General features: G+C 42.6%; 3 protein-coding genes across 6 annotated transcripts; all 3 read right to left on the bottom strand.

The window, feature by feature from the left end:
- Window positions 1-16905: 16905 nt before the first annotated feature.
- OR2AE1 (olfactory receptor family 2 subfamily AE member 1) lies at window positions 16906-17620 on the bottom strand (the record flags this gene model as incomplete). Its single annotated transcript, XM_024126527.2, is given in 3 exon segments — window positions 16906-17486; window positions 17489-17569; window positions 17572-17620. Coding segments are annotated over 3 exon segments (711 nt in total), but the record flags the coding sequence as incomplete, so codon positions are not given.
- Window positions 17621-22869: 5249 nt separating this feature from the next.
- Window positions 22870-48228, bottom strand: TRIM4 (tripartite motif containing 4). 4 transcript variants are annotated; one of them, XM_055089852.1, is made up of 7 exons: window positions 47629-48228; window positions 40774-40869; window positions 39847-40077; window positions 38796-38818; window positions 38432-38529; window positions 37931-38004; window positions 22870-25264 (listed from the first exon to the last, which is right to left on the bottom strand). In XM_055089852.1, exons 1-7 carry the CDS (start codon window positions 48019-48021, stop codon window positions 25196-25198), a joined length of 984 nt encoding a protein of 327 aa, XP_054945827.1. In that variant the 5' UTR covers window positions 48022-48228; the 3' UTR covers window positions 22870-25195. The 4 variants fall into 4 exon arrangements, with proteins under 4 accessions (XP_054945827.1, XP_007111919.2, XP_028355958.1 ...); XM_028500157.1 differs by lacking the exon at window positions 22870-25264 and adding an exon at window positions 31296-31372; XM_007111857.4 differs by lacking the exons at window positions 22870-25264; window positions 37931-38004 and adding an exon at window positions 27350-31372.
- A 5504-nt stretch (window positions 48229-53732) lies between these two features.
- On the bottom strand, window positions 53733-54558 carry GJC3 (gap junction protein gamma 3). The gene is given in 2 exon segments (XM_007131030.1): window positions 53733-54098; window positions 54100-54558. Coding segments are annotated over 2 exon segments (825 nt in total).
- Window positions 54559-71914: the final 17356 nt, after the last annotated feature.

Genomic DNA, 71914 nt, shown 5'->3' with positions numbered 1-71914 from the left:
ATGCCTGTGTCAGGTCTGGCACTATATTGGCAAATTTAAAAATTTTATCTTGTGCGTGTGTGTGTGTGTGTGTGTGTGTGTGTGTGTGTTATGTAATTCATATATATGTAGATGATTTCTTGTAATAATTACTTTAGACAGTATTTTATCCCCATTTTGCTGATGAGTAAAGTGAAGTTATAAGACACGAATAATGATAGCTAAATGAGGCTGAATTTGACTCTCTGGTCAATATTTTCTGAATTGTGTGAATAGATATTTTTCAGTTCTCATGTTCTCAAGCACTTCATCAAGGAAGTAACTGACAAAAAATACCTATGTTGGGTTTGACACTACAGTTGTTAATTTACAAAATTCATCTAAGTACATATATATTATTGATAGTATATACTATATATAGTACTATATATATATCACATATGCAATTAATATACATATCATATAATATTAAATATATGCATTTACATAGATATATATACTGTCATTCTAGTTTATGAAGTTGCTTTTGTAGGAATTACCTCATTTGATTTTTATAATAAAAGTGAACAATTTTTTAAATTTGAAGTTTAAAAGGGATAAGAGTCTTTCCAAAGTCATACAGCTGACAGATGTTGTGTGTCCTCATCAGAATTCTTTCTACCACCCAACCACATCTCTTCCAGCTCCTCTCCTTTCTGAAGAGCTTCCACTTTAACAAGGGACCAGGTATATTTGGATCAGCAAAGAATCTCTGAGGAACAGTATGATATTCTCAACTTTTGGAACTTTCCCGATGGACTCAGGCTTCAGGTGAAAGTAGGACAGTTTGTCCCAGAGGCTCCACGTGGACAAGGTTTTTCCATCTATGAAGAGTTGATCGATTGGGCCATCAGATTTAAAGAGGTTGGTTGCTGGATATTTATGACACTTACGTATTTAGAACAGAGCTGGGTCATGAGCACTTTGGTGACCTCCTCCAGGTCAACACGAGAAGCCGAGCACCCCCCTTCTAACTTGAGTAATTTTCTAAGTTTCCTTCAAATTTGAGCAATTTTCCCTTCCTAGTGCCTAACAGATTTGGGAGAAATACATCTAATCAAGTATATGCTCCTAACATTTGGTAGAGTTAGTGTCATGCAGTAGAGAAAAGCATCCAATGCAGTCAATGAATGGGCTCCTTTTTCAAAATAAAACTTGTTGGTTGTGCCTGAAACACTCTGGTTACACAGGACTAGATCACATGTGCAGGTTTCAACAAGACTTTCCTCTGATTTCTCGAGACTCTTCGCTCTGTGTGCAGCAAAAGCAGTGGCCCTGGACGGAGGAAATCTCCCCAGTGGGGACAGGCTGCCTGCTGCTTTGACTGCATGCGCTGCCCGGACAAGGAGATTTCCAATCACACAGGTACCGATCAGGAGGAATTTCCTTCCTCACCCTTTCATTTACATTCTTATTTGTCCCCCCAAAGTGAAGGATCTAGACGACTGAAATCTTCTAGTTCCCTCATTTATTCAGCAATTTCACTGTTAAAGTTAACAATAAAAAAAAAGTCTAATGTGGCTGAAAAACAGCAAGTATAGGGTGGGATGGTGGGACCCCATGATGGGAAGTGACAATGGTCTTGTACTGGAGAATTTTCACACCATAGTTAGTATTTTGGATTTGCCAACAGAGAAGCTAATTAAATGATGAGAGAGGGAAAACACCCCCGACCAATTAAATTTGTGGACAACATAAATTGGTCACTTTCCTTCCTGTTATTTAACATTGAAGCTCTGAGCAGCCCAACAATGCAAGGAACAAAAGGGGTCATATTTATAGAAAAGGAAAATACAAGAGGTTAAAGTACATCCTTTTGTACCAAAACTACTCCAAAGAATCAACTGAAACGGTGTAATTGCTAAAACTTTCATGTAAAATCTCCTGATTCAAGATACATATCTAAAAATACATGATTTTTCTTTTTATAAAAATAATCAACTAGATGAAATGATAAAATATTCCGTTCGGGGCTTCCCTGGTGGCGCAGTGGTTGAGAGTCCGCCTGCCGATGCAGGGGACGCGGGTTCGTGCCCCGGTCCGGGAGGATCCCACATGCCGCGGAGCAGCTGGGCCCGTGAGCCCTGGCCGCTGAGCCTGCGCGTCCGGAGCCTGTGCTCCGCAACGGGAGAGGCCACAGCAGTGAGAGGCCCGCGTACTGCAAAAAAAAAAAAAAAAAAATTCCGTTCGGATAGTAGCAATGTACAATATATCTCGGGATAACCTTAAGAACTGCATGGTAATTATATCATCAAAATGCAAACTTTTGGAGAGGTATATATATCTTGATTAAATGAAAGAACGAACCTTGACTTCTTTACACCCCCTGACTGGGCTCACCCTCGGGCCAATGGTGAAAGCATGGAAAGTTATAAAAGCAGTAGGTGGTCTGGCTTGCTCAGTTCCGGCAGATTGCTGTAGAACACCTCAAGGGCAGAATTCCTCAGGCTCCTCCTCCATGCCTCTTGAAGTTTGCTTACAAGCAGTGATGACAGTGTAAAACAGAAAATGCCATGGATATGACTTACTTCTCGGGTAATTGACTGTTAGGTCAGGTGTGTACCCAGGAGCTCTCAGGCGCACACAAGCTCAAATGAATCCTTTTAGGGAAACTCAACCTCTTCTTCAGCATGAACCCTTTGCAAACTTGGCTGCTGACTAGCTCACTTGGAATTAGTGTTGGCTTTACTTGCACGTTTTTCTCATTAGAAGCTCATTGTCGTCAGGTGGGGGGGTCATTGCCAGAGCAGCTTGCAGTGGATCCTGTGCCCTGAAAAAGAGCCCTTTGCTTTGCTTGATCCGATTTTTACTATGTTCTGGGCTTCGCACACATTTGGAATCAAAAGTACACCGAACACTGCAAAGTTCTGCCGGTTTTCTCTCCCTGTATCCACAAATCAGGCTGTAAAGTATAATTTCTCCAGAATTCACTCATTAACTCCTCTTATTTCTATCTGCTTTACTCGATGACCTTCCTCTTTTCTCTGTCACAGATCCCCCTTCCTGTCTATATAACATCTCTTTATTTTACAGAACACAAATTTGGAATTGGGAAACATCCTAATCTACTCAGAAATAATTAGTAGGCTTAAAGAAATTTTAAATAACAATGCCAGAACCCTCATTTTGAAATCAGGCAAAATCATTTCAAATTTCATTTGTAAGAAAAATCAATTCCAAGAAAATAATTATATAAGAGAGTGATTAGGGTGAAAACCCCATTTAAGATATTGAAGGTTATTAAAAACTACTCTTTCTTCACCATCGTTAAAGCACTCTTGTTTAAAAACAAGGCAAAAATGATCATTTTGCCACAATTGGGTAAGTCCAGTCTCTAAATAAGTACACAAAAGTGCAGCAGCTTTTCTATGGACAAATAATAACTGTATTAACTCTATGGCAGAAAAATATTCCAAAATGTAGGTACGCATTTAAAATATTTAGTAATGGACTGCAAGTGCACAAGTCTGATACAAAAGCATTCTAAAATTATTTGTTGGGGAAATATGGAGTCAATAATCCTGGCACAGGCCAGGGATGCTACTCAGGTGAGATGATTCAAGCTCAGTCTAGAGACAGGTGTTTATAGTTAGTTACGTGGAGAAGGGAGGAAATGATGCCCCAGGAAGAAGAGAACGCCAGTGTGATACACACAGGTATGAGGACAAAGGAGCATTCTGAGAACTGAAGGTAGATTTCTTTCAAGGTTTTGATAGTAATGAAGGACCTCAAAGGGCCGCTCACCCAACAGGGCACCAGGTCCTGATCAGTTGAGCCGAAGATTCCTTTAAACCTTCGGGAAACAGGTAATTTTCCCTCAATTTAATAGTACCATGATATTTTTAAAGAGGAAAGCTTCATAAATTTTATGGTTTGCTTTTGTTTATTATAATTCAGTAGAAGATTCTTGCCAATATTTGGACAATTGTGAACTCAGGTCTGCCTGACTCTAATGTTCTTTCAAGTACTTTTGTTAGAAAACTTTTAAAAATTTTAGCTCCGGTTGGCTGTGGTGTGCTATTTATTTAATGTACTTGATTACTCTCTTCTAAGGCTTTATTTAAAATTTATTAGCATTTCATAAATGAGATTGGCCTATGGTTTTCTTTTTGATGATAAATTTATGAAATTAAATCTTGAGAAATTCATACTGAGATAAATATCAATATACAGACATTTCTCTGAACCCTGTAATTCGAAGAGAATGACAGCTTTTTCAGAGAAAAGGTTGTAATGAACATGAAAACTAGCAAAAGGTGTATAAGGGAAAGATCGCAGGCTTTGGAATCAGACAAATGTAATTAGGGCCCAGACTACGGTAAGGTAAGAGAGGTGCAGGAGGTACAAACGTTAAAGAGGCACTCGGGGTCTTGCAGGGACAGGGTTGGCACCTGAAACAGAATCCTGCTTGAATTTTGCCCCTGTGGGTGTCCTATTTGGCTCACCCTAATTCAGCCCCCTGGTCACGAGTCTACATCTAGCCCTGCTCGACCTACCTCCAAGGTCTCGGGTGAGTTACTTCAGCTCTTTAAGCCTCAACAGTTTTCTTCTGCAAAGTGGTTGCTTCTATCTACCTACCTCCCGAGATTCTGTGAAAATTGAAGGGGAGATATTACACGAAGCTAATTGCCTGGAGTATCACAGGTACACGTTAGAATTGGTTTCTTTAGCCTTCCTACTCCACGGCCTCAAAAAAAAAAAAAAAAAAAAAGGTGCTGCAGGAGAAGCAGGTAGAACGTAGATAATAACAGAGCTTTTTGCGTGGTTGGGAGTTTGGACTCAATCTTGAACAGTGATTCTCAAAGTGTAGTATGTATACCAACGACATCAGAATCACTGGAGAACGTGTTAGAAATGTAAATTCTGAGTTTCCCAGTCAGGAACTCTGGTGGGGGACCAGCAAACCGCTTTAACAAGCCCCGCATATGATTCTAATGCATGCTAATGTCTGAGAATCACTGATCTAGAAGAACATGAGAATAATTGTGGCGTTTGAATCAAGAAGTAGTATGAAAGGATTTAAATAATAGAAACAGTAATACCTGTGATTGAATGGATGAGAGGGATTCAAGACAGAAGACTGGGAGACTCATTAGGGAGTGATTCTGTTAAAATACAAGTTATTCAAATTGGAGCAACATAGTGAAAGTGATCATGAACAGGACATAGGTTTGCAATGATGTGGATAACAGAAATAATGGAAATTTGTAGCTTCGTAAGTGAGCGTTTATGCCTTGGCCCTCTCTATATGTGCAACAGCTGGGATATTCTCTGGGTCACTGTAGGTTATCAATAAACGCTTGCTTTCGAGTGAATGAATCCAAGATATGTCCTACTCTGCCCATATCTAAGTCAAATAGTTGGGTGTAATTTTTGTTTATATGAAAGAACATGTTCCTTTGCATATGTAAGATAAACAAAAGAGGTGATGTTAGGTTCCTTGGTCCTGGATATACTAAGAAAAACTAGACAGCATTAACTCAGAATTCTTCACTCCGTAATGTTCCTTTATTTGGTGTCGAATTATACAAATTTGACCACATGTAAATATTTGGGGAGCTCAAGAGAATCACTGAACCCAAGGTAATGGCACCTTGCTTTACTTGCTGGATGTGAAGCAATGTATGAAGTGTCCAGACCATCAGTACCCAAACAGTGATTGAGATCTTTGCCTCTCAAAGGCTGTGACCTTCTTGTCCTATGAAGATCCTCTGAGGATGGTCCTTGCCTGCACTGCCCTTTGTCTGTCTGTCCTCACAGCTGTAGTTCTTGGCGTCTTTATGAAGTATAGGGACACCTCCATAGTCAGAGCTAATAACCGGGCTCTCAGCTGCATCCTGCTCATCTCCCTCATCCTGTACTTCCTCAGCTCATTCCTCTTCATTGGCCATCCCAACACTACCACCTGCATCCCCCAACAGATGACATTTGGAGTCGTGTTCACTGTGGCTATTTCCACCATTTTGGCTAAAACCATCACTGTAGTCCTGGCTTTCAAGGTCACAACCCCAGGGAGAAAGATGAGGCGGTGGTTGCTTTCAGGGGCACCCAATTTGATCATTCCCATCTGCTCATTGATTCAAGCGACTCCTTGTGCTGTCTGGTTGGGAACCTCTCCCCCTTCCGTTGACATGGACACACATTCAGAGCCTACCCTCCTAATCATTGTGTGCAATAAGGACTCCGTTGTCATGTTCTAACTTTCCTTAGGATACTTGGGCTCCTTGGCCCTCTCGAGCTTCACCTTGGCCTTCCTGGCCAGAAGCCTGCCTGACACTTTCAATGAAGCCAAGTTCCTGACATTCAGCATGTTGGTGTTCTGCGGTGTCTGGATCACCTTCCTCCTTGTGTATAATAGCACCAAGGGGAAGGTCATGGTGGCTGTGGAGATCTTTTCCATCTTGGCTTCCAGTACTGGGTTACTAGGATGCATCTTTGCCTCCAGGTGCTATAATATTCTCCTTAAGCAAGATAGGAATACCCCAAGATTAAGGGGTAAAACAAACTCTGGGGAAAAAAAATAAATATTTAAGGCTTTACTTCATGGATCTCATAAAACATTTAGAAGGCTTTAAATTAAGCAATACTTTGAAGAGTTCACTCCTCACACCCTGCCATGGGTACCTAAATGTTCTAACATCATTTCCTCCTTGATTTGCAATGCCCTGGTTATAATAAACTAAATTCCTAAATATAAATCTGTGTTCTGCACTCACTATTCTTTCATTGATTCTTTCTCTGAATTAATACCCTGATGTTTTAACTTTCTGGATTTCATGGTATGTTCTGACTGTTGATAATACCTGTTCTTCGTTATTGCTGTTTTTCAGTTATTTTCTGTTTATTCTTACAATTTTCTCTTTGGCTTTTTGAATGGTCTTGGCAAATTCCATAATACACAGTAAGAGATTTGGATTGGAATCATTTTGAATTCAAAGATTAATTTGAAGAAGGACTGACCTCTTTGCAATTAAAAGTTTCCCACTCAGGAATGTGCATTATCTCTATTTATCTTAGCATTTTCAGTTTATTTATGAATGTTTTATTATAGTTTCTGACTGGTTATTTGGGTTGTTAAGTAATGTATTGTTTCTTGTACATTTCTTGAGCTTACTTGTTTGCTCCTGTTAATTGTAAATTGATTCTTTTGGTCTTCTAAGCTATGAAAAATACTGTAAGGTTTCTTTCTGCTCAAGATAACTTACTTCTTTCCTAGTGTATTGGCAAGATTCTTTAATACAATGCTTAATCGTAGCAGTAATTGTAGCTTTGTGTCTTGGCTTTAGTGGGAAAACTTCTAATGTTTTTTTTTTCCATTAAAAAGTATGTTTGTGATAGGTCTTTGGATCATACCTTTTTGTTAATCCAAATGAATATCTCATTAATGATGAGAGTGCCCTGTATTCAACCCAACCTAAGTTTTTTACATAAATTTTAAAAATTGTGATAAAACGCCCATAACATAAAATTTACCATCTTAACCATTTTTAAGTGTATGGTTTCAGTAGTGTTAAGTACCTTGGCATTGTGTGAAACAAATCTCCAGAACTCTTTTGGTCTTCTCAGACTAAACCTCTACACCCATGAAACAATTCCCCACCCCCCGGCATTCATCATTCTAGCTTCTTTCTCTATGAATTTGACTGCTCTAGGTACCTCAGAGAAGTAGAGTCATACAGTATGTGTGTTTTCATGACTGGCTTATTCCACTTAGAATAATGTCCTCAAGGTTCATCCATGTTGTAGCATGTGTCAAAATTTCTTTCCTTTTCAAGGATGCATAATATTCCATTGTATGTATATTTACCACATTTTGTTAATCCATTCCTTCATCAATGGGCACTTGAGTTGCTTCCACTTTGGGGCTCTTGTGAATTATGCTGCTATGAACAAGGGTGTACAAATACCTCTTTGAGATCCTGCTTTCAGTTCTTTTGGGCATATACCCAGAAACGGAATTGCTGTAATTCTTTTTTTTTTTTTATTTTTTGAGGAACCACCAAACTCTTTGCTAGAGTGACTGCAGCATTTTACATTCCCATCAACAGTGCACACACGTTCCAATTTCTCCACATCCTTAGCAACACTTGCCCTTCTCTGCTGTTTAATAATAGCAATCTCAATAGCATGAGGTGGAATCTCATCGTGGTTTTTGTTTGTTTGTTTGTTTTTATTAAAGGGTGAGATTCATTTTTCCTACTGCTATTGATCTCAGAGAGACAGCAGTGAGTGCTGGCTTGAAGGGAGATCTTAGTTCTCCGCCCAGGAATTGAACCTGGGTAGCCTGTATGAAAACCAGGAATCCTAGCCACTAGACTAGCAAGGGCTAGAGGCTGAAGGAAATTTCCCCGGCCCTTGCCCCCACTGAAAAATGCATTTCTCAACGAGGCAAAAACTGTAAAAACAGGTACAAAGTTTATTATTAGAGACAGCACAAGTGGGAGAGCACACAGAGAAACAGTTTGTTAACACCAACGCGAGGCAGAAATACACGCCCAGAGAGAAAGGGTGTGGGCGTCCTCCCTAATGAGGAGGAGCCAGTAAAAAGACGGTTCAAGCATTTACATAGGGCAGTTCTTCGGGTCTTTGTTTACCTTTGGCCAATTATCTGGTTTCTTTTTCCACACCTGCCCTACCCTAGGATCCTCCCCAACATGCGTGGACAACTTTTTTCCAAGATGGATTCCAGCCCACCCTCTGGGGGGGCCTTAACATCACCTATTATGGGGTGGTACTCCCTCCTTTTTGACCCCCAAGGAGCCTTTCTGCACTGTGCAATGTCTCCCTTGCCCCAAGGAAGGGAAATATATGACCTCTTGATCTTTTACTCAGAAGGGTTTAGCTCCTCTATGCTCCTGCCATGACTAATATATTAAAGTGCCCTCAGGAGACAAAGCCTGGCTATTTACCCTGTTTCTGTTGTTATTTCTATGTCGAAGTGCAAACAGGAGGCTGGTTGTAAATATCTAACCTGGAGCCCACCTATCTCGTGTCTCAGGAAATGCAAACAGGAGGCTAGTTCTAAGTGTCCAGCCTGAAGCCCATCTTTTTCTCACCGCAAGAAATGTAAACAGGAGGCCAGTTGTAAATGCCTAGCCTGGAGCCCATCTGTCTCCTGCCTCACTATTAAGATGTAAATGACGTATAACACCGTATTAGTCCAGGGTGTACAACACACTGATTTGATAGATGTATGTATTCCAAAATGATTAGCAAAATGAGTTTAGTCAATTCACCTCAAATAGTTACAATTTTTTTCTTGTTATAAGAACTTTGAAGATCTACTCCCTTGGCAACTTTCAAGTATACAATTCAGTACTGTTAACTGTAGTCACCTCGCTGTACATTATATCCTTCAAACTAATTTATCTTGCAACTGGAAGCTTTTACCTTTTGATCACCTTCACCCATTCCCCCCACCCTCAGCCCCAACTCTGGCAATCACTAATCTGTTCTCTGTACCTAAAAGGTGAGGGTTTTTTTTGGTTCCACACACAAGTGATAGCGTAGAGTATTTGTCTTTCTCTGTCTGACTTATTTCACTTAGCATAATGCCCTCGCGGTCCATCCATGTTGTCACAAATGACAAGAATTCCTTATTTTTTACGGCTGATAATATTCCATTGTATATATATATACCACATTTTCTTTATCTATTCATCCTTAGATAGACACTTAGGTTGTTTCCGTATCTTGGCTATTATTGGGTGGGCCAAAAGGTTCATTCGGTTTTTCTGTAAGATGGCTCTAGTAGCACTAAGTTGTCTTTAACTTCATTCAAAACAATTTTGTTAGATTGTATGTGACAGCTGTCATATCAGTGTACATTTTAAAAAAGACTTATCAAAATTGGTGAATTTTGGTGTGGCCATTTTAATATTGAAGATGGAAGAAAAAAAGCAACATTTTCAGCATATCATGCTTTATTATTTCAAGAAAGGTAAAAAATGCAACTGAAACACACACACACACACACACACACACACACAAAATTTGTGCAGTGTATGGAGAAGGTGCCGTGACTGATCGAACATGTCAAAAGTGATTCGCAAAGTTTCGTGCTGGAGATTTCTCGCTGGACGATGCTCCACGGTTGGGTAGACCAGTTGAAGATGGCAGGGATCAAATCGAAGCTCAAAATATCCAAATCAAGCGCTGAAAATCATTTGCACCAGCTTGGTTATGTTAATCGCTTTGATGTTCGGGTTCCACATAAGTTAGGCGAAAAAAAACCTTCTGGACCATATTTCTGCATGCGATTCTCTACTGAAACGTAATGAAAACGTTCCGTCTTTAAAACAAATTGTGAGAGGTGATGAAAAGTGGATACTGTACAACAGTGTGGAACAGAAGAGATGGTGGGGCAAGCGAAATGAACCACCACCAACCACACCAAAGGCCGGTCTTCATCTAAAGAAGGTGATGTTGTGTATATGGTGGGATTAGAAGGGAGTCTTCTATCATGAGCTCCTTCCGGAAAACCAAAAAATTAATTCCAACAAGTACTGTTCCCAATTAGACCAACTGAAAGCGGCACTCGACAAAAAGCGTCCAGAATTAGTCAACAGAAAACGCATAATCTTCCATCAGGATAACGCAAGACCGCATGTTTCTTTGATGACCTGGCAAAAACTGTTACAGCTTGGCTGGAAAATTCTGATTTATCCGCCGTATTCATCAGACATTGCATCTTCAGATTTCCATTTATTTTGGTCTTTACAAAATTCTCTTCATTGAAAAATCTCAATTCCCTGGAAGACTATAAAAGGCACCTGGAACAGTTCTTTGCTCAAAAAGATAAGAAGTTTTGGGAAGGTGGAATTATGAAGTTGCCTGAAAAATGGCAGAAGGTAGTGGAACAAAAGGGTGAATACGTTGTTCAATAAAGTTCCTGGTGAAATTGAAAACTGTGTCTTTTATTTTTACTTAAAAAACCGAAGGCACTTTTTGGCCCACTCAATATTAATAACACTGCAATAACTGGGGGGCAGATAACTTTTCAAGTGGTGATTTCACGTCCTTGGATATATACCCAGAAGTTGAATTCCTAGATCATAATTGTAGTTCTAGTTTTAATTATTGAGGAACCTCCATATTTTTTCAATAGTAGTTCTACCAATTTACATTCCCAACAGGGCACAGGGTTCCCTTTTCTCCAAATCCTCTCCAGCACTTACCTCTTTTTTTTAATATAAATTTTATTTTATTTATTTTTAAATAAATTTTATTTTATTTTTTATAAATTTTATTTTATTTATTTTTTATATATTTTATTTTATTTTTTATAAATTTTATTTTATTTATTTTTTATATATTTTATTTTATTTTTTATAAATTTTATTTTATTTATTTTTTATATATTTTATTTTATTTTTTATAAATTTTATTTTATTTATTTTTTATATATTTTATTTTATTTTTTATAAATTTTATTTTATTTATTTTTTATATATTTTATTTTATTTTTTATAAATTTTATTTTATTTATTTTTTATATATTTTATTTTATTTTTTATAAATTTTATTTTATTTATTTTTTATATATTTTATTTTATTTTTTATAAATTTTATTTTATTTATTTTTTATATATTTTATTTTATTTTTTATAAATTTTATTTTATTTATTTATTTTTATTTATTTTTTTGGTTGCATTGGGTTTTCGTTGCTGCACGCGGACTTTCTCTAGTTGCAGCGAGTGGGGGCTACTCTTCGTTGTGGTGTGCAGGCTTCTCATTGTTGTGGAGCACGGGCTCCAGGCGCGTGGACTTCAGTAGTTGTGGCACTCAGGCTCCGTAGTTGTGGCTTGCGGGCTCTAGAGAGCAGGCTCGGTAGCTGTGGGGCACAGGCTTCGTTGCTCCACGTCATGTGGGATCTTCCCGTACCAGGGCTCAAACCCGTGTCCCCTGCATTGGCAGGCAGACACACACACACACACACACACACACACACAAAATTTGTGCAGTGTATGGAGAAGGTGCCGTGACTGATCGAACATGTCAAAAGTGATTCGCAAAGTTTCGTGCTGGAGATTTCTCGCTGGACGATGCTCCACGGTTGGGTAGACCAGTTGAAGATGGCAGGGATCAAATCGAAGCTCAAAATATCCAAATCAAGCGCTGAAAATCATTTGCACCAGCTTGGTTATGTTAATCGCTTTGATGTTCGGGTTCCACATAAGTTAGGCGAAAAAAAACCTTCTGGACCATATTTCTGCATGCGATTCTCTACTGAAACGTAATGAAAACGTTCCGTCTTTAAAACAAATTGTGAGAGGTGATGAAAAGTGGATACTGTACAACAGTGTGGAAGTGTATGGAGAAGGTGCCGTGACTGATCGAACATGTCAAAAGTGATTCGCAAAGTTTCGTGCTGGAGATTTCTCGCTGGACGATGCTCCACGGTTGGGTAGACCAGTTGAAGATGGCAGGGATCAAATCGAAGCTCAAAATATCCAAATCAAGCGCTGAAAATCATTTGCACCAGCTTGGTTATGTTAATCGCTTTGATGTTCGGGTTCCACATAAGTTAGGCGAAAAAAAACCTTCTGGACCATATTTCTGCATGCGATTCTCTACTGAAACGTAATGAAAACGTTCCGTCTTTAAAACAAATTGTGAGAGGTGATGAAAAGTGGATACTGTACAACAGTGTGGAACAGAAGAGATGGTGGGGCAAGCGAAATGAACCACCACCAACCACACCAAAGGCCGGTCTTCATCTAAAGAAGGTGATGTTGTGTATATGGTGGGATTAGAAGGGAGTCTTCTATCATGAGCTCCTTCCGGAAAACCAAAAAATTAATTCCAACAAGTACTGTTCCCAATTAGACCAACTGAAAGCGGCACTCGACAAAAAGCGTCCAGAATTAGTCAACAGAAAACGCATAATCTTCCATCAGGATAACGCAAGACCGCATGTTTCTTTGATGACCTGGCAAAAACTGTTACAGCTTGGCTGGAAAATTCTGATTTATCCGCCGTATTCATCAGACATTGCATCTTCAGATTTCCATTTATTTTGGTCTTTACAAAATTCTCTTCATTGAAAAATCTCAATTCCCTGGAAGACTATAAAAGGCACCTGGAACAGTTCTTTGCTCAAAAAGATAAGAAGTTTTGGGAAGGTGGAATTATGAAGTTGCCTGAAAAATGGCAGAAGGTAGTGGAACAAAAGGGTGAATACGTTGTTCAATAAAGTTCCTGGTGAAATTGAAAACTGTGTCTTTTATTTTTACTTAAAAAACCGAAGGCACTTTTTGGCCCACTCAATATTAATAACACTGCAATAACTGGGGGGCAGATAACTTTTCAAGTGGTGATTTCACGTCCTTGGATATATACCCAGAAGTTGAATTCCTAGATCATAATTGTAGTTCTAGTTTTAATTATTGAGGAACCTCCATATTTTTTCAATAGTAGTTCTACCAATTTACATTCCCAACAGGGCACAGGGTTCCCTTTTCTCCAAATCCTCTCCAGCACTTACCTCTTTTTTTTAATATAAATTTTATTTTATTTATTTTTAAATAAATTTTATTTTATTTTTTATAAATTTTATTTTATTTATTTTTTATATATTTTATTTTATTTTTTATAAATTTTATTTTATTTATTTATTTTTATTTATTTTTTTGGTTGCATTGGGTTTTCGTTGCTGCACGCGGACTTTCTCTAGTTGCAGCGAGTGGGGGCTACTCTTCGTTGTGGTGTGCAGGCTTCTCATTGTTGTGGAGCACGGGCTCCAGGCGCGTGGACTTCAGTAGTTGTGGCACTCAGGCTCCGTAGTTGTGGCTTGCGGGCTCTAGAGAGCAGGCTCGGTAGCTGTGGGGCACAGGCTTCGTTGCTCCACGTCATGTGGGATCTTCCCGTACCAGGGCTCAAACCCGTGTCCCCTGCATTGGCAGGCAGACTGTTAACCACCGTACCACCAGGGAAGTCCCTTTTTTCTTTTTGATAAGAGCCATTCTAACAGGTGTGAGGTGATATCTCATTGTGGTTTTGATTTACATTTCTCTGATGATTAAGGATGTTGAGCACATTTTAATATTCCTGTTGGCCATTTGTGTGTCTTCTTTGGAAAAATGTCTATTCAGTTCCTCTGTCCAATTTTTAATTTGTGTTTTTGCTATTGAGTTGTGTGACTTTCTGATATATTTTGGATATTAAGCCCACATCAGATATATGATTTGCAAATATTTCTCCCATTTTCTAGGTTGGTTTTGCATTTTTTGATGGTTTCCCTTGCTGTGAAAATCTTCTGCTTTTTCATTTGCGGTCCCACTTGTTTCTTTTTGTTTTTGTTGTTTTTGCTTTTGGTGTCATATCCAAAAAATATTGTCAAGACTGATGTCAAGGAGCTTATCTCTTATGTTTTCTTCCAGGAGTTTAATGGTTTCAGGTTTTACTTTCAAGGCTTTAATCCAATTTGAGATGATTTTTCTTAAATCATACCCCAGATAACTAGTGAGGTTGAGCATCTTTTCATGTGCTTGTTGACCATTTGTATAACTTTTTTGAAAAATGTCTATGCAAGTCCTTTGCCCATTTTTTAATTGGATTATTTTATTGTGGTTGCCTTTGAATTGTAGTCATGCTTTATATATTCTGGATATTAACCTCTTATCATGAAGCTTTCCCTTTATGTTTTCTTCTAAGAGTTTAATAATTTTAGTGCTTACCTTTAGGTTTTTGATACATTTTCGCTTAATGTTTTGCATAGTGTAAGGTAAGGGTCCAACCTTATTCTTTTGCATGTGGATATCCAGTTTTCACAGCACAGTTACTGAAAAGACTGTCCTTTCCCCATTGAATGATCTTAGTATCCTTGATGATAATTATCTGGCCATATATGTGAGGGTATTTTTCGGGGTCTCTATTCTGTTTCATTGGTCTATACATCCATATATATGCCAGTATCACGCTTTTTTGATTACTGTAAATTTGTAGTAAGTTTTGCAATCAAAAGGTGTGAGCCTTCCAATTTTAGTCTTTTCCATGACTGTATTGGCTATTTGGGGTCCCTTGATTCCATATAAATTTTAGGATAGATTTTTCCTTTTTTGGAAACAAAATGCCATTGAGATTTTGATAGGTTTTGCATTGACTCTGTACATCACTTTGGATAATAAAGAGCTCTTAATAATATAAAGTCTCCTAATCCATAAACACAAGATATCTTTCCATTTATTTACATTCCTTTAATTTCTTTCAGCAATGTTTTGTAGTTTCAGTGTATAGATCTTTCACTTCCTTGGATAAGTTAATTCCTAGTATTTTATGCTATTTGATTTTTATTGCAAGTGGAATGAAGTTGGACTCTTACCTTCCACCGTATTCAAAATTTAACTGAAAATGTATCAAAAACCTAACGTAAGAGCTCAAACTATAAAACGCTTAGAAGAAAGCATAGGGGGAAAACTTCATTACGTTGCATTTGCAGTGACTTCTTGGATATGACACAAAAACCACAGGCAACAAAACTAAAAATAGATAAATGGGAATATATCAAAATTTTAAAACTTGTTTTCATCAAATCACACAATCAACAGAGTGAAAAGCAACCTATGGAATGACAGAAAATATCCATAAACCCTATATAAGATAAGGGGTTAATATCTAAAATATATCAAGAATAATTACAATTATATAGAGTTATAGCTCTTCTCAAGGGGGGGTCATAAAACACTGTACTATTTACTTTTGGCGGATGTTAGCATTACGTGAATAACCATCCATCAACTTAGCTTGGGTTGTTTCATTCCCAAATAATCTTACAGCATTCTGGACAAGGTCGCAGTTATGTATGTGTAGAGGGACATAACAGAAGAAGAGACACCTCTCTCTAACTGGGGCTGTGAGCTAGCTGTTTATGCAACACCCCTGTGCCTTCAGAAACAACCCAGGCATCATTTCTCTGAAAATTAGTTCTACTTGATATTGGAGTGTTACAACGCAAATCCACCCTTAGGGGCTTTGTGGGTAAGATAGCACGGAATTCAGAATGGGCAGCTCATCTTATTATAGAATGGCAAAAAGCTGTTTCTCAAAGAGAAAATACTTAGTTGTCAAAGAAAGCATAACTTTGCTTGCAAATGTTAAGTGTTATTCTTCTGAAGATGGCCCCTGGGCTGAACAACTTTTTTAACTAGTAGGAAAAGCAAGATAGAGATATTTGTCCATCGCTTTGGCATCTCTCAGCCCACTAGACTTCAGGAAAGTTCACTGAGATGTCAGGTCTCTGCACTTGCATGGGATTAATCTCTGGCTATCTTTAATTCTATATGATAGTAATAAAATCTATGTCCCTTTTGTTTATTAATCCACACAACAAACAGTTATTGAGTACTTATTTCATGTCAGGCTGTTTTCTTGGCTCTGGCGAGACAATAGTAAACAAAGTAAAGTTCTTGCCTTCTTGAAAATTACATTCTAGGAAGCAGTAAGTAGAATATAATATAACATATTATACAACATCAGGCAAAATAGGATTATAAGGTAGGATCAGGGGACAAAGAGTGAAGATGCTGCTTTAAATAGGAGCATCAGGGAAGCACATTTGGGCAAGGGTCCATCTGAAAAGAGATCGAAAGGAAATGAGAGAGTGTCTAGCACTTTGAAGCCTTGATCTTGTACTTCTCAGCCTCTAGAACTGTGAGAAATAAATGTTTGTTGTTTAAGTCACTCAGTCTTGGTACTTTTCTTATGGCAGCCCAAATGGACTAAGATGGTACTCTATGGTGCTTAGATGCCTGAGACCAAGTTAGAATACTGGAATTGTTTGTTAACCACTTTGATTTTGCAGTAGTCATCAGGTATATAGACCCTTGAAAAACCTTTGCAGTTTACAGTGAACCATTTAAGGAGCTGATCGAATTCCACTGTTATACTCAGGGCAACGGCACTTCCGTTCTTTTAGTGATAAGATCTCTCCACAGCACTCTCCTCAGAGTCTTAGCTACATCCATATTCTGGAGAGTATAAATTAAAGGATTCAGTGTGGGAGTGATGGTGCTGTTGAACACAGAACCAACTTTGTGTTGCAGTGCAGTGCGCTGGGTCCCGGGCCTCATATATGAGAAGATGCAGGCACCAAAGCAGAGGGAAAGCACGGTGAGGCGAGAGCTGCAAGTGGAAAAGGCATTTCTCTTACTCGTAGCTGAGCGCATCTGAATGACACTGTGGAGGATGAAGACACAGGATGCAGAAATCAGGAGGATGGGGAGGAGGAGAAGTAGGATGGCGCTGATGTAAACGGTGGGCTCATAAACAATGATGTCTCCACATACCAACTTCACAACAGCTGGAAACTCACAGTAAAAGTGGTGGATTTCTTGAGGCCCACAGACGGGGAAGTGCATCCGGATCACTGTGTGAATGAGGGAGTTTACTGATGCTCCCGACCAAGACATGGCAGACATCATCGGTCCCACCTTTCTGTTCATGAGAACAGTGTAGCGCAGCGGGTGACCGATGCAACATAGAGGTCATAGGACATGGAAGCTAGGACAACACACTCAGCGCCACCCAGAGTCAAATAGAGGAAATGCTGATGGCACAGCCCACAAAGGAGATGGACTTCTGGCCAGATAGGTAGTTGGGAGATTCCCCGGTGGCGCAGTGGTTGAGAGTCCGCCTGCCGACGCAGGGAATGCGGGTTCGTGCCCCGGTCCGGGAAGATCCCACATGCCGCGGAGCGGCTGGGCCCGTGAGCCGTGGCCGCTGAGCCTGCGCGTCTGGAGCCTGTGCTCCGTGAGAGGCCCGCGAACCGCAAAAAAATAAATAAATAAATAAAAATTTAAAAAAAGAAAGAAAGGAGGGGGATGGAGGAGAAAGGGAAAGAAGGAAGGGAAGGTTAGGGTTAGGAAGGGAAGGGAGGAAAGCAAGGTCTAGTAAATTGTATTCAAAGTAGAACGTGAGTTCTTAAAAAGTTTTAAAGTAAGGAAGCATCAAGTAAAGTAAGGAAGCATCAAGATAAAACTTACATGTTTTAAAGCTCACACTAGATGGTGTGTGACAGTGGATATATATTACTGGGTAAGGATGGAGGCAGTGTAGCCAATTATGAGGCTACTGCTACATCCAAAGAAAAGAGGACAGTGTTTTGGACTGATTGTAGCAGTGAATAATTTCCAGATATTTTAGGAGTGTCATTAGCCTAGTATAGTGATTGATTTTCTTTTTTCCTCCACCGTAACAGCTCCTTTACTTTGCAGTGAAAATTGATTTGTATATTTTTTGCCTCTGAGTCGTTGTGGGATTTTTTGTTTTTATTCAAACAGAAAGTCACAAAAATTATAATCATCCTCATCAGTTCACTCATTAATTAATTAATTTTTTTATCTTGATCTTTTGTTAGCAGTTTTATGAGTTCGTCAGTTTTCCATTAGATTTCTGAAAATGCTTATTCATTCACTTTAGCAGTATAGTCAGTTACCAGAAACCTGTACTTGTCAGAGTCTTTTCCATGAATTCCTTGAAGATGAAACCCTTTTAATGACTTATAACATTATACCAGAACATATAATATTTTTAGAAATTTCATGTAATGTCTGAAACATTTATATTAACATATTTCCATACAAATAACCCAAAGAAAGTTTAGTATTAGTTGTTTTGTTTGTTTCTTTGTTTTTTTATACTGCAGGTTCTTATTAGTCATCAATTTTATACACATCAGTGTATACATGTCAATCCCAATAACAATTGATTTAATATGGAGAGTTGAACATAATGGAATCTCATGATAGGAAACTAATAAAACTGCTTTAATAAAAACAGAGGGTTAAGGGTATCATGTAAAATTAATTATGAAGGAAACTAGGACAAAATATACAGCTTTCTTAAATTTCAGAACTATTAAAAAGACAAAAAAATAGTTATATGTAGAAATATTTTTTAAATAAGAGCAGAAAGCATATGAATACAATGTGACAGAATTCAGGACAAAGATACCTGGACTATTAATAAATATAAATGAATTTAACCCAGTTATTCAAGAAAAGACTTTTCAAATTAGGTCACAAAGCAAAATCCAACTCTGTACAGTATAAAAGAATGTATCTCTTTTAAAAACTAGTTCATAAAGCTAAAAATAAAAGAATGGGCAGAGATAAATTAAAATTTTAAAAAATAAAGGATTTTAATCTTATCATCTGAAAAACTGGAATTCAATTCCAAAGGGATGAAAGACAACGAAAATTTTGTAATTTTAAAAGGGCATTCTCTGAAGTGTATATAACAGTGAAACTAAAATCCGTAAAAGATTGTATAAATGGGTGCAATCTATAATAGAGATACACTAGTTATGAAAATGTAAGCACTAACAGAGCACAATATTTAATAAAGCAAATTACAGGAACTATAAGGAGAAACTGAAGTTCACTGGAAGAAGAAAACTTTACCTCTCTAAGTGTAAGAAAGATTTAAGTGAACAAAAATATAAGTAAAGATTGAAAAGAGAGTGAGAGAGATACCTAATCAACATAATCTATAAGATAGCTCTCACTGGTCTACTGAGAGAACCTGGGTGTTGTAATAATTAAGCAAGCACAGGATGACAGGGCCAGAGACACTGAGTTCAAATCCCAGTTCTACTACTTATTGGCTATATGATCTCAGGCAAGTTACCTCAATTGTCTGTGCTTATGTCCTCTTTTGAAAAATGATGACAAAAATAATATATACTTCATAGGGTTTGTGAGAATTCAGTAAGTCAATATGTTTAAAACACACAAGATAATGCCATGATGCCTACATAAGTGCTATGTAAGAGTAAGCTATTATTATCCACTGGAATATAGACTCCATGAGACCAGTAAGTTATGTTTTCTTTTTCTTTTTTCTTTGGGGGGGCAGGGTCTGTTTTCTTCATTGATGCATTCCCAGTATCTAAAACAAAATTTGAATTTTCTAACCACAAGCAATTTTATATAACCATATTACCAGGATTGGTTAGAAAATAAACCAGAAGTTTAATACATTTGTTTGAATTTCTCTGATCATACAGCCACATTAGAATTCACTTTATAATGGTGTATATTACACATTAAAGTTATATAATTTAATTAGAACATGACAAACATTAGTGTAGTCAAGAATTTCAATTAAATAAAACATGTTGTATAGTGAAAATGGAATCAGAACAAGAGGGAAAGAGATGGTTTGAGTGTGAGAAAAGAATCCTTTTCAAATTGCTTAAAACATACATGTAAGGATTTCTGACCAAGATGGAGTAACATGGTGGTGGAGAGGGGATTTTCCCTTCTGCCTGAAACAACTAAAATAACTACACAGAATGTATGAAACAACAGTTTAAGACACTGGACATCAGACAAAATAGGACAGTGATCCTTGAGAGCTGGGGGAAAATGAGATGAGCCCTACAATTGTCTCATATTATTGCCTTGAGAGTTTTCAGGCTGCAGTATTGGGAGGAAGAAACCAGATAGAGCCAAACCACTTCCCTAAGTTGAGGAGATAAAGTTGAGAGTCTAGGGGAGATCAAGCTTACAGGAATTTGCAGGGCAGAGTAATGGAGAGAAAAAAGTTGCACAAAGAGACAAACACAGAGATGTTCAGGAGCTCTCCCTCGGGCATTTAACAGAGTATTATTCAGCACATGTGCTTCATGAAACCACTCAAGGCTAGGGAAAAGAACTACCTTGAACTGGACCTGAGCCAGGCCAGGAACAGTGCCTGTTCCCACCAGCCAAACTGGAAAACCAGTCTGGAATACTGGGTGTAATACTCAGAAGGGTCTTGCCTCAGTAGTGAGGAATAATTAGACCTAGAGTAAACCCTGCTATAGTTCTGCCTAACAAATCCTAAAAGCAAAATCCAAAAGGATCAGATTCCCAATGACTGCATTCCAAAACAAAGCTCAAGAATATTTATAGGAATACAAAAGTATCCAGCACCCTAGATAAAATTCACAATGTCTGGCATTCAATAAAAAATAACTAGGCATGCAATTAAATATAATGAATAGAAAAATCAGTGACTTGAAGTCTACTCAGAAATGATACTCAATAGACAATTTGAGGTATTTTATTGATTATGTTGGTTAGATCAGACAGAATTAGAAGACAAAGGGAGTTCCCTGGTGGACTAGTGGTTAGGATTCCAGGCTTTCATTGCCTTGGCCCTGGGCTCAATCCCTGGTTGAGGAACTGAGATCCCATGAGCCATGAGGCACAGCCAAAAAAAAAAAAAAAAAAAAAGACAAGACGTTAAAACATTTATTACAACATATTCCATATGTTCAAAATGCTAGAGGAAAGATTAAACATGTTAATAAAGACAAAGAAGATAAAACAAACACACACAAGTTTCTAGAGTTGAAAACTAGTGTCTGAAATGAAAAACACTAGAGGAATTAGCAGCAGATTGGACATTGCAAAAGAAAATATTGATTCATGAAGACACAGCAATAGAAACTATCAAAAATAAAACAAAATAGGAAAAAAATCTAAAAAATTAATGAACAGAGTATCTGAGCTTTAGAAAAACCTCAAATGGCCCAATATACGTATAATTGGATTACTGAAAGAGAGGAGACAGAAAGGACAGAGAAAATATTTGAAGAAATAATAGAACACTATTAACTAACGACCTAATTGAGAACACTCCACTCAACAAAAGAATAATACACATCTTTCAAGTGCATATGAAACATTTATCAAGATAGACCATATTCTGGGCCATTATAAGGGTATAAATAAATTTAGAATTTAAGTCATACAAAGTATTTCCTCAGAACACAATAGAATTAGAAATCGTAAGAGAAAGATCTCCAGAAAAATCCCAACTATTTGGGAACTAAATAGCATATTTCTAGATAACTCATATCAAAGGATAAGTCAAAAGAGAAATAAGGGGTTATTTTGTTTAAAACACTTTGAGGTATGATTGACATACAAAAAGCTGTACAAATTTAAGAAGTAAAACTTGATAAGTTTGCAGATAAGTGTACATGCATGAAACCATCACCATAATCTATGCCATAAACATACCCATCACTTACAGAATTTCCTCCTGCCTTCCTTATTATTTTTTTCGTGATAAGAACACTTAACATAATATCTTCCTCTTAGCAAATTTATACAAAATACAGTATGGTTAATTACAGGATCTGTGCTGTACAGATCTCTAGGACTCACTCATCTTGTATAACTGACACCATACATTTTGAATAATCCTCCCCATTTCTCCTGCCCTCAGTCCCTTGCAACCACCATTCTAATCTCTACTTCTATGAGGTAGACTATTTAAGATTTGTTACCTAAGCGATATAGCGTAGTATTTGTCCTTCTGTGTCCAGCTTATTTCACTTAGCTGATGTCCTCCAGGTGCATCCGTATTGTCACAAATGGCAGGATTTCCTTTTTTTGTAAGGCTGAATAATATTTCATTGTATGTACATGCCACATTTTCTTTATCCATTCACCTGATAATGGATAATGGATAATGGTTGCTCCCATGTCTTAGTTATTGTGAATAATGCTGCAATGAACACGTGAGTGCAGGTATATCTTTGAGGTACTGATTTCAAGTCCTTTGGATATATAGTCAGAAGTGGTTTTGCTAGATCATATGGTAGTTTTATTTGTAATTTTTTGAGGAACCTCCATAAAGTTTGTCATAATCTTTTGTTCTCTTGATGATAGCCATCCAAACAAGTGTGAGTTTTATGGTTTTGATTTGCATTTCCCTGATGATTAGTCATGTTGAGGATATTTTAACTGTTGGCCATTTGTATGTCTTCGTTGGAAAAATGTCTATTCAGATCCTTTGCCCATCCTTAATAGGGTCATTTAATATTTGGTATTGAACTGTAGGAATTCCTTATATATTTTGGTTATTAACCCTTTATCACATTATGCTTTGCAAATATTTTCTCCCGTTCTGTAGGTTGCCTTTTCATTTTGTTGATTATTTCCTTTGCTGTGCAGAAGCTTTTTAGTTTGATGTAATCCCGTTTGCTTATTTTTGCTCTTGTTGCCTGTGCTTCTGGTGTCATATTCAAGAAATCATTGCCAAAGCCAATTTCAAGCTTTTTCTCTATGTTTTCTTCTTAGGGGTTTTATACTTTTGGGTCTTACATTTAGTTACTTAAACCATTTTGAGTTGATTTTTGTGTATGGTGTGTGATAAGGGTTCGATTTCATTCTTTTGTATGTGGATATCCAGTTTTCCAAGAACGACTTACTGAAAAGCCTTTTAATTTCCCCATTGTGTTGAAGAATAGTTAACCAAAATGTCAAATTTAAAATTATTTTTAAAGGAGGTATAGCTCTTTAAAGATCCAACAGCTGAAAGAAAATAAAATGTTAACATATTTTATTAAACCCAAAGAGGGCAAGAAAAGAGTAATAGAGAAAAATCAGAAAGGGCAAATTTTTTAAAAGCAAGTTGATAGATTTAAACTCAAAGATATCAATCTTCATTAAGTATAAATGGACTAAAGTCTTTCACTACACATGAAGTGACATATTGTTTGAACATAGATTCAGATCAAAAGCCAGAGATTTTTACAATGGATAAAGAAGCAAGACCTGAAAGTGTGTGCATCATGCTAAATGAGAAACCAAAAATGAGATGATCTGTCAGCAAGCATTCTGTAGGTCTACACCATGACACCAATAATGGCAAAACTGTGAGGAAGAACAGATAAGATATACTTTCAAGTTTATTCAGAGGGCCATGACCCCTTCGACTCTGGAAATCTTTCCCACTTCAGAAGCACCTGTCTCCTGAATTCTTTCTTTTAGACTTGAAAGGAGCCCAGGTTACCAAGAATTAAAGGCTGGACTCTCAGCATCCAGACTCCAGAGCAGCTCTGATTTTCTCTCTTTCCTGAGAGTCTCTGTTGGCTGCCTGAATGTAGTCTATCTTCTAAGTCAGCAGCATGGGTATTCTATGACAAACAGCTTTCCAAAATTTCTTATGATTCTTCAATTACCTGGATTTCTTCATTGTATCTCCTTTCCACTTTTTTTTGTTAATAAATTTATTTATTTTATTTATTTATTTTTGGCTGCGTTGGGTCTTGTTGCCGCACGCGGGCTTTCTCTAGTTGTCGTGAGTGGGGGCTACTCTCCGTTGCAGTGCGTGGGCTTCTCATTGCAGTGGCTTTGCTTGTTGCAGAGCACGGGCTCTAGGCACGCGGGCTTCAGTAGTTGTGGCTCGCCAGCTCTAGAGCGCAGGCTCAGTAGTTGTGGCGCACGGACTTAGTTGCTCCACAGCATGTGGGATCTTCCTGGACCAGGGCTTGAACCCATGTCCCCTGCATTGGCAGGCAGATTCTTAACTACAGTGCCACCAGGGAAGCCCCGCTTGCTTTTTTTTTTTTTTTTTAATTTGGTCATTTCATACCACCTTAACAACACTTTTCAACATACCAGAAGACGTTTAAAGCATTGATAGTAACAATGTATTGGGTGTTTACTGCATACCTAAAAGTGAAATGTATGATAAAATGGAACAAGGACTGGGAATCAAGATCGCACTGTTATCAAGTCTTTCACCACACATGAAATAACATACTATTTGAAGGTAGATTCAGATTTTTCAAAATGTACATTGTAAACTCTATGGCAATGACTCAAAAGTTTTTAAAAGAAGTACAAATAATACGTATATGAGATAAAATTAATTTTGTTTTTTAAATAATAAAACTAGAGAAGGCAGAAAAAAAACAGAGGAAATGAAACTAATAGAAAACAGCTAACAAGATGGTGTATTTTAATCCAACTATACACAGTAACTTTAAAGGTGAGTGGATTAAGAATAACTGTTAAGAACTGTTTAGAAAAACAGCAAGAACCAACTGTATGAGGTTATATTAGTCATGGTTCTTCACTGAAACAGAAGAAATAGAATAGATCATTGGCCATTGGCTCAGGTGATTGTGGAAGCCAAGAGGTTCCACAATCTGCTGAGAGCTGAAGAACCAGGAAAGCTGGTGGTTTAATTCAGTCCAAGTCCAAAGGCCTGAGAACCAGGGGAGCTGATGGTGTAAATTCCAACTGAGGTCCAAAGGCCCAAGAATCGGAGGGCCGATGGTGTAAGTCCCTCCAATTTGAAGGTCCAAGAACCAGGAGCTGAAGTCCAAGTCTGAAGGTCCAAGAACCAGGAGCACCGATGTCCAAGGGCGGAAAAGAAGATGGATGTCCCAGCTCAGAGAATAAATTTGCCCTTCTGCCTTTTTGTTCTCTTCAGGCTCTCAACTGATTGGATGATGCCTACCTACAATGGTGAGAGAAATCTTCTTCACTCAGTTTATGGATTCAAATGTTAATCTCTTCTGGAAACACCCTCACAGACACCCCAGAGATGTTTCACCAGCTCTCTGGGCATCCCTTAACCCAGTCAAGTTGACACATAAAATTAACCATTACAGAGCTCTATGAGCAACCTATTTTAATATTATAAAAGAATACTTCCAGTTTCAGCTCCAACATGTAAAGAATTTGGAAATCATAACTCACATCCTTACAAGAAAAAGATGAGAAAACTGAAAATCATTGGCTTTTCTTGGGCCCATCAGAGAACTGAGGTTGCACGGCAAATTGCCACCCCAAAATCTGGATAGACAAATCCACAGAGTTGAAGCTGAGATCTGCTTAACAGTGGAAGCAAAATCCACTGGAGCCATAAAATAGTAGGAATACTTAAATGGTAGTTTTGACGAATTGCTGGAGGTTGAGTGTGGGCTAGCTTAAAAGTAAGAAGCTTTGGGGAGCTGCAGTATGGGTGAGCTGTGTATGAGCTGAGTGAAAAGTTGAGAAAGATCGCCTCATGGCTCTGGCAGGGGGAGGAGGACTAGAAATTATTGGAAAAAATGTGACCAGTGTTTTCCATAGCAAAAGCCTCGTCTCCAGGGGAAAAGACTTTTTTGTAAAAAATATTTATTTATTTATTTACTTGGCTGCCCCGGGTCTTAGTTGCAGAACGCGGCATCTTTTTTGCCGCGTGTGGGATCTTCATTGCAGTACGCAGGATCTTTAGTTGTGGCATGCAGGATCTTTTAGTTGTGAACTGTGTAAGTCAGACTGGGACTTGAACCCACAGGCCAGGACTCGAACCCAGCCAAAACCCAGATTGGGAATTGAACCCACAGTCTTTTAACTGAGATCACACACCTGGTCTCAGGATTTAGTGAAGCTCAGTTTCTTGATGTCTTGTCATAGAAAGAATTCAGTGAGAGACAAAGTGATAGGTAAGAAGAAGATTTATTTAAAGAGAAACACACTCCACAGACAGAGTGTGGGCCATCTCAGAAGTCAAGAGCGGCACCAGGGTATGGGGTTGTCAGTTTTTATAGGGGTGGGTAATTTCATAGGCTAATGAGTGGGAGGAGCATTCCAGCTATTTTGGGGAAGGGGTGGGGATTTCTAGAAATTGGGCCAGCACCCAATTCCTTATGGTTCCAGTTCCTTGGAACTGTCATGGCACCTGTGGGCATGTCATTTAGCATGCTGACGTGCTACCATGAGGCTCAAAGTCTAGTGGAAGTCGACTCATCTGCCATCTTGGACCTATTTGGTTCTAATCAGTTTATGTCATGTCCTCAGGCTATGTCATTCATTTAAAGGTTGTGCCCTGCCCCCTTCCCTCCTGTTTCAGTTGCAGCATGTGGGATCTAGTTCCTTGACCAGGGATCAAACCCAGGACCCCTGCATTGGGAGCACAGAGTCTTAGTCACTGGACCACCAGGGAAGTCCCAATCCAGGGGAAGACTTTAGCAGAACCTTATCCAGGGCCACACAGTGTGGGTGGCATATAGCACCACTGCATGTACCCACAAGCTCTGGGGGCTAGGGGGTGCAAGCTAGATTGAAATCTGAGATGGCCAAGATCACCTCAAGAAAGTGCAGGCTAAACAGTGGTTGCCAAACTATCTTCTGGGGAGTCTTCAATGCTGCTCCCAGAGCTAAAGTTTCTGTGGTAGAGAACTGTGTTCAGTAGCCTATGATAAACCATAATGGAAAAGAATATTTTTAAAAAGAGAGAATGTATATATATATATATACATATATATTATATATGTATATATATATACACATATTATATATGTATATATATATACACATATATATTATATATGTATATATACACACACACGTGTATATATGTATACATACATACATGAATCACTTTGCTGTACAGCAGTAATTAACACATTGTAAATCAACTATACTTCAAAAAAAAATAAAGTTTCTGTTGTGAAATAAACTTAAGAAATGGTAAATAAATACCCCTCCTAAAGAGTCACATAACACACTAATAAAGACGCAGAGAAACTAAGTAAAATAGGAAACTGACTGGGACACATTTATTCTCAATCCTGTTTGTACATCAGAAGCATCAGAAGAGTTTATTTTTAACCAATACAACAACTGGGTCCCATTCCATACCTGAAGAGTTGAGACACGGTCCAATATCAAGACACAAAAAAGAGGCAAAAAATTGTTAATCAGATGGGTAGAAGAGACAAATTTTTTTCCTCAGTAAAAGATGCAAGTTCTTTGCAATAATAAGTAGTGATGGAAACCAGAATGTGTCACCCCAAAAATATGCCTCTTTGACATAAAAATTATTTTGAGCTGAAAGCAATTAAGAGGCAGCAAGCCCAGAAATCCTAAAGGCAGGATATAAATTCTTCTTTTACCGGAGACAGACTCAGCCCAGAGGCAGTGCCAGAAGAATCTGCAAACACATATTGACCCATTTGTTTCCACACATATATTTAAAACCTTCACACAGTCTGCCACCCTTGGAAAACTAAAACTGCTTTCCTTTGTCCTATCATCTCTCCACAATTTTATTGTTCTTTGTCAAAGATACTACGAAAGCCAGAATTCTAAGCCAAGGCTTTGAGTTAGTATTCATTTTATGTTTCTCCTGCATGATGTGTTGCATGTGTTAAACTTTTTCTTTTTAATCTTTCTTTTCATTAGAGTGCCAGCTGAAAACCTCAGATAAGTAGAGGTAAAGTTTTACCTCCGTTATAGTAGTATAAAGGGAGGCTTATAACGGCCTTTTCTTTGAGAAAAGAGGAAAAGGTTTGGAATCACTGCCATCAGAAGATGTAAGAAGGAATTTAAGATCAGGCTTGTTTACCAGGCAGCCCAAAGAGCCTACTTGAAGTCAGAGAACAAGTCTTTGTAGCAGAACTAACCAACCTGGTTCAACAGCCCAGAAAGAAGAGTGGAGGAAAGGTACTAATGAGTTTCCCAAGGACTGGAAATTAACAATGTAGGTATTGTCGACAAAAAACTAACTAGTCGATCTAAGAAGGAAATGGAAAATTTTATTCGAGCCAAATTTGAGGATTATAACCCAGGAAGAGCATCTGAGAAAGCTCTGAGAACCGTTCCACCCGTTAGAAGTCAAGGCACAGTTATACAAGTTTTTTGAGATGGGGGCTGTACATTAACTGACATATTAATGACAGTTTACATCAGATCTGAGCACCGTTTGACCCCTTATCAAGAAGGAATGTTATCTTTTAAGGAGTTGTCTTGTTGATGCTCGGAGAATGTTGCTCTTTATGGTTGAGCAGGTATTTCTGCTGATGGGGGAGGTTTGGTCCATGCATAATGCAGACACACAATGCACAGTGCAGGCACAGAGACCAATGGGCAGAGAAAATTTTTTATGTTTAAATTTTTCTTGTCTTGCCATAAAGTATGAATGTTATTTCACAGTACTGAAGGAAGTCCTGATGGGCAAGTGTGTTAAACCCCTAAATTCCACAACCTGGGTGGCTTAAAACAACAGAAATTTACTGTCTCACAGTTCTGGAGTCTAGAAGTCTGAAATCAGGGTGTTTTCAGGGCCATGCTCCCTCAGAAGCTTCTAGGGGAGGATTCTTCTTTGCCTTTTCCAGCATCTAGCAGCCCCAGGCATTCACTGGCTTGTGACAGCGTAACTCCAGACTCTCCCACAGCCATCTTCCCTCTGTGTCCTCACTCGGCATTTCCGTGTATGTAAGTGTATGTGTGTGTGTACAAAATTCCCTCTAAGGATACTAGTGATATTGGATTAGGGCCCACCCTAACGGCTTCATCTTAATTTCCAGATAAGGTCACATTGACAGCTAGGACTTCAACCTATCTTTTTCTCTGGAGGACAGAATTCAACTCATAACAGCAAGTATCTTGGAGAGTTAAGGAGAACTCAGCAGAAATCACTGAATGAGGGGGACTGCTCCAGCTGCAAAGGAAGACAAGCCAGGATGGCTGGGACACAGGAAAGGGAGGAGGGATTAGGGAGGGTGCTGGAAGTTTTGTAAGAAGCTGCCAGAAAGCCTACTGAAAGTCTGGGAGGAGACAAATGTAAATGTTAGTAGTGGTGGAATTATCGATAACTTTAATTTTCTTCACACTTTTTATATGTTCCAAAGTTCCTATAATAAGTACATGATTTTATAACCAGAGAGAAACATTCATTAATTTTCAAATAATTATCCATTAACAGTCACAATCCTCTGAGCGCATACAATCTAGAGCAGGAACGTAAAGAGAGGAGAACGCTCATACAGGGTAAAAACATGTAACAAAATAAAAACCTGAAACAAAGGTGTTGGAGACCACCATCAGCATTCAGTAAGTGCTCACAGGTGAACGTAGAGTAGAAAAGACCAGGACTTTCCTCTCAGATCTAGATTCAATCCCAACATGCCCATGTGACAGCTGGGCAGGACTAAGCAAGTTAATCTCAAGGTTTGTTTTTTCTTTCGTAAAGACAGGATTTTAATTCCCATCTCATTTCCATCTCTGTTGCAAGAGTCACGTGGGAGCATTATGTGAAGAGGCTAGCACAGTGTAAATACTTAACAAGGGTTTCCCAACATTTTCAGGATGACGTTAATAACCTTGTGCACACAGTATGCGAATCTGACGAATGGAGAGCGTGACGAACCCTTGAGGGCAGAGACACGGTCAGGTGAAGAGTAACAACACGGGCAGAGTAGGGGAAGACTGCCTCAATTTTCCAACCCAAGAAAGTGAGGAATATCAGTACTTACTGGAAAGAAGAGGAATTACATGACTAAACAGAAAGGGATTCTATAAAGCTGTCAAATTGCAGGAAGAAAGTGAGATAGGCCTATACTGTGCGATGTCCAAGCTACGTGCCTATAGCACCGGTTAGGATACTTCAGCCTGCAAGTGACCAGAAGGCAACTAGAACTGCCTTATACAATAAAGAAGCAATAATCTCATATAACAAGGAATTCGGGATTAGGGAAATTCCAACCATTTCACGATGCCAACCAAGACCACACCTCTCCTCCTTCTGCCACTGTTACTGTGCTCCTCTCGGTTCCGGTACACCTCCTAACATCAGAAGAGGGGCTGTGTCTTCCCAAACACCTCGTTCTAAAAGCTAAAAAACTTTCCTCCGAGGCACCTTGGAGAATTTCTCACCCCACCTCACTGGCCAGAATTCCCTCCTATGGGCCTGTCTCTCCCTGAAGCAGGTGGAGGGCACGTCCTGAACAGTTCAATTAGGAAGAACCAGAAGAGAAGGAGAAAAAGTGGGCCAAGTGGCTACTGGAAAGATAGCCAGCAGGGTCTTCCACATCTGTCTACGCACACGATGTCCAGGGGGGCTGAACAAAATGTGAAGTTGGAATCTGAACGGACAGAATTGAGGGACCACCCAGGATGGATTTATATATGAAGTCAAAGATGAGGGCCAAGGGATGTATGTCCCTGGGCTGGGGTACAAGGCAAAGATTCTTGGGCAGAGAAGAACAGCCTCATTTCCCACCAGTCGCTGGTAGGATGACTAAAGATGCTAATGGACTCAACCAAAAAAACGGCCGGAGACGTGAGATGGAAGGACAGGAAAAAGTGTGCAGGTGCTCTCCATCCAAAGCACTGTAGAATGAGATTTCCCCAGCCCCGTGATCTAGGAAAACTCCCACCCGGTGAAGAGCGGGCTCTAGCTTGGTGGGCCTCACAGAGATGCCTGTCAGGGGCCAATAGCCAGCAGAACTCCAACAAAGAGCCCAGATTCCCATGCGGGGGGACACTGTTGAACCACCGGTAGTCCCCATGATGTCCTCCCGACACAACCCCACAGCAACCTGCAGGCTACCTCGGCGCGCAACTTCCCAGTAATGTTTCCCTGAAGTGAAAACGTTTTTTCCCAAAACGCAGGGTAAGTGCTGAAATCTCTCCACAAAGTCTGTGGTCCCCTGAGGAGTCCTCCATCCAGTAAAGTAGCTCCACGCTGTAGAAAATAGTGGCCAAGAACTGGCTGATGCTCCATTTTTCACATATCTCCCTTCCTGGGAGAAGACAAGTTTGGGATAAGCAGTGTCCTCAGCTAGATTTACAGCCACTGCAGAGAAAACGAGAGCTGAGATCAGTAATGCAAGAGCTTACCACCAGCCCTCCTCCAGAAATGCCCGTCTGTTCCAGCTGCAGTGCCATCCTGCTTCCCCTATCGCATACTGTTAGGGATAAGATGCCTCATTTTCCTTCAACTGATCCTCAGCTGGGCCTGAGAGGCCACAGTATGTATCAGTAACCTGAAATCGTCATTCCCCTTCTGCTTTCAAAGACTATGATCTAGAAAATGGGGAGCCCATTATTTCACGGCCCCAAGTCTTCACCATCAGCATAAAATTTGCAGAAACAGTAACCAATACTGACTTGCGGAATCACGACCAGAACCAAAGCTGTCGACTGGCTGGTTCTTTGTACAGGAACACACAGATGTCATCATTAACAAGCTATCTCTTTACTGATCCCAGCTGTTCACTGGGCTCTGCAAGCCCCCAGCAGGTAACTCAAAACCGGATTCAGAGCATCCCAAGTCCCCTTCCACTCTCTTGAGACTAATCCTCCCTCACATGCAGACTTCTTGTTTTCTATGTTCTCTAAGGTCTAAGAATATTAGCGCCACCCAAACACTCACACTTGGAAATCTTAAGGTTATTTGATTCTTCTCTCCCTCTGACCCTCGGTGGCTAATTAATCACCAAGTCCTATCAATTCTACCTCTGAAATATCACTCAGGTTCTTTTCTTCCTCTCCTTCCCCATCGCCATTGTCTTCACTCGGACCTTCAGCATCTTCCACTGTAACTGTGTCTATAACTTCCTCCCTGGCCTGCCTCCAACTTCTCCTCCCTCCCAGACTCTCCATGTCCCTTTAGTTTGCTCAGAGTTGTGTTTTGTTTTGTTTTGTTTTTTTAATCAGAAATGAATGTTAGATTTTTTTTTTTACTTAGCATCATCATTGGAGTATAATCGCTTTACAGCGTTGTGTTAGTTGCTGCTGTATAACACAGTGAATCAGCTATACATATACATATAGCCCCATATCCCCTCCCTCTTGCGTCTCCCTCCCACCCCTCTGGGTGGTCACAAAGCACCGAGCTGATCTCCCTGTGCTATGCGGCTGCTTCCCACTAGCTATCTGTTTTACGTTTGGTAGAGTATATATGTCAATGCCACTCCCTCACTTCGTCCCAGCTTACCCTTCCCCCTCCCCGTGTCCTCAAGTCCTGAATGTTAGATTTTGACAAGGACTTTTTCTGCATCTACTAGGTGATCAAATAGTTTTCCTTTTTTTAATTTGCTACCGTCGTAAATTATATTGACTTTCAAATGTTAAACCAAACCTGCTTTTCTACAATAAACCCCGTTTGGTTGTGATGTATTATACACTGTTGAATTCAATTTGCTAAAATTTTCTGTAGAATTTTTCTATGTTCATGAGGGACACTGATGTATAGTTCTCTTCTCTTCTAACGTCCTTGTCTGATTTTACTATCATGGTAATGCAGGCCTCATAGAACAAATTGGGAATAGTCTCTTCAATTTTTTGTTAAGAGTTTATGTAGAATAAATATTTTTTAAGTGTTTGGTGAAATCACCAGTGAAGCCATTTGGAAAGGTTTCTAACTAACTCGAATTTCTTTAATAGAAATAAGGTTATTCCCGTTATCTGTTTTTTCTTGAGTCAGCTTTAGTCATTTGAGTCTTTTAAGGACTTTGTCCATTTCATCTATGTTGTCTGATATATCGGCATAAAGGTGCTTGTAATATTCCATTATCCTTTTAATATCGATAGAATTTGTAGTGATGATGCCTCTCTCATTCTTTTTTTTTTTGCGGTACGCGGGCCTCTCACTGTCGTGGCCTCTCCCGTTGCGGAGCACGGGCTCCAGACGCGCAGGCTCAGCGGTCACGGCTCACGGGCCCAGCCGCTCCGCGGCATGTGGGATCTTCCCGGACCGGGGCATGAACCCGCGTCCCCTGCATCAGCAGGTGGATTCTCAACCACTGCGCCACCAGGGAAGCCCACCTCGCTCATTCTTAATTCTAGTGATGTATCTGGTCATTCTGCTTAAAGTGTATCAATAAAATTGATATCCTCAAAGAAAGAGCTTTTGGTTCCACTAATATTTCTTTTGTTTTCTGTATTCTATTGCAATGATTTATGCTCTGATTTTTATTATTTCCATTCTTCTGTTTTGAGGGGCTTTATTTGCTCTTCTTTTTCTAGTGTCTTAAGGTAGATACTGATGTCACTGATTTAAGAACTTTCTTCTTTTATAATATAGGTGATTAGTGCTATACATTTCCCTATACATGTCACTTTAGCTGTATCCCACAAATTCTGAAATGTGTTTTCCTTTTCATTCAGTTCAAAGTATTAACACTTTCTACTTCCCTTTTGATTTCACCTCTAATTCACGGGTTATTGAGAAGTGTGTCATTTAGTTTCCTAACATTTGGGGAACTTCCAAGGATTTTTTTTTTTAACTGATTTCCAACTCAGATGCATTGGGGTCAGAGAACACACTTTGTATGGCTTGAATCCTTTTGAATACTGAGATATGTCTTATGGCCCACCCTGTTCTACCTTAGAAAATGTTCCACGTACACTCAAAAAGAATACGTATTCTGTTTTTGTTTGGGGCAGTATTCTATAAATAACAGGGTGGTCAAGCTGGTTGACACTGCTATTCAAATTGATAGTGTTATTCAGTCTACTATATCCTTACTGATTTTCTGCCTCCTTGTTCTAAAAATTATTTTTAAAAGGTACTGAAAATTCCAGCTATAATTGTGGATTTGTCTGTTTCTCCCTGCAGCTCTATTAATTTTTGCTTAATATATTTTGAAGCTCTGTTATTAGGTGTATAAATGTTTAGAACTGTTATGTCCTCCTGATAAACTGACTCCTTAATCATTAGGACTTGACTTTATCTCTGGTAATATTCCTTGCTCTGAAATCTTCTTGATATTAATATAACCATTCCAGATTTCTTTTGACTAATGTTAGCATGGTATAGCTTTTTCCATTGTTTTACTTTTAACATATAAGGGTCTCTATATTTAATGTGCATTTCTTGCAGCATATAGTTGGGTCTTGCTTTTTTTATCCAATCCAACCAGTCTCTCCCTTTTGATTAGGACCATTTATACTTAATATGATTATTAATATGATTAGGTTGTGTCTATCATCTTGTTATGTTTTCTATTTGTCCTATTCTTTTTTCCTCTTTTTTGCCTTCTTTCTGATTAACCAAGTATTCTTATGCTTCTACTTCATCTCCTTTGTTGACTTATTAGTTACAACTCTTTTATTTTAGTGATTGCCGTAAGGTTTATAATATACACCTTTAACTTAACAGCCTACCTTCAAGAGATATTATACCACTTCACATATAAGAATTGTATAATAGGGACTTCCCTGGTGGTCCAGTGGTTAAGAATCCACCTTCCAATGCAGGAAACGTGGGTTTGATCCCTGGTCAGGGAACTAAGATCCCACATGCCACAGGGCAACTAAGCCCGCACACCACAACTACTGAGCCCATGTGCTCTAGAGCCCATGCACCGCAACTAGAGAGAAGCCCGCTCGCCTCAATGAAGAGCCTGCATGCCGCGATGAAAGATCCTGCATGCCGCAATGAAGATCCTGTGTGCCGCAACTAAGACCCGATGCAGCCAAATAAATACATACTTTAAAAAAAAGAACTATGTAATGGTATACTTCTATTTCTCCCCCCCAACATTCATGCTATTATTGTTGTGCATTTTACTTGTAAATATGTTATAAACTCCACAATATGTTATTTTCTGTCTGTTTAAATAGTAAATTACTGTATTTGTCAGGGCTCTCCAGAGAAATAGAACCAATAAGATGTACGTGTATAGAGAAAGAGATTATAAGGAATTGTTTCATGTGATTATGGTGACTGGCAAGTCCAAATCCACTGTGTATGACAGAAGGCTTACGACCCAGGGAAAACTGATGTTCCAGTTCAAAGGCCACAAGGCAGGAAGAACCAAAGCTGCAGATGGGGTCCTAAGGCAGTCTGCTGTAGAATTCCCTCTTGTTCAGGGTGAAAAGTCAGCCTTTTGTTCTATTCAGGCCGGCAACTGATTAGATTAGGCCCACCAGCATTATGGAGAGCAATCTGCTTTACTCAAGTTTCCTGATTTAAATATTAATCTCATCCCAAAACACTCTTACTGTCACAGCAACACCCAAAATAATGTTTGACCAAGTACCTGGGCACCTTGTGCCCCAGTCAAATTAACACATAAATTAACCATCCCTATTACCTTTTTTTTTTTTTGTGGTATGCGGGCCTCCCTCTGTTGTGGCCTGTCCCGTTGAGGAGCACAGGCTCCGGACGCGCAGGCCCAGCGGCCATGGCTCACGGGCCCAGCCGCTCCGTGGCATGTGGGATCCTCCCAGACCGGGGCGCGAACCCGGTTCCCCTGCATCGGCAGGCGGACACGCAACCACTGCGCCACCAGGGAAGCCCCCTATTACCTTTTAATGAGATTTAAGTAATGACAGAAGTACAATACATTCATTAGTTTCTTTGTGTGTGTGTGTGTGTGGTACACGGGCCTCTCACTGTTGTGGCCTCTCCCGTTGCAGAGCACAGGCTCCGGACGCACAGGCTCAGCGGCCATGGCTCACGGGCCCAGCCGCTCCACGGCATGTGGGATCTTCCCGGACCGGGGCACAAGCCCGTGTCCCCTGCATCGGCAGGGGGATTCTCAACCACTGCGCCACCAGGGAAGCCCAGAAGTACATATTTCTTTATGTCATTACCATTTCAGAAGATGTTTTACTCCTTTGTGTAGATCTGACTTCCATTTGGTATCATTTTCCTTCTGCTTGAAGAACTTCCTCTAACATTTCTTGCAGTGTTGGTCTGATAAACTCTTTCTGTTTTTGGATATCAGCAAACATCTTTGTTTCACCTTGTGTTTGAAGGGTATTTTTGCCAGGAATAAAAGTCTGGGTTAACAGTTATTTTCTTTCAGTCCTTTAAAGATTTTGTTCACTTGCATTGCTTTCAATGAGTTATGTGATGTCATCTTTATCTTTGTTCCACTGTAACATGTCCTTTTTAACTTGCTGCATTTAAAATTTTCTCTTTATCACTGGTTTTGGTGTAGTTTTCACCATGCTTAGGATTTGCTGAGTTTCTTGGATCTGTGTTACTTGTAGTTTTCATCAACTTTGGAAAGTTGTCAGTCATTATTTCTTCAAATGTTTTTTCTGTCTCATCCCCATCCCACTCCTCTCCCTGAGGGGTACCAATGACCAGACATAAGGCTGCATGAAAACGACCCACAGCTCACTGATGCTATTTTCATTTTTTAAGTTTTTTTCTCTATGTGTTTCATTTTGCATAGTTTCCACTGCTCTATCTTTTCAAGCTCACTAAGCTTTTCTTCTGCAATGACCCATTAACCCCAACCAGCTTGTTCTTCATCTCAGTTACAGTAGTTTTCATTTCTAGAAGTCTGTCTGGGATTTTTTTATATCTTCCATGTCCCCATATGCCTCTTTACAAAATAGTTACAATCATTGTATTAATGTTCTTCTACGCTTATTCTAGCGTCCAGGTAAATCCTGGATCAGTTTCAATTGATTATTCTCCTCATCATGGGTCATGTTTTCCTATCTTTTTGCCTGCCTAGTAATCTTTGACTGGATGCCAGGCATTGTGGTTTTACACTGTTGGGTACTCATTTTTTTAAATTCCTATCCATCTTGTTGAGCTTTGTCCTGGGATGCAGTTAGTTGGAAATAATTTCGTCCTTTTGGGTCTTATTTCGTGATGTGTAAAGTGGGTCCAAAGCAGTGCTCAGTGTACGGTTAATTATTCTCCACTAATGAGGCAAGATTTTCCTGAGTACTCTACCCAGTGCCCCACGAATTAAGCGTTTTCCAGAGGCTGGCAGGAGAACAGGCATTGTTCCTGGCCCTGTGTGAGCACCAGGAACTGTTCCTTCTACTCATTTTGGAAATTTCCTTCCTCAAACTCGGTTAGTTCTTCACAAGCATGTACTGATCAGCATTCTGCTGAAGGTTCATGGCGTGTCTCTGTACATCATCTGGGTTCTCCCTCTGTCCGGCTCTCTCCTCTCCAGTGCTCTGTCAACTCTCACTGCTTTGTTCTCCCTGGACTCTCAGCTCCACTCCTCAACTCAGGAAGTCCACCTGGCTCCACCTCTGTTACACTCCCTGAGGTGGCCTGGAAACTCTCTCAAGGCTGTAGGCTGGGGCCATCATAGAGCGCACCTCATTTGTTTCACATTTCCCATGGATCGCTGTCCTTCGCTGCCCGAGGTCCAGTGTTTTAAAAACTGTTGTTTTATGTATTGTCTGTTTTGGGTTTTTTTTTTGGTCAACTAAGTTTCAGGAGTAAATCCAGTCCCCGTTACTGCATTTTAGCTGGAAGTAGACATCCACAACATGATTCTTAATCAGGTACATGCACATGAGAATTGAGTGCATACCTTTACATCACATACATGCCTTGGTACTTCCCTGGAGATCTAAAAAGTTTATCTTCAGTCTTTCCTACACTCATCTTCTCAAACTCAGTTCCTGCCTTTCCCATACGCACCTTATGGTCGAGTCGCGTCAGATACCCTCTCCTCCGTTTTCTCCGCACCTTATAGCTCATGCTGCCGCCTCTGCCTGGAAGAGGATTCCCTCAGTCTCCACTTGGCAAACTGCTACTCATCCTTCAAATTCCCAAACAACTGTCATCACCTCTGCTGTGAAAACTTTCCCACTTCACCCCCAACAGAGGTCTTCCTCTGTAGTTTTGCAGTATTTTATTCATACCACTGATAAACACTGGATCTCACTGTATTAAAGTGATATGTGTCTGTCTCTCCAACTTGTAAGCAAATAGGTCTTTTTCTTTTTGTATCACTAGTACCTTATAACACACAGTATGTGTTAAATGGATGTTTCTTGAATGAAGCACATATCCATTTATTCCTAAGTACTTATTATCATTTTCCTGACCCTCCTGTCAGCTGCATGCTCTGTTTTCTCTTTCCTTTCCAGACTTCTCTCGTTCATTCTCTGAGCTCCAACTCCCAGAAATTCTGCTCACCTTGGAATCGCTTCAGCATTTCCTTCATCATTGGTAGCCGGCACACAGTCTTCACCTTTAGAACTTCAAAGGAATAGTTCACATCCTGGTTCTCACACCTAAGAGAAGTGCAGAAGGCTGCTCTGCTTAGGAAACAACTAGGACACCCAAGACCCCCAACTCCCAGCTGAAGGTTCAAATCCCAGAGCTCAGACTACTTCTCTCCCATTCCTCCTGGCAAAAGTGAACGGTGGAACTCCTCCCGGACAACCCCCTCACGTCAATGTCCATACTGATCTATGGAGCCCAGGCCTCGTTTCCCCTCCGCTTGGCCTGTATCTTTACCATTCTACTCAAGCCCCCATAAGAATGCAAGAGTTTGTACCTGGTCAACACAGCTTTTGGATTCTGTGAAGAGAAGAAAGAAATAAGTTATGTACCTTCCCCTAGAGATCTATTACTCAACTTTGTGAGCAGGTATTTTCCTGTCAGTTGCTTTTATTAACGTCACATATGCTCTCATGCTGTCAAACCCAATGCATTAACACAACGTAGTCTTTGTTTCATGTGACCCCTCTGAACTATTTAACAGTGTTGACCAATCCTTTCCTTGAAGCCCTCCTCTTTCTCCTTTGGCACTATGACATTAGCTGTCTCCTGGCTTTTTGCCTACTTCTCCATCTACACTCTTTCAATCACAGACAAATGTTAGTGAGGATGTGGTGGGAATATAAAATGGAAAAAGGTAGTTTGGAAAAACGCAGTGTCTTTAAAAGTTAAATATAAATACAGCATACAGCCTAGCAATTCTGTGCCTACCACTTACCCAAGAGAAATGAAAACGTATGTCCACACAAAGAATAACAGACAAATGTTAAAGCAGCATCCTTCCTAATAACCAAAAGGTGGAAACAACCCAAATGTCCATCAACTGGTGAACAGATATACAAAATGTGGTATATTCTGCAATGGAATACTATTCTGGAATTTTAAAAAGGGGATGCAAATACAATACTAACATATGCTACAACATGAATGAACCTCAAAAACATTACACTAAATGAAAGAATCCATATACAAAAGAAATGTGTTATTTCAAAGATTCTGCTATAGTATATGTTTGGATATGCAATTGGAACTTCACTGATCAGTCAAGTTGTAAAAGTTCTAGACAACTCTTGGAATCTAAGTATCTCATATTACCTGAGCTCATCAGACCTAAATTTCACATTAATTTCCTTTGAAAGGTGAATCTTTGACTCTTTAATTGTGTAATAAAAATAATAACACAACAGCAACACAGAGAAAACGTGTCTTCTACTAAACCCACTCACCAGGAAGGACATTCAGTTCTAAAGGCAAGAGGGAGTTCAGTTAGGGATGTTAACTAAGAACTCTGTAAAGACAGAGACTACGCCCTTCCCTGCCGGACTCACCTGGAGCAGCTCCAGGGTGGAGCTCTGGCTCTTCTCCCCCACCTCGAAGATGAGCTCCTTCATGGCAGTGATCATTTGATTGAGCCTTAATGTGTTCTCATTCTGTTTCTTCTTTGTCTCTTCTTCTTCTTGGCTCAGTCTCTTAAGAAACAATTGCTCTTCTTCAGCCAGGAAGACGTGCAGCTTTGCAAACTCCGCACTGACTCTCGTTCGCTGATTCTTCATCTTCTCCTGTAGCCATAGGAGACTGGCTCAGTCCTTGTTCTGCCTGGTCCTTCCTCCGAAATTCCTTGCACATGACTCCCTAACGATCCATGATCCTTCCATCCAAATCACCTCCTCCAGAAAAGTTCCTGCCCAGCCCCTACAAATTTCCCCTACTCCTTTCTTTACACCTACTTGATACCTTTGTACTAGTCTATACAGTATTAATTCATTCTTCATAACATCTGAGTCTCTGCTATGATAGTAATGCCTTGTTTGTATACTTTTTAAACTAAAATGCACTTGCACATCTATTATTTAACTTAGCCCTCAGATCACCTACCGTTTAGTTATGTTAAATCTTAGATGTGCATATGTGCGCCCACATCATGCCTCCCAACTAGACTAGCATCTCTGGAAGCAAAGTCCATTTGCTTTCCACAGTGCCATAGACCCAAATCAACGCCAATGTAGGAAGCCAACCTCGGGAGAAAGCAGGAAGGAAAGGGACACTACCCTTGAGATATGAGGATGAAGTGTGTGGAACTCATGTTGCCCAAAGACACAAGTCAGTAGAGATAGATTCTTCCTGTTCTATCACCTTATCTGAAAGGGGCCTAACAACTGATGAGATCCACAGGCTCTTCCCAGCGAAAGCCCTTGAGCGGCCTCAGACTGAAAGGACTCAAGGGCAAGAAATACCCAACCAACTTCTGCTCTTACCTTCCACTCTGCAGCATTCTTCACTTCCATGTCCTGTAAATGCATGGCTTTCTTCATCTTGGCTATCAGACTACGTTGAGTCTTCAGAAGTTTTTCCTGTCAGCAGAAACACTCATAAGTAAGAAATCATCTCTCCCAGCATCTTCCTTGTTCAAGAGCTAAAAGTCACCTAATTCAAACAGGGGATGAGATTGAGAAAATGCTGAAGATGACTACAGGCTAATGCATAAGAATTATTCTGGTCTAAAATCCTCATAACACAATATAGAGTATGCCTATTAAATAGACAAAAATTTAAAATTGTTAGAAGATTAATAAATGCCTAGTCCTGGCAAGGGAAAAGGCCTCTGGCACCATAATAGTAGGAGAGTAAAGGTCCCATCTTTTTGAAGAGCAAGTGACAGCATTTAACAAAATTTAATATATGCAGAATCCTATTTCTAATAATATCCAACAAAACATTAGCAAAAATAATATGTATAGGAATGTTAACTGCAGCATTATTCACTACCCATCAATGTGGAATCATTAAATTACGGTATATTGATACTCTACATCAATTTCAGGTAGCTCTCTATATAACTCTTTTGAAAAGAACAAATATACATGTGTCTGTGCAAGTGTGTGCGTTTGTATCTGAACAGAGGGAAAATCTGGAAGGGTATATACCTAAGTATTATTAACACTGCTTATCTCTGGGGAATAGGAATGGCTTGAAAGTTGGAGGGGGGAGGACTAGAAATTTTATAAATCTCTGTTTTGTTTGAATTTCTACAAGAGGCACATATTCTTTTTATAATTAGAAAAAACCAAATAAGCTATTTAAAAAATTGAGTCTATCCGAAGGAACAAAGTAGGCTGCAGAGGGGAAGCACCTAACAGCAGACTCTCAGGGATGACCTTGGAGACAGAGGCAGACAGGTCAGAGACACGCACAAATCACTGTCAAATCTGATGTACGTGTGAAGGCTGTCATGAGATAAAGAGCTCCTTTGAATGTGAACAAGATTTTTTTTAAGCTTTCATTTTTGTTTGCTAATAAACATAAATATATTTGAAATAGAACTTTCCCGTTTTTAAAAGCCCTTAACAATTTTCAGTATGTATGAATTTTCCTGTTTCATTACCTAAGCTTTTTTGTATCTTGCCACAGTTGGGCTCTTAAAGTGGTCCCCTGAGTAAACTTGGTAACGTTCTGGGATTAGAAAACTTCTTCCCTGCAATAACAGAAACTGCCACGAGGTGGCAGGACGGCAGCACAAGCATTTCAAAGCTGGGTAGACGTACCAAAGTTTAAAAATCACTCTCTTCATTTAACATCAGACAATTGTGTGTATATAAAACTATAATAAAAGAGCAGACATTTATAGAATGAAGACATTTGCTGACTTGTGATCATGTAGTTCAAACGACGTGAAACTTCAAATCAGGTCTGAGTTTCAGTCTAGACCTTCACAAACTAGCTATGGATCTGTGGTCAAGTCAGCCTCACACATTTCCTGGGCCACAGCTCCCTTACCTAGAAGATGAAGACAACTAGACTAGATGGTCTTTTCTTAAACACCATCCCAGCACTTAGGTTCTGTGAATTTCAGTCACTGTAACCTCTGTATCCAACCCAAGCAGGGAGGTCTACCTCCAAAACACACATCAGGTCTTCCCTGGTGGCGCAGCGGTTGCGCGTCCGCCTGCCGATGCAGGGGAACCGGGTTCGCGCCCCGGTCTGGGAGGATCCCACATGCCGCGGAGCGGCTGGGCCCGTGAGCCACGGCCGCTGAGCCTGCGCGTCCGGAGCCCGTGCTCCGCAACGGGAGAGGCCACGGCAGAGGGAGGCCCGCATACCACAAAAAAAAAAACAAACAAAATACACATCAAATCTGCCTATCTGCCGTCCCCAGCCACCTCCTAGTTCAAGCCACCTCTTGTCTGCACAACTACAATAACCTCATGACTGGGCTCCCTACTTCCAATCTTGTCCTTCTCTTATCCAGTGTCCACAGAGAAGCCAGCATAATCTTCTAAAGACCAGTCAGATCATGTCAGTCCCCTGCTTAAGATCCTCCATTGGCTTCCCGCATCACTAAGAAAATTCAAACACCTTGCGGTCCGACATAACCCCTCTTGTCTGCATCTCCCAATTCATCTCGTGCTGCTTTCCCCCTTGCTCGTGATGCCCCAGGTGCACAGATCTTTCAGTTCCATAGATATGTCCTGCTCTTCCCAGCCTCAGGGTCTTTGAATTTGCTATCCGCTGCCTGGGATGTTCTTCCCACAGTTCCTCAGATGGCTGATTCCTCATCCATCAAGTTTCAACTGAAATGTCATCTCCTCAGAGGAGGCTACCGTGTTCCCTTATTAAAGCCCGTGTCACTTCTCTGGCACGGCACTATCGTTCTTTCACAGCACATATCACCATCTGTGGCCATTTACTTGTCCATGGTGTGCCTCTCACCCCCACCCCAGCCAGACTGTAAGCCCCATGGTCTTTTCACCACTGTTTGCCCAGTGCCGAGTCTGGTACTGTAGTACGGCAAGTGACACAAAACGGGTGGTTCAAGAAATACTGAGGATCTGTTAAATGTTTTAATAGCAATGAAGGGATTAGCTCCCGGAGTCACAGACTGAACATTGGCTTGAGGGAAAGAAGAGCTGTGCCTGGAAGCCTTTTCCAGGCAAAGAGTTTGCTCCCTGAAACTTAGGACGCTATTCTCTTTCTCTGTTCTCTTTTTCTCCCCAACCACCGATGACTCCATTAAAGACAACTTCTGCTCTGAAAGGTTTTTTTGAGATTCCCTCTGTGCAGATACTAAGATGTAGGTCCAGGGTCCTCTATCCTATCTGGACACTAGAATCACCTCGTGAATTTTTAAACAATGCTGATGCCAAGGGCCCCACCAACTGAATCTAACACTCGCGGGGGTTGGGGGGTAGTATTGCTTAAAAGCGTTTCCAGATGTATCCTGAGCCACTGGTGTGGCCCAAGAGGGTGGGCAGACTGGGCTAGGAATTCATCAAAGCAGGTTTCCTGCATGCAGTGCTCCGGGGCTCAGATCCTCAGAGAAAGCATCTAGCACGCTGTCTGCAGGGCTCAGGTGTGGCCACAGGATGGGGGGTATTTTCCGTGGATTTAGGGAACTCCAAACTTTTAGGTCACAGTGTACCCACCTGAGTATGTGCTTGGAATGGGATGGTGGAAACAGAATTGCTCCACCCAAGAGCAACTTAATGTTTTCCTAGCTAACTTGGGGTGGGGTGGAGATGGATAAACTGAGCAGCGACGAAGCAGAGGAGGGTGCAGAAAAGGACAACGGGCAATTGTGCCTGATGACCTGACTCCGGAACACCTGGCCGGTCAACCTCACGACATTCAACCCTCCCCAGCGTTACCCTCACCCACTCCCTACCTGTTGGCCCGTTTTTGCTTAATCCTGAAATCCCAACTCTTCCGATTAGTCTTCTCAGCTAGATTAGCTGTAGCAGAGTGAAAAGTGATATGGACTAGGAATTAGAGGACCTCAGTCCAAGCTTAGCCACTTCCTAGCTTCTGTGACCTTGGGTAAGTGGTCTTACATCTCTGGGCCTCAGCTGCCTCATCTACAAAATGGGGATAACAGAATCCATCCAACACGGCTGCTAAGGAAATTTAAAAATTACTGTACGAAAAATGCTTACAGCTGTCAGGGATGCATAAGGAATCAACACCTGATAGCTATCATTAATATTATGATCATTGCCAAGGGCTGAAGCTTTAAGGGTTATTTTCTCCTTTCATACCTAACCACTTACACTTGCCTCAGGCCTCCCCCATAAATTTTTTTTTGGGGGGGGGGGGTTGGGTTTTTTTTAAGGGTTATTTTCTCCTTTCATACCTAACCACTTACACTTGCCTCAGGCCTCCCCCATAAATTTTTTTTTGGGGGGGGGGTTGGGTTTTTTTCGGCCATGCAGTGTAGCATGAGGGATCTTAGTTCCCAGACCAGAGATTGAACCCACGCCCCCTGCAGTGGAAGCGTGGAGTCTTAACCACTGGACCGCCAGGGAAGTCCCATGTATTTTCTCTTCCATTTCTCTGATGGGTCCTTTCAATCTCTTTTGCTGGCTACTAAGCATTGGTGTTTCCCAAGCTTCTCTTCATGCCCCTCTTTTTTTTAACCCTTTATGTGGTCCCTCCAGGAAAATCTAATCAGCTTACTTCTTCCATGACTTCACGGGTAGGCTGATGATTCTAATCTAAAATACTGTGTTTCTAGCTTCCTATGCCCCCTGCCTCCTGTCCCTCTTCCTTGGACTTCCTGTCACAGTTACTTTACTCTCAACATGTCCCAAATGAGCACCAGATATCCAGACTGCCGTCCTAGACTCCTCTCTCTCCCCAACCCATCGGTTCCAATTAGTCACAATGTCATTCAGCTCCAGCTCATCATAACTCCATGCCCTCCTCTTCTCCATCACCCCTGCCCTGCACTAATTCAGGCCCTTACTACCTCCTGCTTGAAGGAGTGCAACAGCAGCCCAATTGGTCTTCTCCAATCATCCCCGTGGATGCCACAATGAACTTTCTAAAACAAAAGAACTGATCGTGTCATCTCCTGCCTTAAAATCCTTCAATGATCCCCATTCCCTGGAAGAGAAAGCTCGGTCTTCTCAGTATGGTCAACAAGATCCTCCACAACATGGACCCTGCCTCTGTCTTCAGCCTCAACTCCCACCATCCTCCCTCCCATGCGCTACCCTCCTGAAGCACAGAGTGACCTCTGGTCTTCTTATTTATCACATGCTACTCCACGCTGCCACACTACTGAATATGCTGTTCCCTTGGCCTGAATATGCCCTCCCCTACCTTGCTGCACTCATCCGTCAAGAGTGGACTCATGTTCCACTCCTCTGTGAAGGCGACCCTCACTCCTGTCTGATCACTGTAACCTCAGACCTTCTGTGTGTTGGTACAAACGTCAGTGACTCTCACACACACTGAAATCACAGGACTACATGCTTATGCCCCATACAAGACAAGGCCCATGTCTTTCTCATCCATTTACATCCAGATTCTAGAACAATGACTAGCATACAGGAAGCATCGATCAAGGTTACTGAATAAAAAAATGAATGTACACTTTCTAGTCTAACTTTGCATGTTTCCTGTTTGTAGTCGGCTGATAAAACTGTACAGCATTTCACAGTTTACAATACACTTTAACTTGTATCATTAAATTCGTGTTTTCAACAAGTACTTACTAGATACCAATTCAGATGGAGACCACCGGAGTGACACCGTCAGTAATGGAAGGGGGTGGGGCTACTCTGGAAAGGATGATCAAGGAAGGTCTTCAAGCTAAAGTCTAAAAGGATCTAAAGGATGGAAGGTATGAGTAGAGAGAGAGTGAACAGGCTTGAAACAAAAGCAAGAAGGCCAGTGTGGCTGGACCAGAGTATGATAAACCAATTTATTTGACTGAAGCTTCTTAACCCATAAGATAAGGCAGAACAGATAATCTCCAAATTCAAACATTAAGTGATTTTCCCAATTGATGAAGGAAGCTAGTAAAATCCAGACTCACCCCTATAAGCCAGGTTTTCCCCAAATCATTAGTTGTCTATGACACCTGTAGGTATAAACCCGTACTGTCCAATACAGCATCTATTAGCCACGTGAGCTCCTAAAATGTGGATAGTCCGAACTGATGTGTGTAAATGTCAAGTACACAGATTTCGAAGACCTATCATGGAAAAAAAGGTAAAATATCTCATTGATAATTTTTTATATCAATCAATGTTGAATGAATGTTCATTGCAGCACTATTTACAACAGCCAGAGCATGGAAGCAACCTAAATGTCCATCAACAGAGGAATGGATAAAGAAGATGTGGTACATATGTACAATGGACTATTACTCAGCCATAAAAAGGAACGAAATTGTGCCATTTGCAGAGGCATGGATGGACCCAGAGACGGACATACAGAGTGAAGTCAGTCAGAAAGAAAAAAATAAATATCATATATTATTGCATACATGTGGAATCTAGAAAAATAGTATAGATGAACTTATTTTCAAAGCAGAAATAGAGACACAGACGTAGAGAACAAACGTATGGATACCAAGGGGGAAAGGGGGGTGGGATGAACTGGGAGACTGGAACTGACATATATACACTACTACGTATAAAATAACTAATGAGAACCTACTGTATAACACAGGGAACCCTACTCGGTGCTCTGTGGTGACCTAAATGGGAAAGAAATCCAAAAACGAGGGGACAGATGTATACGTATAGCTGATTCACTTTGCTGTACAGCAGAACCTAACACAACATTGTAAAGCAACTATACTCCAAAACGTATATATATGTGAAATCACACTATCTGTGCCCATCCAAGTCAGAGAACAGCTGTGAGAAGAACCTGAGTTCTCCATTTTCTGATTATATTTTGTTTCATTTTCACAATAAAGATGAAACAGAACGAGCTTTAAGGAAAAAAAATCAATGTTGACTATTTTTGATAATTGGGTTAAATAAATTATTAAAATTAACATCACCTGTTTCTTTTTACCACTAGAAAAAAATTTTAATAATATATGTGGCTCGTATTTTTGTTTCTATTGGACAGCACTGGTGTATAACCTCTCAGGATAACCGTCTTAAATTAGGAGCTCCCGGAGGCCAGTCCCTTGAAAATTCTGCAGTGATGACTGAGCCTTGCACCGGCCCTCCCAATCCCAGTTTTAACTCCAGCTCTGAGATCCGTGAGTCGCCTAACTCTTCTGAGCCTGGTGGGGGTAAGTGGGGATTCATGCTTCCAATGTGAACAGTAAACGTTCCCAGGCAATACCGGCAGCCCCATAAGGGCCGGCTCACCCGGTAGCTCGCGAAGGCCTCGTCGACGGGGGCCATGGTGTGGGCCTGGTGCTCCTGGGACTCCCTGCACACCAAGCACACGAGCCGCTGATCGTCCTCGCAGAAGAGGCGCAGCGGCTCCCAATGGCGGCCGCACAGGCCGTGGGGCGCGGGGCCCAGGCGCCGGCGCCGCATCCTCTCCGTCAGCCGGGCCAGGGCCCAGTTAGGCCGCATCGCAGCGGGCGCCGACGGCTGCCGGCACTCGGGGCAGGGGAGCGGGCTGCCGCTCGGCGCCCAGCTGCGGCGCAGGCAGCCGCGGCAGAAGTTGTGGCCGCACTCGATGGACACCGGGTCCTCGAAATAGTCCAGGCAGATGGAGCAGGTCAGCTCCTCCTGGAAGTCCTCGGCCTCCATGTTGCTCCTCGGCCCCAGAGCCGGAGTCGTGGTTGGATGAGAGGTCTGCAGGCTGCGGGAGGTGGCCTTCAGACCCGCGGCCGCCGCCTCCGGCGGGAGGGAAAAGTGCAGCCTCTTCCGGGGTTCGGCACCCAGCGGGGCCGCGCGACCTCCGGCCGGAGGCCCTTTTCCGCGCGTGCTGAGAGCGCCGACCCCCCGAACCTCCGGGTTTCCTCGTGAGGACTGCGCGCTAGGCGTGACGGGACTGCGGGCTGCAACTGGACGAACAGTAGAGATGCGGAAGTCCCCCAAGAAGCCTAGAGAGGCCTCGAGGAGCCCGTAGTTTGGGGGAGGCGCCGGAATGCGACGACTGCGCAGCTGCAGCAGCCGCTGGTGGAGCAAAACGGGGAGGCGTTTATTAACTTGCCCTGGCCTTCAGGTTTGCTGGTTGAGGTCAGTGTTCGCCGTCTGCTTCGGAAGATTTAGGGTCTGGAGTCCTAGGCGAGCTGCTGCCCAGAAGGGCGTTCCAGGCGGGCAGCAGCCTAGCGGCAGAAGGGCCAGAAGGACGAGGCGCAGCCGGGCCTGGAGTGGAGTTAAGGAGGCGCCGTGCCCCGTAGGCTGGCTTTTCTTGAAGTCTCTCCTTTTTCTTTCAGCCTCATTCTCCAGGAGAGGAAGCCGTTCTTGTCCTCCAACCCCAAGGTCTAGTTGAGTCTCTAGAAAGGCAGGATTTCTGGCTCCCCCCACGAAGCCCACAAACTCGAAGCCCACAAACTCTCCTGGAGTTCGAGGATTCAGGCGAACTGGAGAGCCAGTTTTCTAAGAGGCAACCAGGGAAGGGAGTGTTTAGCCCCAGCACCTAGTGGGGAGCTGTCTGATCACTCTGCCCTCTGATTTCCCTCTCTTTCTTCCCCAGCACAAGAGACACACCAGGTAGGGGAAGCCCATTCTTAGAGCAGGGGCCTCACTCACCCAGTGCAGATAGAGGGTCTAATAATTAAGGTAGGGGAAAGAATCTAAGGTTAGATGGTCTTCCCCAGGTTTGAGACTTCCCACCAGTATTTTAGGTGGTTCAATGCGGAGGAGGTCTGTGGGCTAAAGGATGCTCTAAGCCAGCTCTGGGTAATCTGCTATGAGCGGCTGTCATCCTATATGCTGGGAAGGAGCAGATCCTGTAGCTGCTGGTGCTGGAGCAGTTCTTGACCGTCCTACCTGAGAAGGTCAACACCAGGGTGTGAGAGCAGTACCTGGAGAGTGGAGCTGAAGCTGTAGCTGTTCTGAGGACATTGTGAAAAACCTGATAGGACCGGGAGAGCGGTGGGAGGGAAATCAGGTGTTTTAAGTTAAAATTCAGAAGCACAGATGCATTGCCTTCTGGTACCCAACTTGAAGACGGCAATCGTTTTGCTATCCCAAGGCACATCCACTGAGGTTTTCAACAAGCAGTGTGCTTGCCTGTTTCAGGGAATTATCTGTTCCTCGTCAATGAATTTTTGATCTTGTGTTTCTGAGGTGCTTGGTTTTTTTTTCTTCCCTCTATTCCTTTTCTTATGAAAAAAATTTTTAATTCTTCCTGTGTCCCAAAATCAGATACCACCTTTCCTGTAATATGCTCTGTAAGTGGTCACTGAATGTATGACTAAATGATTTGGAAAGGGGGTTCCTGCGATCACTATTTTGGGGTTTTGATGAAAGTTCCACAGAATGTCTTTAAATGTTTACAACAGATAGCTGCGTTTTCCTTGTAGATTGGAATACTATTTTGAGAAGGAAGCTGAGGGCATTCCCTGGCAGTCCGGTGGTTAGGACTCCGTGCTACCACTGCAGGGGACCCGGGTTCGATCCCTGGTCCCTGGTTGGGGGAACTCAGATTCCCACGTCTCGCAAGCCACATGGTGCGGCCAAAAGAGAAAAAAGAGAGAGAGAGAGAGACGGAATCTGAGTCTTAAATATGGACCAAGAGAATGAGGTGCTCTTATATTGCCATGAGTATCTGTGGTGTGAGTGTCTATGTATCTGTATGTCTGCCTTAATGTCTTTGTGTCTTCAATCCTGCCATACTCCTGAAATGAACATCCTTCTTTACTGAAAATATTGAGGCTCCCTAATTTACAATTTTATTCATATGGAATTCATATGGAATTTCAGGGGATCCCAATGGGCCAAACAATCTTGAAAAAGAAGAAAAAACTAGGCGTACTCACACTTCCCACTTTCAAACGTTATTACAAAGCTGCAGTAATCAAAACATGGTACTGCTATAAGGATAGACATGTAGATCAATGGAATCGAATTGAGAGTACAAAAACAATGCCATACATCTACAAGCAATTGATTTTCAACAGTGGTGCCAAAACCATTATATGTAGGGAAAATAGGCTTTTCAACAAATGGTGCTGGGACAACTGGATATCTCCATGCAAAAGAATGAAGTTGGACCCTTATCTCATACCATATACAAAAATTAATTCAAAATCAAAGACCTAAATGTAAAGCTAAAACTATAAAATTTTTAGAAGGAAACAGGTCTAATCTTCATAGTCATGGATTAGGCAATGGTTTGTTAACTATAACACCAAAATCGTAAGAAACAAAAGAAAAAATTGATAAACTGGATTTCATCAAAATTAAAACCTTTTGTGCATCAAAGGACACTCAATAAAGTGAAAGACCACCCACTGAATGGGAGAAAATATTTGGAATATCAGATCCTTAAATCTGATAAGGATCTAGTATCCAGAATGTATGAAGAACTCAACAATAAAAATACAAACAACCCAATTTTAAAATGGACAAAGATTTGAGTAGATATTTCCCCAGAGAAGCTACACAAATGGCCAATAAGCACATGAAAAGATGCTCAACATCATTAGTCATTAGGGAAATGCAAATCAAAACCACAATGAAATATCACTTCACCCACTAGGATGGCTAGAATTTAAAAATCAAACAAACAGAGAAAAATAAAAACAAAATACCAAGTGTTGGCAAGGATGCAGATTAAATTGGAATCCATTTGTACATTGCTGCTGGGAATGTGAAATAGTAAATAGTACAGCTGCTGTGGGAAAAACCTTGGCAGTTCCTCAAAAATTTAAACTGTTACCATATGCCCCAGCAATTTCACTGGTAGGTATTTACCCACGAGAACTGAAAACATCAACAAAAACTAGTACATGAATGTTCGCAGCACCGTTATTCATAATGGCCCCAAAGTGGAAACAATCCAAATGTCCAGCTGAAAAATGAGTAAATAAAATGTGGTATAGCCATACAATGAAATAATAATCATAAAACATAAAGGGAATGAGGTACTGATACATGCTACAACATGGATGAACCTTGATAACATGATGCTAAGTGAAAGAAGCCAGTCACAAAAGACCACATACTGTATGATTCCATTTGTATGAAAAGCCCAGCCTAGGAAAATCTGTAGAGACAGAAAGTAGATTAGTGGTTGCTTATGTTTGGGGGCGTGGGGATTTGTGGGTAACAGCTAAGTACTCGGGTTTCTTTTTGAATTGCTGAAAATGTTCTAAAATTGTGTTAATGGATACACAACTCTGACTATACTAAAAGCCATTAAGGGCTTCCCTGGTGGCACAGTGGTTAAGAATCCGCCTGCCAGTGCAGGGGACACGGGTTCGAGCCCTGGCCCGGGAAGATCCCACATGCCACGGAGCAGCTAAGCCCGTGTGCCACAACTACAGAGCCTGCGCTCTAGAGCCCGTGTGCCACAACTACTGAAGCCTGCGTGCCTGGAGCCCGTGCTCCGCAACAAGAGACACTGCAATGAGAAGTCTGCGCACAACGGAGAGTACCCCCTGCTCGCCACAACTAGAGAAAGTCCGCGCGCAGCATCAAAGACCCAGCGCAGCCATAAATAAATAAATTTATTAAAAGCCATTGAATTATATACTTTTAATGGGTGAATTATAGGGTGTGTGAACCGTATGTCAATAAAGCTATTTTAGGGACTTCTCTGGTGGCGCAGTGGTTAAGAATCCGCCTGCCAATGCAGGGGACATGGGTTCGAGCCCTGGTCTGGGAAGATCTCACATGCCGCGGAGCAACTAAGCCCGTGAGCCACAACCACTGAAGCCCGCGTGCCTAGAGCCCGTGCTCCGCAACAAGAGAAGCCACTGCAATGAGAAGCCCGCGCACCACAGCAAAGAGTAGATGCCGCTCGCTTCAACTAAAGAAAGCCCACGCACAGCAACGAAGACCCAACGCAGCTATAAATAAATAAATTTATTTAAAATAAATAAAGTAATTTAAAAATAAAGCTATTTTAAAAGGGACACCATCAAGGAGGAATTCAGAATGATGACATTTGCTTTTTTTCTGTCCTTGGTCACTTGGCTGGGCTCTGGCTATGCTAGATACAGGATTCTTTATGAAACACTGTGTAGCAGAAAGAAAACTGTTACTTTGCTAGTCGTTGCCAAAGTGGCTTTGGGGAATCAAGTATCTTTCCTTAGGAATGAGCCTTCCTAATTTACTTGGGGATCATTTGAGATTCAGAGGAGACAACCAAACCTGGAAACTGCTCTTTGTTGGGAATTTGAGGGCAAGGAAGAACTGAGAAGGGACGTGTTTCTGCAGAAAAGGCGGGAGGCTGGGATACTTTTGGACAGAAATGACTGAGAGACTCAAGAAAAGAGAAACCTGATATTCAGCATTAGATCATCTGCTGAATCACACTGTGATATAAATGTCCCTTACTGTTAGCCCTGAATCAGCAATAAACCTCTGCTGTCTTTTCTGTGTGATATTGAGAAGTATGAGTTTACAAAGTAACGACTTGGCCCCTCCCCCCCACATGAAACAATGGAGCAGCTGCAACGTACAAAGCAGAGAATGAGGATTGAGCAGAAATCAGAGCTGTCAGTGGTCCAGGGTATGTAAGCCTCTGAATTCACAGGAATCTTCCAGAAGAGTGTGGCCGAGTGTTTGAATACATTGCATCTATATATTAAAGGACCCTGGGTTACATATGCTTGGAAAGCCAGAGTTTCTGAATATGACCTATGTTGCAGGGCTGGGTGCATTTATAGGTTACAAGATTTTCAAGGTGGGGGGAGCAGAGAATGTGGACAGCAGGAAAGAGGAGTAGACTCATTGGGACAGGAAAGAGGAATGTCCTCAGCAACAGGAATGCCAGCAACAGTGGTCAATATTTATTGCGCAGGACAGAGAGGCACGGTTTTATGGAGGTTTCTGCTGGGTGACTCTGGAACCAAGCCCATGAACATTGTGATGCTGACACCAGGGAATTCTGGTGAGAAGGCACAAGCAGGAGATCTCCAAGGAAAAGCTTCAGACACCATGGCCCCCCAAGGCTCTTGGATATGCTCCAACAGCCTTTAATTTACCATGGAGATAAACACCCCACTCACTAGATGTTCGGACGAAGATCCAGTCATAGGGTTTCCTTCAGAGGTGAGCCAGCTGTCTTCATAATTCTGCAAAGTAGAGGATCAAGCAGAAGCTGAGACTTTTCCTAAGTGGGAAGAGATCTAAATGGAAGGGCAGGAGGTACAATCAACCGAGCGCTTGGGTCCTGGTTCATTGGAAGGAGCCATCCAGTTGATGGGGACGCAGCTGGGCGATGGGGTGGGATGGGTTAGGGCACATCTGCGTAGAACCTGGTTTTCTACTTTGTAACATGTGGAAGTTGTACTTCCCAGAGGGTGAGGGACTTGCCATGGGGGATCATCAGGACCCATACGTCAGGGACGGGTAGAAAGAGGGACATCAGTGCCCCTCTCACCTGCTTCTCCAAACCGTCCTTTTATTTCCACCACTGGGACGTTATCAGTCGGTTCCTTGTGTCTTTGGGCGCTCTCTGAGGTTGGGAAGTAGTTAGAAGAGGGAGATTTGTGCTTCCAGATCTTCCACCATCTCCCCGGGCCCAGGAGCACAAGCTCCCAAAGCGTGAACAAGAGACAGAGCCCAGTGACCCCAAACGTGGTCTTCGGGAAGATGGTCTTCTCAGAGGGGCGAGACAGATTACCGCTTCTGCTACCAAGGCAAGGCTCTCGACGACGCACAGAGGAGCTGGGCATCTTGAACCCGTACAGATGGTACTGCCCCCCGCAAGGCTGCCCTTTCAAGGGCCAGTCGCAGCCCCAGCTGTGCCACATAGGCCCAGAGCACCCTGGGGCTTCCAGGCCCCAAGGCATCTCTGCTTTTCTCCCCTCGGCGGGTCAGGGTCTCCTCTTCCTTCTTCACCTTTTCAGATTCCCCCCAGTGCCAGATCACATGATACAGAGTGAAACCCATGTAGAGGGCACTGGGGACAGCCACCAGGGTGACCTGGAAGGCCCAGAAGCGCAGCGGGGAGAGAGGGTGGAAGGCATCGTAGCAGGCGGCCTTGCGGCCCAGCTGCTGCGTGTGACACACGAGCCCGCTCAGCTCGTCGCCGTAGACCCCCGTCCCACTGGCGGCCAGCAGCACGAGGCGGAACCCCAGGAGCACGGGAAGCAGGGGGCGCCCCATGGGGGTGGGGTGCCGGCTCCCCTCCACCGGCAGCCGCCTCAGGGACCTGCCGCACATGCAGTTGGGGGGCAGAGGCCAGCGGTGAGTGCGGGCGTGTGCTCGCTGTCCTGTGGGAGGAGTGCCGGGCCAGCTCTTCACTCCCAATGCAGCGGTGACTGAGGCAGGCTTCCTTGCTCCTCTCCTTGGACCTGGCTGAGCAAATACCAAGACCTGAGGGCGCCTCTTTATACTTAACGGAATCATCTATAAAATATTCATGGTGAGTGAGTGTGGGTGTGGCTTTCTCTTCTGTCCCCGCTCCTGTACTGCTGGAGGGGAGAGGAACGCTCGGCCTGCGGGAAGACCAGGGTCTGTCTTTGTCTCTCTCTCTCTCCCTCCCTCCCGCTCCTGCTTCCCAAAGGCTAAATAGTCAGAGACCCGAGTCCTCTGAAAACCACTGCTTCCCTAGGGGATGGCTGCTAGGTCTGGTGCTACTGTCAGTGTCACCTGAGTGAAATCAGTGCTGCGCCCGGGAGGGGTGTGCGTTGCCTTGCCCGTCTGCTTTTCTCTGGCTTCCGACCCCCAGGTGCTCACAGGTGTGTCAGCCTGGCCCCCATCACAGTGGTGAGACTGAGGTGAGGTTAGGTTAAGGGGCCTGATGGGGAGCCAGTGAACAGAGTGAATGTCAAGGCTTGCTCTAGTCTGATGTTCTTCCGACCTAATCAGCTTAGGAAAGGAGAATACTTTGAAGAAAACCCAGCAGAATCTACTGGTTAAACATAATGGTGTCTGGGCCAAAGCCAGAGGTGACTGGATCAAAATTCAACTCTGCTCTGTCATTGCTCCTTGGGTTTCTATCTCCCTCGTGGTGAGAGGTGACCATGGTCGAGGACAGGCTTCAGAAATTCTTCCGTTCTCTGGACAGAATGCCGTCATGCTACAAGCCCAGTTTGCCATCTTCTTCTCTGTCCTCCTCAGCAGCCCTCCTCAACGCCAAGCTGCTCTTCCTAACCCTCCCCCTTCAGCGCAAACTCTTACATACCTGGTTCCCCTCACTCTCAGAAGACCATACAAAGCTCTTATTCCAGAGAAAATAGGCTCATTCGTGTGAAACCCTGAAGCTCCTTCTTCTTGTGTCTTCACAGTCACGTCCTGCTGTAGCATCTGAGAGAAAGAAGTGTCTTTCCACTTGTCCAAGGCTGCTCTCCCTTTCACGTCTGTGTTCCTGGGTCACTCCTTCCAGCTTCTTCAAGAATTTGACCCCCTAATTATCTTTTCTGTAATTCAGACCATCCTTGTTTCTGCTCTGACCTTGAACTTGCTTAGGTTTCTTCCTGTTAAGTCTAATAAGAATAACCTGAATTTCTAAGTTAACATGGCAGCAAGTGAGACGTGCCTAATTTATCTCACGCCGGCTTCCCAATTATACTACCCAGAGAGATGCACAAAACAATCTTAAATGAGTATTAGTGTTATAAACGATAGGTAAGAATGGGCCACATGCCAGAACTTAGGCAGAAGGGTCACTTCTGTGCAATCAAAAGAGACGCATTGAGATGCTTCCAAGGGACAGTTCTAAGGGCCTCAGTTGACCAGAGAATTATGTCACCATCCACCAACTGTGAGAAGCCATATTTGAGCCACTAAGAATCAGAGTCTGAACCTCTGCCTGCCCCTCAGTCCCTGTCTTTCTTCCTCCTTCATAGACTTAGAAGTGAAAACTTAGAAGTATATCAGGCTGCTGAAAATTCTCTTCTATAAAATTGGGTTAAAATTTTTAGAAGAAATTTATTTCCAGTCTCTAGAAAGATGCAGAATTGGTCCCATGATTAAAGATGGCATATTGAAGGTAAAGATTTATCCCTTCTCATCCCTAAGACTCCTCAAAAATGAGAGTGAATGAATCCTTACATGTGTACACCCACTATAAATAGAGTAGGAGAAAGATCATCAGCTTGATCTTTGAAGGCAATAAGACAGATTCTGGGGGAAATTAGATCAGGGTGCTAGAAAGCACATTGGATAATTCTTCCAGAATTCAGAGGAAGAAGATGAATAATTGAAAATAATAAAAGGTAAATAGATAAGGAACAAAATCTGTTTCTAATTTGGAAATCAAGACAACAGTAAAACAAAGTCACTACCTTACGTATCGGTGAGAAAGCACTTAGTGAAGTGTCTAGGAAAGAAGTGGTTTCTCCATAAATGTTTCAGTTTTGTTTGGTGAAAACTGAGCTCCGCAGCAAGTTTCAAGGCCTGGGTTTCTCAACCTTGGCACTGTTGATGCTTGGGGACTGATAATTTTTGTTTAGGGGTAGCAGGGGTGCTGTCCCATGCTTTGTAAGATGTTTAGCAGCATTCGTGGCCTCTACCCACCAGATGCCAGTAGCACACTTCTTCCCCCCCCCCACAACTGTCTCCAGATATTACTAAGTGTCCCCTGGGGTCAAAATCACCCCTGGTTGAGAACCACTGCTTTAGGGTAGCACTGGTCCATCACCTCTCCACTCTTGGCTTCAGTTGCCAGCTCTGTAAAGCAAGATGTCTGCACCAGAGCATCTCGGAGGGCTTTTGTAGGGCATGATAATCAGCCCATTTCCAGGCTGGTTGTACGTCCTCCTGTGAGGATGCCTGCAGCCTCTCCCACCTCTTAAGTTCAAAGGGTCCCAGCACTTGGGGTTGGGGGAGAGCCCTGGGCTCTGGGGGTTTCTGCCCTGGCCCTCCTGGCGAGTCACCAGACTAAATGCTAACTTGGTAAATTCTCAAGTCAAGCTCTCCGCCTCGTCTCATTTCCAAGCGCAGGCCCAGCACTGTCTACACATGTTGCCAGCACATCCCCAGCAGACCTGGAATTTAACACAGAGCAGCCCTGGCATATTCCAAGTGTCGGGAGTTTGTGAGTAGCTTCCTGAAGCCCTCTCTCTGGTTCTTCTTTCCCGTGGCCACCCCAGACCTGTAGCCAGACACCCAGATGTCCTCTGAGAGGCTCTCAGAACCGAGCTGAGGTCTCCAGGGCTCACCACGGAGCTTCGGGGGTTTGGAAGGGAGAGAACAGAAAAAGCAGGACAAGAGGGCTTGCTTGAGATCCCTTGGTTTGGAGCACCCTTCCTGCCCTTTGGCCCGTGGCTGTTATAACCAAAACAATGCTTATTCAGCACACATTCCAGGGCCTCCTGGAGGGTGCAGACAATAAATATCCTGCTCCATCTCCCCAAGTCTGCAGACCAAAGGGAGTTTCCTATAAACCGAAGCTCAAACACAGCTGTCCGTCCTCCCTCCTCCCCTGCTTTCCTGGGACCCTGTGGTCTCCCCATCTGTTCCAGCCGTCCCCAGCCCACCCCTCGTTCCCTGAGACCCGCATCCTCCTCCCACAGACACGTCTGCAGCTTTGCCCACAGGGGGCCAGAGACCCCAGGCCAAGCTTCGAGACCTAGGGAGCTGAGGGCTCAGCATTGTTGAGAAAGCTCAAGGGACCACTCTGTTTCTCCAAGGGGAGAAATCGTTTGCAAATCAATTTATTCGGGAGGGGGCTGGCAGGATCTGAGCCCTGTCAAGATGTTAGAAGCGGTTCCTATGAGCTCAAGAGTTGGGAGAAGGAGGAAAACCCAGAGTTTGAGGGGATTTTCAAATACGTAGACAGATTTTTTAGAATTCCATAGCAATTTTGTTAAGAATTTTTCTAAGCATCTCTTGTTCTTTGGGAGAAAAATTTCAGGATACTATGGGCTGCAGAATCCACCTCAGAGAGTTAAGGCGTGAAGGAAGGATGTCCACTGAGGCCAGCACTAGAGCAGCTCCCTGCTTCCAGCTCACCCCACCTGGCCTAGAAAACATTCTAGATCTTTTACTGAAGTGCGGTCCATGGTGCAGCAGCCCTGTCATCACCAGGGGTGCAGAACCTCAGGCCCCATCCCAGGCTTAGCAAGTCAAGTCTGAATTTTCATAATAATCCCCAGGCCGTGGGCGTGTGCATTAGAGTTGCAGATGCACAGCCCAGAGCCCCAGTCGGTCCCCGCCACCACTACCCCAGGCCCTGTGCCAGCCCAGCTGTGCTCTGCCCTGGCACTCACCCGGCAGCTTCGAGCAGAAGCACCAACAGCCGGGGAAAGAGGCAGCGGTAAGAGCCCTCAGGCTGGAGCCCACAGGGTCCCAGCTCTCTCCCAGGCCCTGCCTCCATGCCCCCACCCACTCCTTCCCCACCCCTCGTCTTTCCTGGCAGCCTTAGCGCAGGGTCAAAGAATTGCAGCCAGAGGGGCAGGCAGCCCAGCTGCTAAAGAATGGGCTCTGGAGAATAACCCGCTCTTGTCGAGGGTGAGGGCTCTGTCTTCTAAGTGAACTGAAATGGGGCTTTTCAGATCATCTGAAAGGGGGGCAAAGGCTTCGGCATGTTTTCGATATAGGGGCTTGCAGGCAACAACAGATCGAATTCCATACATTTATCTCTGGACATCCTCTCTTCTTGGCTGGGGGAAACGGGCTCTCTGCAACTCGGGGAGCCCAGCCCCTCCCCACCAGGCCCGGGGAGAATTGCAGCACCCGAGTTCCAGGTGCTGCCCCTGTGGAGATCTGGAGCGTCATTCCACTATTTTCTGGCATTTAACATTGTTATAGAGGAGTTCAAGTCCAGCTCAATAGCCTTCATCTTTTAAGTGATTTGATCTTTTTGACAGTTTGCCAAATGGATGATTTTTTACCCTTGAGGCCTGTTCACTCCTCCAGGAGATACTCTTCAGCTAGACGTAGAAACCTCTCCCTGGCTCTTCCCTGTTCACATCTGGTGCACAGGAAATATGGATGCGTCCTTAGGGCCAAGAAACTCTGGGCATACAGGGTATTTCCAGCACAGCCACATCTCCTTCCGTTCATCTGCTGGATATCCTATCTCCTGCCTTTTTGATTTATCAGTCAGGAATCAACACACTGGGGCCCCTGTCACTAGGCATGAGATACAGGAGGCAGCACCCTCACCCCTTTCCCCTGGGGAGAACTGACAGCACATCTCTTTCCAAGGCAGCTTCCCTCCAGAGTTAATCCTCTCTCCCTCTAATTTCCAACAACTCTGCCATTTTATACAACTTAGACGTGGGTGTAGAGTTCGAGTGACGTAACTTATTTATTTGGTTTTCCTTTGGAATATTGCATTTTAGACTAACAAATCACTTTAGAATGTCATATGTGTTGTATTTTCTAAAATATCCCATCTTGAAATCCCAGTCCAATTTTCCAATATCTTGTTACACCAACATTTATTTAGTTGCTTAATAAATGATGGATATTCTAAGTGCTAAATGGTTATTAATTCACACTTCATAACAACTTTATGAAGTAAATACTGTTACTGCCCTCTTACAGAGGAGAGAAATGAAGAATAGAGAAGTTAAGTAACTTGTAAAAGGTTGACCAGCTAGTAAGTAAAGGAGATGGGATCTGAAAAAGCAATCTGGCTGCAGATAACAAACCCCTAAACACTACTCTACTCCTAGCCTCATCATATTTCAAATTACCAGCCTTTTAAAGACCTTTTGATGGTAAATCCGCTATAATTTCATACCCTCAAGAAAATAAAAATCCTCTGTTGGCATTTTCTCCATCTTAATGACTAGCTATGCCATCAACCCTGGATTCCAAGCAAAAACTTAGGTGTCATCCCTGACAACTTCCCCTTCGCTGAGCACGTCTTATTCTACTAGTTGTACAGATTTCTGCCCCATGAATTAAGAAGGTGCCTTAGTTCAAGACTGAGTTACCAGGACTTCCCTGGTGGCGCAGTGATTAAGAATCCGCCTGCCAATGCAGGGGACACGGGTTCGAGCCCTGGTCCGGGAAGATCCCACATGCCGAGGAGCAACTAAGCCCATGCGCCACAACTACCGAGCCCGCGCTCTAGAGCCCGTGCTCCACAACGGGAGAAGGAAAGAAAGAAAAAAAAAAAAAAAAAAAAAAAAAGACAGAATTACCGAAATGTCACCCTAGTGTCGCTGTTTCTAGACTTGTCCACCTCTAATGCATTCCTTGCGTTGCAGACAATATTTAATTCAATTCTTATTTAGATTTACCAACATGTTTACCAGTTTCTTTGCTCAGTGTTGCTTCTTCAATTTTATGTCTTCCTCCGGATTAAATCTTTTGCTCCTTCTCTCTCTCTCTCTCTTTTTTTTTTTCTTGGTGACTGTGGTCTTAACCATTTTGGTGTTCATTTTAGTAGTGTTAAATATATTCACAGTGTTGTTGTTCAGTGGATTTCCAGAACTCTTTCATCTTGCAAAACTGAAACTTTGTACCCATTTCTGCCTGCCCTCAGCCCCTGGCAATCATCATTCTATTTTCTGTTTCTATGAATTTGACTACTTTAAACCCCTCATATCAGTGGAATCATAGAACATTGTGACTGGCTTATTTTCCTTAGCATGATCTCTTCAAGGTTCATTCATGTTGTAACATCTATCAGAACTTCATTCCTTTTAAAGGTTAGATGATATTCCATTGTGTGTATGTATGGGCCACATTTTGTTGATCCATTCATCCACTGATGGACAGTTGGGGTGTTTCCACCTCTTGGCTATTGTGAATAATGGGCTATAAACATAGGTGCACTAAATTTTCTTCTTGAGGTACAACCTTCAGTATTTCTTCTACTAGGGAACTGTCTAGGGCTAAACTCTCTTTTTTTCTTTCTTTTTTTTTTATTGAGGTATAGTTGATGTACAATATTATACAACATAGTGATTCACAATTTGTAAAGGTTATATTCCATTTATAGTTACTATAAAATATTGACTATATTCCCTGTGTTGTAAGATATATTCTTGTAGATTATTTATCTTATATGTAGTAGTTTGTGCCTCTCAATCCCCTACCCCTCTCTTGCCCCTCTGCCCCTTCCCTCTCCCCACTGGTAACCACTAGTTTTTTCTCTATATCTGCGAATCTGCTTCCTTTTTGTTAGATTCACTAGTTTGTTGTATTTTTTAGATTCCACATGTAAGTGATATCATACAGCATTTGTCTTTCTCTGTCTGACTTATTTCACTTAGAATAATACCCTCCAGGTCCATCCATGTTGTTACAGATAGCAAAATCTTATTCTTTTTTATGGCTGAGTAGTATTCCATAGTGTGTGTGTTTGTGTGTGTGTGTGTGTGTGTGTGTGTGTGTGTGTGGCACATTTTCTTTGTCCATTCGTCTGTTAATGGACACTTAGGTTGCTTCCATATCTTGGCTATTGTTGTTGTATTTTTTAGATTCCACATGTAAGTGATATCATACAGCATTTGTCTTTCTCTGTCTGACTTATTTCACTTAGAATAATACCCTCCAGGTCCATCCATGTTGTTACAGATAGCAAAATCTTATTCTTTTTTATGGCTGAGTAGTATTCCATAGTGTGTGTGTGTGTGTGTGTGTGTGTGTGTGTGTGTCACATTTTCTTTGTCCATTCGTCTGTTAATGGACACTTAGGTTGCTTCCATATCTTGGCTATTGTAAATAATACTGCTATGAACATTGGGGTGCATGTATCTTTTCGAATTAGTGTTTTCATTTTTTCTTTTTTTTTTACTATATACCCAGGAGTGGAATTGATAGGTCATATGGTAGTTCTATTTTTAGTTTCTTGAGAAACTTCCATACTGTTCTCCATAGTGGCTGCACCAATTTACAGTCCCACCAACAGTGCAGGAGGGTTCCCTTTTCTCCACACCCTCTCCAACATTTGTTATTTGTAGAGTTTTTAATGATGTGTTTGCCCCTTTTAAAAATCTCCTTCTCCCAACCCTCCAGGGTATCCATCTTCCTAAAATGTATATTTATCATACCTTTATTTTTTTATACTTTTAACACATATCTACTTTGTTTAAAATCTGTTTTTAATGTTGCCTGTTTTTACTTTTTATATATGTGGTGGAATTATACAGTTCTGTGATTTCCTTTTTGCCTCTGTATTATATATTTTTAGACTCATACATGTTAACATGAGTATGAATGTAAGTAATGCTCATACATGCAGTTGAAGTCCATTAATTTTCACTGCTGTGTAGTTCTTCATTGTTTAAATAAACCACAATGATTTATATGTTCTAATATTGATGATATTTGGGTTGTTTCCCGGTTTTGCTATTTCATCAGTATTGTTATGCACATTTCTCATACATTTCTATATCTGCACCCATGCAAGATTTTCTTTAGAGTTTTCATCTTTGAGGAATTACCAGAATGTAGGCTAATGTTAGATAGAATATACCCAATCCTATAAGGCAATGCCTAACAGTTTTCTGTGATCATGCCCTTTTTATTTTAAGTTGCATTTTTCTGAATATTAATGAAGTTGATCTACTTTTCATACGTTTGGGGGCCATTTGTGCCTCCTTTTCTTGCCAAGAGTAGACTGGGTAATGCCCCCCAAGATATGCACATCCCAATCCCCAGAACCTATGAACGTTGCCTTATATGAAAGAGGGACTTTGCGAATGTGGTTAAGGATATCGTGGGACTTCCTTGGCCGTCCAGTGGTTAGGACTCTGCGCTTCCACTGCAGGGGGCATGGGTTCAATCTCCTGATTGGGGAACTAAGATCCTGCATGCCACTAGGTGTGGCCAAAAAAAAAAAAAGTTAAGGCTCTCCAGATGCGGACATTTCCATGGATTGTCTGGGTGTGCCCAATGAAATCACAGGGTTCTTTATAAGAAGGTGGCAGGAGGTCAGAGAGGACAGTGGGAGATGTGATGTCAGAAGCAGGAGTCTGGAGTGATGTATGGAAGGGGCCATGAGGCCAGGAATACAATGGGGAAGTGTCCTCTACTTTTCCAGACTTTATAGACTGACTTCAGTAAGAGAAGACCTGCACCTGCGGTGAGGGCGTGGTGGAGTGTGCTGTGACCCCATGTTACATACAGGCCAGGAGGCGAGAAAGAGGAGAATGTTTTACAAGATTTTTTTTTTTTTTTTTTTTTTTTTTTTTTTTTTGTGGTATGCGGGCCTTCCTCTGTTGTGGCCTCTCCCGTTGCGGAGCACAGGCTCCGGACGCGCAGGCTCAGCGGCCACGGCTCACGGGCCCAGCCGCTCCGCGGCACGTGGGATCTTCCCATACCGGGGCGCGAACCCGGTTCCCCTCATCGGCAGGCGGACGCGCAACCACTGCGCCACCAGGGAAGCCCTTACAAGATTCTTATACTGTGTTGTGAAATGGTCTGATATCACTTGAAGGTAAACTGTGATAAGATGAAGATGTACGGTATAAAATAGTCAAAAAAGGATTGTAGCTAACAGGCAACAAAGGAGACAAAATAGAAATATAAACATATGATCAACTCATCCAAAAGAAGGCAGAAAAGGAGGAAAAGGGAATAAAGCATATGAGACAAATAGCAGACAAATAGCAAAATGGGAGGTTTAACTCTAACCATATAAATAACCACATTAAGTGTAAATGGTCAACCCACTCCAATTTATAGGCAGAGAGACAGACTGAGTAGAAAAGCAAAACCTAACTACATGCTACGTACAAATAACTCACTTTATTTTTTTAAAATATTTATTTATTTATCTATTTGGTTGTACTGGGTCTTAGTTGCAGCATGTGGGCTCCTTAGTTGCAGCTCAAGGACTCTTTAGTTGCGGCTCGCCAGCTCCTTAGTAGCGGCACTCAGGCTCCTTAGTTGTGGCATGCAAACTCTTAGCTGCAGCTTATGTGTGAGATCTAGTTCCCTGACCAGGGATCAAACCCCGGCCCCCTGAATTGGGAGTGCAGAGTCTTATCCACTGGGCCACCAGGGAAGTCTCAATAACTCACTTTATTTTTTATTTTTTAAAAAATAAATTTATTTATTTATTTTTTGGCTGTGTTGGGTCTTCATTGCTGCACGTGGGCTTTCTCTAGTTGTGGCGAGCAGGGGCTACTCTTCGTTGAGGTGCACGGGCTTCTCATTGTGGTGGCTTCTCTTGTTATGGAGCACGGGCTCTAGGTGCGTGGGCTTCAGTAGTTGTGGCACATGGTCTCAGTAGTTGTGGCTCGCGGGCTCTAGAGCGCAGGATCAGTAGTTGTGGCGCACAGGTTTAGCTGCTCCACGGCATGTGGGATTTTCCTGGACCAGGGCTCAAACCCGTGTCCCCTGCATTGGCAGGCGGACTCTTAACCACTTCGCCACCAGGGAAGTCCCACCAATAACTCACTTTAAATATAAATTCACACATAGTTTAAAAGTAAAAGGATGGAAAAATATACTTTGCTAACACTAATCAAAAGAAAGCTTGAGGGCTTCCCTGGTGGCACAGTGGTTGAGAGTCTGCTTGCCAATGCAGGGAACACAGGTTTGAGCCCTGGTCCAGGAAAATCCCACATGCCGTGGAGCAGCTAAACCCGTGCGCCACAACTACTGATCCTGCGCTCTAGAGCCCGCGAGCCACAACTACTGAGACCATGTGCCACAACTACTGAAGCCCACGCACCTAGAGCCCGTGCTCCACAACAAGAGAAGCCACCACAATGAGAAGCCCGTGCACCACAACGAAGAGTAGCCCCTGCTCGCCACAACTAGAGAAAGCCCGCGCGCAGCAACGAAGGCCCAACACAGCCAAAAATAAATAAAGTAAAATAAATTTTAAAAAAAAGAAAGCTTGAGGGACTATATTAGTATCAAATTAGGTTTCATAGCAAAAATATTACCAGGGATAAAGAGGTCATTCCGGTATTATAAAGGGGTCAATTCATCAAATCCTAAGCATTTATACACCTAATAACAGAATTAGGTGACTATCAACGAAACAAAGTTTCAGAAAGGTTGAATCAGTTGTGAAGGCCACTCAGGCAGTAAGTAGAAGAGGCAGGATGGGAACCAAGGGTGAATCTAGGGTCCAACTCTTTCCCCCTCTCAAGGAGGAGCCACTGAGTCAGGTGCCTACAGCACCTCTTTGCTGATGGCATGTGATCACCTCCTTGGAAACAGAGAACTGTGAACCCGCCGTTCGGGGCTATGCAGACAGTCCAGCCACAGTGACCAAAGTCCTTGACTAACTGTCTGTAATGGGGGTGGGAAGTGGGGAGATACACAGGACTCGGAGAAGAGGCACATTTTTCAGAGTTGCCTGGATTTCTCCTGATTCCTCAACGGCTCCATTGTCCACAGTGCCTGGGTCAGTGTGGGTATCAAGGCAGGAGGTTAAGATTGGTGCTGGAGGCTGGGGGAGGGGGATTCTGCCTAATTATTTCTAAGCTTCTGACAGGACCCTAAAGCACCAAGACAAACTTCTCTTTCACAGTAAGTTTCTGAGGATTGGTGCCAGGAAAGAAGCCCCCAAGGGTCAAGATAACTCTCCTCCCACTTCTTTATTCCACCAAACAAGGCCCTCTTTGTCTCCCCTCCTCCCAGCACATGAGACCAGACTCCTCCCACAGCCATATGTTGATGAAACGTGCCAGGACCTGGAGCCGCAGGGTCCCTGGGGTGCAGGGGTCACCCGAGGCTGGGAAGCATCTCTGTACCCTCATGGTGATGGGGGGAGAAATCTTTCTTCCCTCCCTCCCTCCCTCCCTCTTTCCACAGCTGGATGTGTCCGTCTGCTTTGGGGGAGAGTGAGAGACCACCAGCAACGAGGATTGAGGAGGAGTCGTGTTGCTGAAATTGGGCATCTGTACACCAGTGCCGGGTTAAATCTCAGAGACAGAGTCTGGGGTGAAGTAGAAAAGAATAGCTTCATTGCTTTGCCAGGCAAAGGGGGCCAGAGCGGGCTAATGCCCTCAAAACTGTGTGTCCCTCCCTGGAGGGGGTAGTGAGGCGTCTCATAGTGTTCCAGGAGCGGGGCGTGGTCAACTCGTGGCCACTCTTCTGATTGGTCGGTGGTGAGGTCATGGGGAGTCAGCATCATCAGCCTTCTGGTTCCAGCCGGTCTGGGGTCTACCTGTGTGGTCAGCACATGGTTAACTTCTTCCCCCTGGAGGGGGTTTCAGTATCTGCAAAACAGCTCAAAGGACATAGCTCAGAATATTATCTATAGCCCTTGAGGAAGAACTAAAGGTCCTTGACTTTGTTTAATGGCTAAAATATTATTAGTTTGTCTTGCTTGACTGTTTTTCTTTCTTTCTGCATTTTCTCACTTCTCTGATTAAATTTATTCGTTGACTAAAGTTTTTCTACAGACAAAAGGCAGGCGGAGGACATGGTGGGGGGGGGCGGTTATTCTGGAAAGGCCTCATAGGGCCCTGCTCAGTTACAGTCAGTAGAAGGAAAGTGTCAGAACAAAGAGAAGAACATCTCCCCAGAGAATCGGATTCAACAGCACTGGGCTGGGGATACTACGTGACCTGGAGAGAAGGGAGATAAGCTAGTCCTGGGCCCATCACTGTGTGACAATCTGAAGGTCACAAAAATATAAGCTAATAATTTTTTAATATTATGCAGATTTAAAACCCGTAACATTTACAAAGAGTCAGCAAGTGCATTTCCCACCAGTATGGCAAGGATTCGACTTAGCTATGAGTTTAACTCAAAGGACTGGTGAAGTTTAATGGGAGCAGCATCCTGGTTTTGTTCCATCTGGTTTATTACCTAGATTTCTAGAAATTTCTCCATCCTGCACTTTCTACCACATGAAGGCAAGTCCTCGCCCCTGAGAGCATGCATTGCTGAGAGGCTGGAAGAAAAGGCTAGAGACCAGAGGCTGTGGACAACTGTTGATCCCAATGACCAGGTCTTTCTTCTTGGCCCTCTACTGCCCCTCAGTGGGACTCACAGTAGACCCACACCTCAAAGGCCTCTCCAATTTTGTAGGTCCTTACTCTGTGCCTTTCTTTACAGTGGATTTTCCAGGCCCCATGAAGTGCTCCCCATGTTTTAGGCCACTGCCCACCCCAACGATCAGGCCTTCTTTCTCTATGACTGTGAAGGCAGTAAGCCCCTGGGCCCCTAGAGCCAGGTGGTACAGATGGAGGACAGGAGGAGAACCAAGTTCAGAAGACCAGAGAGGACGTCTTCATGGCGACCTTGAAAGACATCATGGACCATTCCAAGGACAGAAGGCTGGTGGAGTGAGGGCTGTGAATGGAAGGTAGGGCTAGGCCATTTTCACGAGTTCAAGGGCCAGTCCCAGGTAGACATGAGAAGGGGAGATAGCAGGAAGGAAATATCAGAGCCCCCAAAGACACACAGGCATTTCTGCCTTTCCCCAACCCCACCTCTCCCCCATCCCCACTCCCAGGCCTCAGCTCACACAGGAAGTGATGTCAGAGTCAGCTCTGATCCAGGCACATCTGACCTCTCAGCTCCACACCCCGCATCTGCCTGAGGCTGTTCCCACTTCAGAAGGTGTCAGACTCACCCCTGTCCAGGGCTATTGGGTGGAAAGTGAGCCAATCTTGGGGTCATTCAGACCTGGGTTCACATGATGGCTCCACCGGTCACTGGCCGCTTCTTGGTGACTTAATCAAGTAACTTAATCATCTGGATAGCATTGTCCCCATGAGTCCCCTCATGGTTGTTATGAGAATTCAATTTTTAAAAACTAGACTGTGTAAGCATCATGAGGACAGGGAGGGCGTGTCTCTTGATCTTCCCTGACCCTCATTGCCGAGGGCATTGCTCGGCGTTTAGAACTTGCTCAGTACCTACGGTGCATAGTTCATGGTTCATGCCAGGTGCTCACTAAATGTTTTCCTTTCCATAGACTGTCACAGCTACATGGAATCCCACGAATCCTCCAGGCCATTTTATGCATGAGGAAACAGACTCAGAATAAATAATTTCTATGGGTGATACAGACTCCAAGATCCAGACCAGGGCAAGAACCAGTTTCTCAGATCCATTGCTACAAGACATGGAATAAGAGGTAAAGAGCAGTGTTAGAGAAAAGAATGCCCAGAAAGCTGCTGAGAATCTGGAATCTCCAGGAGGAGAGATCAGGAAAACAGCCTGGATCGTGTCTCCTAAGTAGGAGTAATTAAGGCACAGAGGACTGGGAGAGACGTGGGCTGGAACAGAAGGATTCTGGTCAGAGTCATGCGTAGCAGGGGTGACAGATAGACAGAAAGAACAGGACACTATGTAATTATAGTAGATGGCATTTATTGAGCAAGTACTTTGTACCAGGTACATATTATCTCACTTAATTCTCACCCCCCCAAAAAAATTCTATGATAAAACTGTTATCAAAATATCCATTTTATTGAGGAAGAAGTTGAAGCGCAGAGGAATTAAGTCATTTGCTCAAGGTCACAAATTTAGCCAGTAATAGACAGAAGGAGGAAGGAGGAGGAAGCCCTGGGTAGGATTATACTGATCCCAGGTGTTCAGGGAGACGAAGAGATATCCAGACATTTCTGCCTTTCCCCACCCTCACACACATCTGCTAATCATGAGGGAGATGCAGATGAACCATGTGTAAAATAGATGGCTAGTGGGAACCTGCGGTACAGCACAGGGAGCTCAGCTCGGTGCTCTGTGATGACCTAGATGGGGCGAGAAAGGGAGGGAGGGAGGGCCAAGAGGGAGGGACATAGGTACACATACAGCTGATTCACTTCATGGTACAGCAGAAACTAACACAATCTTGTAAAGCAATTTTACTCCAATAAAAATAAATTTTAAAAATTAAAAAAAAAACACAAACCACAGTGAGATACCACCTCACACATGTCAGGATGGCTGTCATCAAAAAGACAACAAATAACAAGCGTTGATGAGGAGGTGGAGAGAAGGGAATGTTCGTGCCAGTGTTGGTGGGGATGTAAATTGGTGCAGCCGCTGTGGAAAACAGTATGGAGTTTCCCCCAAAATTTAAAAATAGAACTACCATATGACTTCTGGGTATTTACCTGAAGAATTTTCACTTCTGGACATTTACCTGAAGAAAATAAAATCTAATTCGAAAATATATTTGCACTCCAATGTGCATTGCAGCTTTATTTGCAATAGCCAAGATATGGAAGCAAACTAAGTGTCCACCGTTAGATGAATGGATAAAGACGGTGTGGTATAGGGAATTTCCTGGCGGTCCAGTGGTTAGGACTCCACGCTTTCCCTGCCGAGGGCCCGGGTTCGATCCCTGGTCAGCCAAAAAAAAGGAAAAAGAAAGAAAAGAAAATGTGATATATATATATATATATATACAGTATGTACAGTATATATATATATATATACAGTATGTACAGTATATATATATATATATACACACACACACACAAAATGGAATAATCCTCAACTATTTAAAAAGAAAGAAATCTTGCCATTTGCGACAACATGGATGACCTAGAAGGCATTATGCCAAATGTCATAAGTCAGAGAAGGACAAATAGCACACGATCTCATTTACGTGTAGAATCTAAAAAAACAAACAGTCAAAACAAAAACAGACTCACAGATACAGAGAACAAATGAATGTTACCAGAAGGGAGTGAGTAAGTGTAGGCGAAATAGGTGCAGGGGATTAAGAGGTACAAACCTCCAGTTACATAATAAATAAGTCACAGGGATGTATAATAAGGGATGTATAATAATGCACAGCATAAAGAATAATACGGTGAGTAATAGAGTAATAACTTTGTATGGGGACAGAAGGTTACTAGCCTTATGCTGATCACTTCACAATGTATGCAAATGTACAATCATGATATAGTACAGCTGAAACTAACATAATATTGTACATTAACTATATTTCAATGAAAAAACAAAGAAAGAGATTCTATTCAGCTGACTCAGGAGTGCCCACCGAGCTGATTTTCCTCTCCCAGCCCACTGATAGGCTCCTCTTGTGTCTAAACGGGATATTACCTGTAAGAGTCAAAGAAACACCAACCCACGTGTCAATGTTGGGTTTGGACCTTACTAAAGTGAAGGTGTGTGGTGTCCCCCACAAGAGTTCCAGGAGGCCGGCAGTGAGGGCTGGATCATCCTGACTGTTTTCCCTGGAGCAGTGGACCTGGTTTCCTAAAAGTGCACTGACATATCCATGGCTGGGGTGCACACAGGAGGGTTGATCAGCCTAGCACACAAAGTACCCCCAACACACACTGCCAGCAGAGAATCAGATGCAGGCAGGGGAGGGGCGTGAGACCATCCCCTGGGGCAGGTGCGTGTCAGACTCTGGAATTGAACCCTACTTGCAAGCCAATAAATTAGCCTGTTATGTTTCATGGATGGACAGAAGACAGGACAGCTCTGGAACAGAGACAAAGAACTGATGATTACGGCACAGCAAGCAGCATGGCCCCTAAATCCCAGACAGGGACTCCACAGGACGCAGGTGGTAGGCTTGGAGGGAACACGGAGCTTGGGGAATGACAGCGACCTGGCACAAGTCTGATCTTTTTCCAGAGGGGATCAATACCTCATCCCTGGAAGTGGCTCCACCCAGTACCCTGAGAAACAGCCTGGGTAAAGATAACACAGGACTTTGCATTGTTGAGACGCCCAGAATGTGCAGGGAGTTCAAACCCCATGGCAGACTGCCCCTCACAACAGCACCCTCCGCAGCTCCTTGCCCCCAACCCCCACCTCTACGCCAGATTGGCCCACTGTCCACACGAGCTGATTGCTCCCGCTGGTGAGGCAGGACTGCATCAGAATGATGCTAACACACTGATCTTTGGTTGCTCTCATGGGCATGGGACGCAGGACGGGTTCAGGATTCTGGGCTAGAGCAGCCCACAGCCTTACCCTTCTGTGTGAGTTTGGAGGTTGCGGGGAGAACCTGTGAGGTGCCCCCTCCAATCCACAGCACCCCAGGGCAGTGAGGGTGGCAGCTGGTGTCCAGCAACCTGGACGCCCAGCAACCTGAACTCCCCCGTCTGTTTCTCAGATCAGGCTGGGGAGCGGGGAAAGCACCTATCTTTGTAACTGGGCTCTCAAGATGAATTAGGCAGAGGAACATCCTCACTTGCGGTGATCAGTGTGGTGGCTCAGTGCTCTCCTGGCCAGGCATAGCCATGAGGATTGACTGCTCTTCTTGCTGCCTCCTTGGCCCTCCTCCTCCTCCTCCTCAGCCATATGGTTGGTGAGGTGTGGCTCAGGGTTCCCCTGTCTCTTGGGGATCCCCCTCCACCAAGGGGAGGGAGGGTCCTCCCGTCATTGGACATCCCCCTCCAGCCCCTCTCACTGGCCCTGGAAAGCTCCAGGTGGTCCATGAGGCACAGGAACAGAGCAATGGGTCATTCTGTTTCTGTAGCCCCTCATGGGGGGGCAGGTTGAAGAAATTTCCCAGAAACTATAGTAAAAAGAAAAGAAATAGAAAGTAGGAGAAAAGAGATTTTAAAAATTAACCTGGCTGGCAGGTTCAACAGCTACACAATAGGAGTTCCCTAAAGGAAGAGTTGAGGAGGAATAGACTCATATCTTGCATTCCAAAATGCTAGAGAAAAAAATAAATTTTTTACAAGCTTCCAGAGGGTCCAAAAAAAATACAGGTCACATACTAAAGAATCAGAAATCAGAATGTCTCCAGACATTTCAA

The sequence above is a fragment of the Physeter macrocephalus genome, chromosome 14, assembly GCF_002837175.3.
Source record: "Physeter macrocephalus isolate SW-GA chromosome 14, ASM283717v5, whole genome shotgun sequence".
Taxonomy (NCBI): Eukaryota; Metazoa; Chordata; class Mammalia; order Artiodactyla; family Physeteridae; genus Physeter; species Physeter macrocephalus.
Note: the sequence above shows the minus strand (reverse complement) of the source record. Positions and strands in the feature narration are given on the sequence as shown.

Bases quoted from the DNA above. Each gene is read 5' to 3' on its own strand.
- TRIM4 (XM_007111857.4), bottom strand. From the start codon at position 48,021: ATGGAGGCCGAGGACTTCCAGGAGGAGCTGACCTGCTCCATCTGCCTG. The intron at 40,870-47,628 runs GTGAGCCGGCCC...TTCTGCTGACAG, and splicing joins AGGCCTTCGCGAGCTACCGG to GAAAAACTTCTGAAGACTCA. The intron at 40,078-40,773 runs GTAAGAGCAGAA...CTATGGCTACAG, and splicing joins AGAATGCTGCAGAGTGGAAG to GAGAAGATGAAGAATCAGCG.